The 72,089-nt window shown below is 43.1% G+C and overlaps 2 protein-coding genes across 3 annotated transcripts; both read right to left on the bottom strand.

Annotated features, from left to right (window-relative positions):
- Nucleotides 1–2,635: 2,635 nt before the first annotated feature.
- On the bottom strand, nt 2,636–4,355 carry LOC116406665 (selection and upkeep of intraepithelial T-cells protein 2-like). The gene is made up of 2 exons (XM_031891214.1): nt 4,010–4,355; nt 2,636–3,211 (listed from the first exon to the last, which is right to left on the bottom strand). The coding sequence occupies exons 1-2, from the start codon at nt 4,269–4,271 to the stop codon at nt 3,093–3,095; spliced, it is 381 nt and encodes a 126-aa protein (XP_031747074.1). The 5' UTR covers nt 4,272–4,355; the 3' UTR covers nt 2,636–3,092.
- A 29,038-nt stretch (nt 4,356–33,393) lies between these two features.
- LOC101731445 (butyrophilin-like protein 10) lies at nt 33,394–61,984 on the bottom strand. Of its 2 annotated transcripts, XM_004919716.4 has the most exons (8): nt 61,631–61,984; nt 61,162–61,262; nt 56,072–56,416; nt 50,225–50,494; nt 49,818–49,934; nt 47,281–47,301; nt 36,810–36,836; nt 33,394–35,998 (listed from the first exon to the last, which is right to left on the bottom strand). In XM_004919716.4, exons 1-8 carry the CDS (start codon nt 61,834–61,836, stop codon nt 35,991–35,993), a joined length of 1,095 nt encoding a protein of 364 aa, XP_004919773.1. In that variant the 5' UTR covers nt 61,837–61,984; the 3' UTR covers nt 33,394–35,990. The 2 variants fall into 2 exon arrangements, with proteins under 2 accessions (XP_004919773.1, XP_031747066.1); XM_031891206.1 differs by lacking the exon at nt 36,810–36,836.
- Between the last annotated feature and the right edge of the window lie 10,105 nt (nt 61,985–72,089).

The raw sequence follows: 72,089 nt of genomic DNA, 5'->3' as shown, positions 1-72,089 counted from the left end.
CCTCTTTCCTTTTCCTTAAGGCTCTGTCCTGGGCCCCTTACTATTTTCTCTCTATACCTCCTCACTTGGCAAACTAATCAATTCTTTTGGCTGTCAGTACCACCTCTATGCTGACGATACTCAGATCTATCTTTCCTCTCCTGATCTCAACCCAGAGCTTCTAACTCGCGTCTCTTCCTGCCTGTCCGCTATCTCCACTTGGATGTCCCAACGTTACCTTAAATTAACCCTCTCTAAGACTGAACTGGTTCTCTTTCCCCCATCCAATGCCCACATTGTTCCCGAGGTATCTATACAGGTTAACAATTCTACCATCACCCCATCTTCCCAGGCCTTGGGGTTATCCTTGATTCTGCCCCGTCCTTCACCCCTCATATCCAGTCGCTTATCAAATCATGTCACTTTCATCTAAGAAATATTTCCATAATACGATCATTTATCACCCAAGATGCTGCCAAAATTCTTATTCACTCTCATAATATCTTGCCTGGACTACTGTAACTCCCTATTAATTGGCCTTCCCCTCCAAAGCCTGTCCCCTCTCCAGTCCATAATGAATCCTGCTGCCCGGCTCATACACCTCTCCAACCGCTCCTCCCCTGCCGTGCCACTCTGCCAATCCCTGCACTGGCTTCCCCTACCATCCAGGGTACAATTCAAACTAATGACTCTCAAATACAAAGCAGCCCATAACTCTGCCCCACCCTACATCTCTGAACTCATCTCTAGGTTCCATCCAACCCGCTTGTTACGCTCCTCTACTGACCTGCTCCCCAACTCCTCTCTCATTCCCTCCTCACACGCTCGCATTCAAGGCTTTGCAAGGGCTGCCCCCCCCTTCTCTGGAATTCACTCCCACAAACTGTCAGACTTTCTCCCAATCTCTCTGCCTTCAAAAAATCTCTAAAAACGCATTTATTTAGAGAAGCCTACCCTAATCTAGTTTTACATACCCTCAGTGTACTGCTAAAAGCAATACCCTGTGCCCCACCTCTCACAACTCTGATCTTGCCCATTCCCACACCTTGTGTCTCAACCCTTCTCCTTGTAGAGTGTAAGCTCTTTTGGGCAGGGCTCTCTTCTCCTCTTGTATCGGTTACTGATTGCTTTATATGTTACTCTGTATGTCCGATGTATGAAACCCACTTATTGTACAGTGCATACTTCCCCCATACTGACACAGAAACAAGATTTTAGCAGGGTGCACTGCTTGCCTTAATAACACTGTCCACAAAATGGAGCCTGCCTGTTTTCTGCAATTGTGAATTCCAGTGCTGAAGGAAATAAGTTTAAAATAATTTATATAGTGTAATTGAAGTTAAGTTTGCTTGACAAACACAATAGAAAACAATTTGCAATTATTTCTTAGGGTGACAGGTCCCCTTTAATGTAATCTCCCCTTTTATCAGAGCCATTAGTTTTAGTGATGTCTCACTTAACATACACTACCACTTTTTTATAATGCTCTTGGTGATTACATACCCACCCGATGGCATACGTAACCTTGGCATCATTGGTTATTTTTTGCATAACTGAGTCTGGAAAGTTACTTAAACAGTAGTTGTTAAAGTACAATATACAAAAAGAAAATGAGTGAACCCTGCACCACGGGGATCTAGTTGGGATTAGCTATTCCAGTAAATAACATATGCTGGTGTAAGGGAAAGGTAGGGGGCACTAAAGAGGAGAAGGAAAAGGGAAGTCTTTAGGCAAGAACTTATACTGTGCAGACAAGGAAAGGGGCAAGGGCAAGACGGAGCAAGTAAGGCAGACAGAAAGAGGAAAGGGCGGGTGCCAGAATAGGTAACTAGGAGCTAGGGACGATGCCACAGTGTTCCAAGTAAATCAGTGCTCAGGCCAGGAGTGAGAGGAGGGCTGTGCTTATACTGTATAGGGCAGGGTCAGCACTGATTGGTTGAGCCAAACCCATCAATAGGGCTGCAGGAGAGACATCATCCGTGGGGTCAAAAAAAAAAAAAATCAGTTAAAAATAGTTGTGATTTCTTGATTAGACTTGCTTTCCAGTTGGACAGACTGAAATGCACACTTTTAGCATTTTTGTGCTGAAATCTGCGGTGTATGCTCACAGGTCTACCCTATACCTGTCAGCATATACAAACATCTACAGGGGAAGAAGGCAGATAATAAGGTTTTATTCGCTACATCAGACAAGAAAACACACCTGTGTGTTGTAGGGTTCCGTTTTTAACCCCTTTTGCGTGTGAGGAGTAATGCGAACTATTTTAATTTAGAAATCTCAGAAATAGGGGCCTTTTGTCACAGAATGGAGCTTATTTGATTTATTTTACTTGATTTCAGACTCATTTAGTTCAAGTGGAGTGGTCGGCAAAGTTTTAATTAATTCTGAAGACAAAGTGTCAATAACACAGGCAATAAAGTAAAGGCCACGGATAGTCTATTTAGATCCGGCATATTAAGTGAAGCCAATTTCAACTTTTTTACAGATTGCTCATGTGTACTCGTACATCGATTATGATTTCAAATAAGCAAAAATTACCATGTATAAAGTATTTTCATTTACCGTATATACTCGAGTATAAGCCGATCCGAATAGAAGCCGAGGTACCTAATTTTACCTAAGAAAACTGGAAAAACGTATTGACTCGAGTATAAGCCTAGGGTGGGAAATGCAGCAGCTACTGCTAAGTTTCTATAATCAAAATAATAATCAAAATAAAAACTAGGCTTATACTTGAGTTGTAAAGTGGTTGAATACCATAATAACCTGAAATCATGTAGCAATTACTGTATAATTTAGCTCTTGCAATTGAGGTCAAACATAGAGGTTACATGTATTTAGAACAGCTGCATTCACATACTTAAAATTCATTCCTTCATTCTAAAGCTCTTCTCTGGTATTTACTCTGTAATATTGACCCTATAAAACCCTGCTTAAAACCTTCATGACTAAGCTATATACATTATATTACAGTGACTGAAAGTTTTTAGATGCAGGGAAACAGAATATTATACAGTTTGTAAAAGGCCCCCTTGTTCTGTTTAGTAACCAGCCCTTTGGGGATATTGCAAAATATATTTATTTCCAGCTGATGGCAATACCTGATGTTTAGTTAATTAGAATAGTGTGGTTTGCGGTGTGTTGGAAATGTTCTGGTAAGGTTAGACTCACCTTTTTTGTCCTGCTTCTGGTCCTGTAAGTAACTGTCTTGATTGAGGTCAGGTTGCTGTTCTGAGCAAAGAGAACAAAGAGGTTTCAGACCAGTGACTATTGCTAAGCAGAAAGTGGCTATTATATTTATATATATATTATATATATATATATATATAGCAAGAAAATGAGCTGCACTCACCAGGACTTGGCAAAAATATAATAAGTTTATTTAAGAAAAGAGATCCAACGTTTCAAGCACTAACTGTGCTCTTCCTCAGGGAAAAAAACAAAAGACAGTGGGAACCCACCCCCTTAAAAAGCCCACCTCAGTAAGGTGGTGGCTTTTTAAGAGGGTGGGTTCTCACTGTCTTTTGGTCTTTTTGGTAAAAAACAAAACAGAAGATTGCTGATCTAATGAAGATTCCCTTTATTAAATTCTGGACTCATCCCCTACCTGCACTCAGAATATGCATTTCTTTATCCACTATAGATGACAGATGTCTGTATTTAGGAGCAGGGCATGTGAGAAGGTAATGATTTAAGATGCATTAACGTGATGCCTCCCTATTGTACTATTTATATATCATGTAGGAATGAAGCAACAGCGTTGCTGTAATTTGTATTCTACCTGTAGCTTTAACTAGGAGGCTCAAACTATGCATGTTCTACCTTTCTAATGAGGTAACATCTCTCCCTAAGTGTATATCTACCCTTTAAAATGGAGACAAAATAGTAATGGAAAAAAACACTTAATGTAATAGTCCACCTAAAAATGAACTTGTAGAAGCAGATATTTTACATTTGAGACAAACTTTTCATTGTTTTTACAGTTTCAGATAAAACAATTTGGATTTAGGTAAATCTCTGCTCACTTACCAGTAACCTGTAGCTGTACTGTTGTGCTACCATGATGTTCAGTGGACTCAACATAACAATAATATTTCCCAGAATCCTGAGCTGTGACTTTATGGATCATCAAAGGGAAAATTCCCCTAGTGATGTTCTCTTTTAGCAGTTCTGTTCTGTTAGCAAACTGTGGCATCTGGGCTGTGTAATCATCTTTCCCATTAATATAAAGATGGACATAGGGCCGGTACATAGGCTTAAACCAACGGATTTCCATCTTCTCTGCGTTCATCTCAGGAATAAGGCGACAAGTTAACACCACATCTGACCCAAATGCAGCAACAACTGAAGCTTCCGATAAAACCTTAAATCTCACTGGAAAACAAAGTCGGAAACAAAAAGGTACAGATATTACAGAAGGACTGTAATCTGCCGGTCACTTAAATGTGACCGGCAGATTACAGTCCTGTCAGTGTGCACACAAATGCAGTGAAGGGGGCCAAATCAGTGTGTGAAAATGCTGGGTTTTAAAAGTATGCCAACAAGACTTCATAAGAAAATATATTCCTCAGCTACTCAACAAAGATGAAGTATTAAAAATTATCACTAAAACTTCAGTTGGAGAAGCACTTGTCTCAAGTTTTCTATTTTATTGGGATGTTACAGACAGGCCAATGGCAAAAAATGTTCCCCATTCATGTAGATGGGAACGGTGACACGTACGATAGACTGTATTGCTCTGTATCCTTTAGGAACGTGTACAAAGGTAGCATCTAGTTCTATCTAAGAGGAAACCCCACAGATGCTGTTGTGCTGCCATTATCCTAATAGTCATTTTACAGATTCTTGATAAAACTTCAGCATCAACTATTGGCATAAAGAAAGTCTGTGTATAAAAGGACTTACCTGAAAGAGATCCTCTATACAGAATAAAAAGTGCAAATGTAATCTTGTACATGACGGATGCCATAATCCCCAACACACAGTCTGCAATGGGGAAATAAAATACAAGTGAATATGCTGCCGACTCCTCCTGTACCCAATATATATGAAGGAATCAGAGTTTTACAACATCATCAAAAAGTAGAGCTGGGCGGTATGACCAAAAATTTATATCACGGTATTTTTCAAAATTATATCGGTGTCACGGTATTTGACGGTATTTTTTAAGTATATTTAATGTATCATTTCACAATTACATCTATACGGGATACTGTTCCATACATGCAGAAAGCAGCCTATCCCAAGCACAGTGGGGCATTGCATGCAGTCGGGACACAGCACAGAGAGAACCAAATTACACTGCATGGCCAGTCATTAAATACATGTAGCAAGTTATGCTGGCCACAAAGACACATGAGCACACATATACACAAGTAACATCCAAAAGGAAGCTCAGATGCAGAACGAACAGGATACAACTGGATAAGTAAAGTTGCAACTTGCCGCCCAGGCGAGAAACTCCCCAGAGGAGAGCAACTGGGAGCCCGTGGCCAAGCTCCTGACCAAGCACGACCTCCATACCAGGCGGCACTCCTGGGCGGGACGCGGCACAAGGGTCACTGTACTCAGGGCTCTCATCACGATCAGCAATCACATCGGCATTTTGCTGAGCGCTGAGCTCCAGGTGCCGCGCCGATACAACGTTCCGGGTCGGCGTGAGATCAGGATAGGGGAGTGCAGGGGCTGAGGTGCTGGCATGGCTGCGTTAGAAGCGATAAAGTTGCGGGTTCTTTGAAGTTGAGAATTATTAGCCCAAGGACGCACATTTATATAATAGTAGCATATTAATAAATATTTGCAGTACAGGTAACCAAAATTAACTTTTGTACCCTGACACACCGGTATTGGGGTATATCCAAAATGAATATAATTTTTTAAAAAAACACCGGTATTCGGTATTAAAATGTATACCGCCCAGGACTAAGTGCAAGAAAATTACATTTTAGCGTGTCATATTATAAATTAATCCATAATAAATCTTCCCTTTTTAAGGTTTGTGAAACATTTATGTTTTTTTTCTCTGCAGCTCTCTGGCTTAAGCGGGCCGTACACGCACCGATATTATCGTACAAAACGAGGTTTCGTACCATATTCGGTGCATGTATGGTGAATCAACGAGACAACCAATATCACAAAGGCCTTGGATATTGGTTGTCTCGTTGATTGGGCGGGACAAAAAAAAAAAAAACATGCACGTAAGGCATAAGCTCCGTTCCTCTAATCTAAAGGGGGGGCCTCTGGTGCGCTTATCGTTTTTATGGAAAAAAAGAACCCCCCCATCTGCCTATAATCCCCTCTAATGTACTTGTACAGAGTAATCATGTCCCCTCGCAAGCGCCTCTTTTCCAGAGAAAACAACCCCAACCCTGACAGTCTAACCTCATAGTTTAACCCTTCCATCCCCTTTACCAGTTTAGTTGCACGTCTCTGCACTCTCTCCAGCTCATTAATATCCTTCTTAAGGACTGGAGCCCAAAACTGCCCCCCATACTCAAGGTGAGGCCTTACCAGGGACCTATAAAGGGGCAAAATTATGTTTCATTCCTTGAGTCAATGCCCTTTTTATACAAGACAGCACTTTATTTGCTTTAGTAGCCACAGAATGACACTGCCTGGAATTAGACAACTTGTTATCAACAAAACCCCCAGATCCTTCTCCATTAATGATACCCCCAACACTGTTCCTCTGTGCCATTGTCAATTACACAGAACTCACTCTGGCTAATATGCATATACCACCATCCTACAAATGCTGGGGCAGCATTCAGTTCTCACAATTTCCAGATACGGTACTACTAGCCATGGGGGACTTTAATGCCACACTACATGCAGTACCAACCCAGAGGCAGTGGTGGATGGAATAAGGATGGTTGAAGTATGGAGGCATCTCCATTTTACATACCTCCCTATGGGTATATCAGACCATGTCCCCCTAGATGTAACATTTGATCTTGTTCAGGTAACTCATACCCTACATGGTCACTGAATCCAACTTGGTCACGTGTCTTATGGTGGCGAGGTCACCAAACAAGCAGATCTTCTCTCAATATGCCCACCTAAGGTGGGCAATATCAGGCTAATTCGATTGTTTCGCCCTAGGGCCAAATGATCAAATTAAAGTGGTGGACATAGGTGCTGTCGGGCCGAGGACTGTATCAACAAGCCAATGCAGCCCCCAATCCAACAGAAAATCAAACCTTCCCAATCGAGATCTGGCCAGTTTTAGGCCAGATATCAGTCAGGTAGGCCCGTCGGGGACGCCCATACATGGGCAGATAAGCTGCCAAATCGGTCTGAAGGACCTTAATCAGCAGCTGAAATCTGCCTGTGTATGGCCACGTTTAGCCAATGAGGCCTTCTTAAACAAAACTAAACAACAAAGTTTCCAACTACCTTATGCTGTGGGATGCATTTAACGCATACATAAGGGGCCATCTAGCTGCCCCTTACTACTACTAAAGTTACCACTGACTACCTCACGCTGTGAGATGCATTTAAAGGGCCAACAATCTGCTGAAATCCAGGCTTTTAAAAACAACCAAGTGCCCATCAGGAATAACTGGGGCAAGCCCCCCCAACCCCCCCAGCCACAACCCCAACCCCCCCCAGCCACAACCCCAGCCCCCCCAACCCCAGCCACAACCCCCCCCCCAGCCCCCCCAACCCCAGCCACAACCCCCCCCAGCCCCCCCAACCCCAGCCACAACCCCCCCCCAGCCCCCCAACCCCAGCCACAACCCCCCCCAGCCCCCCCAACCCCAGCCACAACCCCCCCAGCCCCAGCCACAACCCCCCCAACCCCAGCCACAACCCCCCCAGCCCCAGCCACAACCCCCCCAACCCCAGCCACAACCCCCCCAGCCCCAGCCACAACCCCCCCAACCCCAGCACCAGCCACAACCCCCCCAGCCCGGTTAAACCGGTATACCGCCCAGCACTACTAGCACTTACATCTAAACAAGCAAAAAAGTACATGTCCCAAAATGCCAATGCTATACTAACAAATTGACCCAGCCTCCAAAAGTTACAGATACGTTTTAAAAGACACTAAACACCCCTGTGCTATCACCCCCTCTTAGGGAGTTAGTAGACAGTGACATTACTCCTGAGGAGATTGCTGAGGCGATCGACTCCTTTCCCAATGGTAAAGCCCCAAGAGCAGACAGGATCTCTGTAGAGTTATACAAAAGCCATTCTAAGTGAAATAATCACTACTCATCCGAGCAGCTTCTTCAGTTCAACTGACTAATCCAATCCCTTGGACCGATTCGGCAGCATATCTGCCCGTGTATGGGCAGAAACAAGGGGCCTGGCCGAAACTGGCCAGATCTCGATTGGCCAGGTTAGAAAATTCCGTCGGATCGGGGGCCGCATTGGCTCGTTGATGCGGTCCCGAACTGACTGCCCCTTGCCGCCAGTATAATTAGATCGTTTGGCCCCAGGGCGGGGATATCGGGTGCAGATCCGCTCGCTTGGTGATCTCGCCAAGTGAGCGGATCTCAGCGTGTATGGGTACCTTAACTCTTCTGAGAGTTGACACCTGAAACCCGCAGAGGTGTGAATGCTGTGAGGTTTCTAAGGGCAGTGACACACGTGGAGATTAGTTGCCCAGAGACAAATCTTCGTTGTCACAGGCGACTAATATCCCCGCAATGCCATCCCACCGGCTAGAATGTAAATCAATGGTGGGATGGCATACGCGTTGCTGTGATGTCCCGCAGTCACCCGAAGTTGCCTTTGGAGGAAACTTCGGGCGACTGCGGGACATTGACCGTGTACCACTGCCCTAAGTAGTTACAGTGCGTCACTGTTAGTGGATTAGTGGAAGAGTTTATATACCAGGGACTTCCTGTAGGTCGGATGAGTAGTGAAACGATTGGTCTGTATGCGCACTCTGCAATTAACAGGTTGGCGGTATCTTTTTACACCAGCAAATTGTTTTGTGTGCATTTCTTTTTCTCCTTTTGTGCTCATTGTTATAGGCACCTAGCCAGGTGCGTCTCGATCTGCACCAACGGATAATGCACTGAGTTTACAAAGAGGAACCGTGAGTGTATGGACTTTTTGTGTTTTCAATGATCCCTAGGCAAGTCCAGTTGCTCTAGATTTACTTCTACTAGTTCTACTAGATACATAAGTGATCAGAAGTTTTCTGTGTTTTAACACGCTTTATTTGACATCATTCTGCGTGTAACAACTTGTTCCTCTTAAAAACATTTCTAAAGAATACAGTATGTGATTATACAGGTATTTACACGCTCATACGTTCTCTTGCGGAATGCACCAAAAGTGAGGCTGAATCTGAGGTGAGAACCATGCAAGGGGGGGGGGGAAGTTAATCACAGTACTGATACCATTTAAAGCTTACACAAAGGTAAGCCATCAAAGCAGCCAGACAGGTGGGGGGCCACACAGAGGGGGGCCGCCAGTTGGACAGCACTGTGCTACAGTATTAACGCATGTGCTAAGTTGCATATCGCGTGCGTTAATTTTAACCAAAATAATACTAACGCATGATTCACAAACACTTAGACACGCTAAATATCGCATTTGTCTGTGCGGAGATTAACACCTACTTGGGGCAGGCAGTAATAATAGAAAAGTAAAGTTAATGAGCTTTTGGCAACACAATAAGGACTTTGCAGTGGGATTTATTCAAGTCTGTGTTGGCCCCAGAGTGACGCAGCCTCCAGTTTGCAGGGAAATGGGCATTTTCAGTACAGTAATTTTCCGAAAGTAATGCCGTGTATGGCTTACATGGTGTGCATTTTTTCACATGTGGCGACTATTTTTGCGTTGATTAGTGCGCGTTGCATCCAACACCGCACAAAAATAGTGTTTGCGACTTAAATTACGCACGCAGCATCGCGTCTAAATTAACGCAAGTATGCTTTTAGTAAATCGTGCGTTAAGATGCGATAAAATTTTGTCCACACGCTATAAACAGCGCTCGTTTTATCGACCTTTATTGAATCGGCCCTATGGTGTGTGTGATCCCTTTTTATATTGCAGCACACCGCCACCTAGTGGTTACTGCTGAATAACAACCTACCTTTTCACACATAAACAGCCAAGGACCGCCCATATCCCACAAGTCCACTCTCTGGTGCCTGTATAAAGGGGAACCAATCCTAAGGGGCCCAGTTCTTTTGGATCCCTACAGTGATCTATTGGTAGCCTCGATTTACCTTTTGGGCACCCCTGGTGTAAAGTGTGCTGTGACACAAACAATGGAATTGTAATAGAGGCTCCTTTGGGGGGGAAGGGCAGCAGTAGTAGTTGAAAGGGAACAAACTGGATGTGGCCGAAACATTTTTGTTGCCCAGTCCCCAACTTCACTCTGGCCACATACACACACAGATAAACATTATTGAGTATTCACATCCTGATATGTCTGGTTACGAACACTGAGACCACGCCCACTTCTTCCCGCCCTGTTACGAGATTACACGGTAAGAGAATGTTATTGAGTAGATATAAGCGCGTATTTACTGGAAACGGTACCTGTTGCTGGCAGTGTCGCTCCTCGGGACCTGGTGAGTTATATATCCGGTACCGGAGCACTCATCAGCTAACAAACAAAATTGGGTACGTTCCGTCCGCCTACGCAATAACTAGGCGTCTCCATGTAAACAAAGGAATGAATATTTTAAGGGCGTGTGTATAAAAGGCTGCGAGGGAATATTAACCCTTTTACTGCCAGCCATTTTGGTCAAAGCGGAACTTGTATTGCCAGACAGTTTTTGAACATTTTGCACTGTTTCACTTTAGGGGCCTTTCCTCGGGGGGACTTTTAGTTTACCAAGGAAAACAATATATCGTTTTTTTCAGAACAACCTAAGCTTTCAAAATATGGTAGAATTTTTGTGTAATTCCAATTCTGTAACAAGATATAGGCTTCTAAATGTCTAAAAATGCAAAAAAAATCAAATTTTCCATAATATAATCACACATACTAGAAACAAAAATTATTTTATGCACGAATATACAACTGATTTGGAAAGTCCCATGTCTCCTGAACGTGCCAATACCAAATATATATAGTTTTATGGAGATTTCTCACTTGTATAGGTCAAAAACTCCCAGCAGTACACTACCAAATTCCCAAAGCACTGCTCCAAAAAAACTGCATACTTTGGATTTCAAGGCCAAAATTCCACTAACAGAAGGTTTATCCCAGAAAATTGTACATTTTTGGAAAGAACAGATTCTGGGGAATACAGAATAGGCACAACTGTCTGTCTACTCCAAACTATCAAGTCGCAATACTTTCCTAAAGTTATTGGTTTTTATCAAAATTTGTGATTTTTTTTAAAAATCGCTTCAAAGCTTCTAGTCTATAGTATCTTATCTCCTACAGGTCATAAAGTAACCAAATAAAACACCCTAAATATGAATGCCTGGGGTCCACTGAACAGTTTGATGCCCAATATGTATAGGTTTACCTAAGTATGTGGCATGTAGGGGCCCCAATGTGAACATACCCCATATGAACTGTCATTTCTGTCATTTCAGCTTCTGCAAAATCAACACATTTACATCATTATATGTGGGATGAAGCTAGTAAAAAGTACGCTCACCCCAGAAAGTCATATATTTTTGGAAAGTACACATTCCCCCGAATCTAAAATGGGTACCCATGTCTTTCTACTCCAAAGTACCAAGCCGCACAGCTTTTATAAAGTTAGCAATTTTGATGACATTTCCAAAATCCCCTCAAAGCTTCCACTTTGAAGCATCTTATCTCCCACATAGCATTAGGTACCAAGATAAAACACCCTGAATTTGAACGCCAGGGGTCCACTGAACAGTTTGATGCCCAATATGTATAGGTTTACCTAAGTATGTGGCATGTAGGGGCCCCAATGTGAACATACCCCATATATACTGTCATTTCTGTCATTTCAGCTTCTGCAAAATCAACACATTTACATCATTATATGTGGGATAAAGCTAGTAAAAAGTATGCTCACCCCAGAAAGTCATATATTTTTGGAAAGTACACATTCCCCCGAATCTAAAATGGGTACCTATGTCTTTCTACTCCAAAGTACCAAGCCGCACAGCTTTTCTAAAGTTAGCAATTTTGATGACATTTCCAAAAATCCCCTCAAAGCTTCCACTTTGAAGCATCTTATCTCCCACATAGCATTAGGTACCAAGATAAAACACCCTGAATTTGAACGCCAGGGGTCCACTGAACAGTTTGATGCCCAATATGTATAGGTTTACCTAAGTATGTGGCATGTAGGGGCCCCAATGTGAACATACCCCCATATGAACTGTCATTTCTGTCATTTCAGCTCCTGCAAAATCAACACATTTACATTATTATATGTGGGATAAAGCTACAAAAAAGTATGCTCACCCCAGAAAGTCATATATTTTTGGAAAGTACACATTCCCCCGAATCTAAAATGGGTACCCATGTCTTTCTACTCCAAAGTACCAAGCCGCAAAGCTTTTCTAAAGTTAGCAATTTTGATGACATTTCCAAAAATCCCCTCAAAGCTTCCATTTTGAAGCATCTTATCTCCCACATAGCATTAGGTACCAAGATAAAACACCCTGAATTTGAACACCAGGGGTCCACTGAACAGTTTGATGCCCAATATGTATAGGTTTACCCAAGTATGTGGCATGTAGGGGCCCGAATGTGAACATACCCCCATATATACTGTCATTTCTGTCATTTCAGCTCCTGCAAAATCAACACATTTACATCATTATATGTGAGATAAAGCTACAAAAAAGTATGCTCACCCCAGAAAGCCATATATTTTTGGAAAGTACACATTCCCCCGAATCTAAAATGGGTACCCATGTCTTTCTACTCCAAAGTACCAAGCCGCACAGCTTTTCTAAAGTTAGCAATTTTGATGACATTTCCAAAAATCCCCTCAAAGCTTCCATTTTGAAGCATCTTATCTCCCACATAGCATTAGGTACCAAGATAAAACACCCTGAATTTGAATGCCAGGGGTCCACTGAACAGTTTGATGCCCAATATGTATAGGTTTACCTAAGTATGTGGCATGTAGGGGCCCCAATGTGAACATACCCCCATATATACTGTCATTTCTGTCATTTCAGCTCATGCAAAATCAACACATTTACATCATTATATGTGGGATAAAGCTACAAAAAAGTACGCTCACCCCAGAAAGTCATATATTTTTGGAAAGTACACATTCCCCCGAATCTAAAATGGGTACCCATGTCTTTCTACTCCAAAGTACCAAGCCGCACAGCTTTTCTAAAGTTAGCAATTTTGATGACATTTCCAAAAATCCCCTCAAAGCTTCCACTTTGCAGCATCTTATCTCCCACATAGTGTTAGGTACCAAGATAAAACACCCTAAATTTGAACGCCAGGGGTCCACTGAACAGTTTGATGCCCAATATGTATAGGTTTACCTAAGTATGTGGCATGTAGGGGCCCCAATGGGAACATACCCCCATATGATCTATCATTTCAGCTCCTGCAAAATCAACACATTTACATCCTTTATGTGGGATAATGCTACAAAAAAAGTACATTCACCCCAGAAAGCCATATATTTTTGGAAAATACACATCCCCCCGAATCTATAATGGGTAAATATTTCTTATTGCTACAAAGTACCAAGCTGTAAAGCTTTCCTAAGTTTGCAGATTTATATGACATTTTCGAAAATCGCATAAAAATGTTGCAATTTGCCGCATTTATCTCTCACAATTTCTTGATAAAGATCAGATAAAGACAAATCACCCCAAAAAGGAACACCAGAGGTCTACTGAACAGTTTGATGCCCAATATGCATAGATATACCAAAGTCTGCGGTATGTACTGAACCCTAAATGAAAATAGCGCATAAGGATTTCTCGCCTGCCAGCTCAGCTTTTGCACACAGAGCCCCCTGTCAGTGTATTATGTGCCAAAACTTCCCCTAACCATACAGTGACCCCCACAAAACCATATATTTTTGGAAAGTACACATTCTGACAAATCCAACAAGGGTAAAGAGTCATTTCTACACCAAAGTACCAATCTGCAGAGCTTTCCTAAAGTTATTGGTTTTTATGACATTTCAGAAAATCGCCTAAAAATGTTGCAATTTGTCGCATTTATCTCACACAATTTCTTGCGTACAAAGGCAAGTCACCCCAAATAGGAACACCAGAGGCCTACTGAACAGTTTGATGCCCAATATGCATAGATATACCAAAGTCTGCGGTATGTACTGAACCCTAAATGAAAATAGCGCATAAGGATTTCTCGCCTGCCAGCTCAGCTTTTGCACACAGAGCCCCCTGTCAGTGTATTATGTGCCAAAACTTCCCCTAACTATACAGATCCCCCACAAAACCATATATTTTTGGAAAGTACACATTCTGACAAATCCAACAAGGGTAAAGAGTCATTTCTACACCAAAGTACCAATCTGCAGAGCTTTCCTAAAGTTATTGGTTTTTATGACATTTCAGAAAATTGCCTAAAAATGTTGCAATTTGTCACATTTATCTCACACAATTTCTTGCGTACAAAGGCAAATCACCCCAAATAGGAACACCAGAGGCCTACTGAACAGTTTGATGCCCAATATGCATAGATATACCAAAGTCTGCGGTATGTACTGAACCCTAAATGAAAATAGCGCATAAGGATTTCTCGCCTGCCAGCTCAGCTTTTGCACACAGAGCCCCCTGTCAGTGTATTATGTGCCAAAACTTCCCCTAACTATACAGATCCCCCACAAAACCATATATTTTTGGAAAGTACACATTCTGACAAATCCAACAAGGGTAAAGAGTCCTTTCTACACCAAAGTACCAATCTGCAGAGCTTTCCTAAAGTTATTGGTTTTTATGACATTTCAGAAAATTGCCTAAAAATGTTGCAATTTGTCGCATTTATCTCACACAATTTCTTGCGTACAAAGGCAAGTCACCCCAAATAGGAACACCAGAGGCCTACTGAACAGTTTGATGCCCAATATGCATAGATATACCAAAGTCTGCAGTATGTACTGAACCCTAAATGAAAATAGCGCATAAGGATTTCTCGCCTGCCAGCTCAGCTTTTGCACACAGAGCCCCCTGTCAGTGTATTATGTGCCAAAACTTCCCCTAACTATACAGAGACCCCCACAAAACCATATATTTTTGGAAAGTACACATTCTGACAAATCCAACAAGGGTAAAGAGTCCTTTCTACACCAAAGTACCAAGCCGCAAAGCTTTCCTAAAGTTATCGGTTTTTATGAGATTTCAGAAAATCGCCTAAAAATGTTGCAATTTGCCGCATTTATCTCACACAATTTCTTGCGTACAAAGGCAAGTCACCCCAAATAGGAACACCAGAGGCCTACTGAACAGTTTGATGCCCAATATGCATAGATATACCAAAGTCTGCGGTATGTACTGAACCCTAAATGAAAATAGCGCATAAGGATTTCTCGCCTGCCAGCTCAGCTTTTGCACACAGAGCCCCCTGTCAGTGTATTATGTGCCAAAACTTCCCCTAACTATACAGTGACCCCCAGAAAACCATATATTTTTGGAAAGTACACATTCTGACAAATCCAACAAGGGTAAAGAGTCCTTTCTACACCAAAGTACCAATCTGCAGAGCTTTCCTAAAGTTATTGGTTTTTATGACATTTCAGAAAATCGCCTAAAAATGTTGCAATTTGTCGCATTTATCTCACACAATTTCTTGCGTACAAAGGCAAGTCACCCCAAATAGGAACACCAGAGGCCTACTGAACAGTTTGATGCCCAATATGCATAGATATACCAAAGTCTGCGGTATGTACTGAACCCTAAATGAAAATAGCGCATAAGGATTTCTCGCCTGCCAGCTCAGCTTTTGCACACAGAGCCCCCTGTCAGTGTATTATGTGCCAAAACTTCCCCTAACTATACAGATCCCCCACAAAACCATATATTTTTGGAAAGTACACATTCTGACAAATCCAACAAGGGTAAAGAGTCATTTCTACACCAAAGTACCAATCTGCAGAGCTTTCCTAAAGTTATTGGTTTTTATGACATTTCAGAAAATTGCCTAAAAATGTTGCAATTTGTCACATTTATCTCACACAATTTCTTGCGTACAAAGGCAAATCACCCCCAATAGGAACACCAGAGGCCTACTGAACAGTTTGATGCCCAATATGCATAGATATACCAAAGTCTGCGGTATGTACTGAACCCTAAATGAAAATAGCGCATAAGGATTTCTCGCCTGCCAGCTCAGCTTTTGCACACAGAGCCCCCTGTCAGTGTATTATGTGCCAAAACTTCCCCTAACTATACAGATCCCCCACAAAACCATATATTTTTGGAAAGTACACATTCTGACAAATCCAACAAGGGTAAAGAGTCCTTTCTACACCAAAGTACCAATCTGCAGAGCTTTCCTAAAGTTATTGGTTTTTATGACATTTCAGAAAATCGCCTAAAAATGTTGCAATTTGTCGCATTTATCTCACACAATTTCTTGCGTACAAAGGCAAGTCACCCCAAATAGGAACACCAGAGGCCTACTGAACAGTTTGATGCCCAATATGCATAGATATACCAAAGTCTGCGGTATGTACTGAACCCTAAATGAAAATAGCGCATAAGGATTTCTCGCCTGCCAGCTCAGCTTTTGCACACAGAGCCCCCTGTCAGTGTATTATGTGCCAAAACTTCCCCTAACTATACAGATCCCCCACAAAACCATATATTTTTGGAAAGTACACATTCTGACAAATCCAACAAGGGTAAAGAGTCATTTCTACACCAAAGTACCAATCTGCAGAGCTTTCCTAAAGTTATTGGTTTTTATGACATTTCAGAAAATTGCCTAAAAATGTTGCAATTTGTCACATTTATCTCACACAATTTCTTGCGTACAAAGGCAAATCACCCCAAATAGGAACACCAGAGGCCTACTGAACAGTTTGATGCCCAATATGCATAGATATACCAAAGTCTGCGGTATGTACTGAACCCTAAATGAAAATAGCGCATAAGGATTTCTCGCCTGCCAGCTCAGCTTTTGCACACAGAGCCCCCTGTCAGTGTATTATGTGCCAAAACTTCCCCTAACTATACAGATCCCCCACAAAACCATATATTTTTGGAAAGTACACATTCTGACAAATCCAACAAGGGTAAAGAGTCCTTTCTACACCAAAGTACCAATCTGCAGAGCTTTCCTAAAGTTATTGGTTTTTATGACATTTCAGAAAATTGCCTAAAAATGTTGCAATTTGTCGCATTTATCTCACACAATTTCTTGCGTACAAAGGCAAGTCACCCCAAATAGGAACACCAGAGGCCTACTGAACAGTTTGATGCCCAATATGCATAGATATACCAAAGTCTGCAGTATGTACTGAACCCTAAATGAAAATAGCGCATAAGGATTTCTCGCCTGCCAGCTCAGCTTTTGCACACAGAGCCCCCTGTCAGTGTATTATGTGCCAAAACTTCCCCTAACTATACAGAGACCCCCACAAAACCATATATTTTTGGAAAGTACACATTCTGACAAATCCAACAAGGGTAAAGAGTCCTTTCTACACCAAAGTACCAAGCCGCAAAGCTTTCCTAAAGTTATCGGTTTTTATGAGATTTCAGAAAATCGCCTAAAAATGTTGCAATTTGCCGCATTTATCTCACACAATTTCTTGCGTACAAAGGCAAGTCACCCCAAATAGGAACACCAGAGGCCTACTGAACAGTTTGATGCCCAATATGCATAGATATACCAAAGTCTGCGGTATGTACTGAACCCTAAATGAAAATAGCGCATAAGGATTTCTCGCCTGCCAGCTCAGCTTTTGCACACAGAGCCCCCTGTCAGTGTATTATGTGCCAAAACTTCCCCTAACTATACAGTGACCCCCAGAAAACCATATATTTTTGGAAAGTACACATTCTGATGAATTCAAAATAGGTAAAGTTATTTTTGTACACCAAAGTTACACCTGGCAAAGCTACGCTAAAAACAGATCAGGAACACTTATATAGGGATAAAATGTGATAAAACCACAAAAATTGTGCAAATCAGTGAAACAACAAAATAAGTCACATGACAGTGTAATTAGTGGCCAGAATATCTGATCCAATAGTTACGCTGTCAAAATAAACAGTTTTTAGGTAAAAGAAAATAAAAACAAAGTGGTAAAATGAAAAAAAAAAAAAAAAAAAAGCAAAACAAAAAAAACCCAAAGTGTTTGTGTATACATGTGTGTACATGTGTAAAAGTTGTGTGATAGTGTGTAAGTGTGTATATGAGTGTAAATAAGTGTATAAAAGTGTGAAAAATGAAAAAAAAAAATAAAAAAAAAAAAATAAAAAAATGCTAAAATGTGTGCTGTAAGTGTGTGTAAATGTATGTAAGTGTGTATAAATGTATGTAAATGTGTGTATAAGTGTGTAAAAGTGTGTAAATGCAATAAAAAAAAAAAGTCCTTACCTGTTCCTGAAGACCGATCGCCTCCTTCCTCATTTGGGCCGGCGCTGGGGGAGAGGGAGGAAGCAGGAAGCAGCAGATGCGATGCGATCGCATCTGCTGCTTCCTGGAGGGTCCTGCGAGCGATCGGCTCGCAGGACCCTGATGACAGCCCCCCTGGCACATTGCCCAGGGGGGCTGTCATTGTTAGAAGCCCTCTGCAGCGGCGGCACATGCCGCCGCTGCAGAGGGCAGCGCTTAAACGCCAACGACGTATGAGACACGTCGTTGGCGTTTAAGCCCTTTTACTGCCAGCACGTATGCCATACGTGCTTGGCAGTAAAAGAGTTAAACGGATATGTGGGCTTCCACTAAAAGACAAAGCAGCGTGTTTGTGGCGCAATACTCTTATATTACTAATCAGTGGGGGCAGGGGCCTCTGTCCTCCCATGAATGCGCATATGTGAAACATGTCAGGGGAGGACATCGAAGGCCAGAAGAAGTGGCAATAGGATCTGGTAAAATAGCCGGTGGCCCCATCAGCCCAGACCAGATCCTATTGCCGCTTCTTCTGGCCTCTGATGTCCTCCCCTGACATGTTTCACATATGCAGGGTTAGGGGTGCACAGCGAGGGCCCCTGCCGGAGAAGGCACCTTGGGGGGGGGGTGCAGTGCCCCTGGGGTGGTAGCCCTGGTGGGCCCTGCACCTCCCAGTCCAACCCTGCCCCTAATATACCTGTCACTGTAATCTGTTCCTTTAAAATGTAGGAATAAATCCCATTTTTATATGCTGATATCCAGCTGCAATACAGTTCTTCTCTTTCTGCATCATTTGAAAACCTGGCAGGGGAGAAGGGACTAAAACACTGATGTTACAAATTGTAACAATTTCTCCACAGCTTACAGACAGCATGCAGGAACTACATAACCCACAATGCATTGCACTCTCATGTTCCTTTCATTTTTGACATCACGTGTGCAGGGAATTGTGGGATTGAGAGGATGCCGGCTGAAGGCAGGCTGAGGAGAGTCAACTACTGTTACATTTTATTTAAGCAACAAAAAGCAAATGGCACTCAGGGCTGCAAACAAGGGAAAAAACCCTTTTAATAAAGGGGTCACTTTGCCCTGAAACGTTGCACCTCCGCAATAAACTTTTAAAAGGGTTTTTGCCCTTGTTTGCAGCCCTGAGTGCCATTTGCTTTTTGTTGCTAAAGTGTTTTTGGAGGGTGCCGATCCCCCCAGCAGTGTGCACCGGGCATATATACTCGAGTATAAGCCGATCCGAGTATAAGCTGAGGTACCTAATTTTACCTAAGCAAACTGGAAAAACTTATTGACTCGAGTATAAGCCTACGGTGGGAAATGCAGCCGCTACTGCTAAGTTTCAATAATCCAATTATTTAATAAAAGGACACTCACAAGTGCTTACATGACTACCATATTAATAAACACAAGGGATGGGCTGGAAAATGAGGCGCATCCAACAAGATAACCACATGCAAGGTTGTACAGGTTAATATCTCATTTAATTTTACATACATATTGAAATTGTGATGTGTAAATTTGTTATTTAATTCTTATATAGTTCTGTATACTTTTTGGGGTGAATGATGTAGAATCACAAGTTTAAGAAAGATAAGATCATGTGTACTAGGAAACAGTAAATATTTCTGACTCTTATCTCATCCAGTCTCTTCTGCAAACCACTCTCTGGTTGCTAAGGTAAACAAGGCCCTAGCAACCAGATATGGACCTTAGATTGCAAGCTTCTCCAGGGCAGGGACTGATGTGATATAAATAACAGTAAATAAATAAAACATAAGAGCATTCCCTTACTATGTGCAGGGCAGGATGCAATCTGCTATGTTTGCTGCAATGGAGCACAAAAGGCCCATTTTCCCTGCTTAGGCAATTGGGCAACTTCTACTAGCTGCTATTTTCCACATCAATTCTTTTGACTTTTTTAGAGCAAGAAAGGGGTTACCACAAATGTATCAAATGCATAATTTTACCTCATTTAGGAAATGTTATTAATTTTTGGTACTTTTGTTACATATCTCCAGCCTTAGCCACTCTCTTTAATTATTGATAAATTCAGCTCTTAGCTCCTCTAATCGTGTTTGGATATTACCAATTTTTACCATTTATTTTTTTCATAACACCCCAGCCCAGTTATACAGGCATAGTTATTTCAGCTATCGTGGAATTCAAACCATGTCTATTTAGGGGACTGTATTTCCTCACCAGCTGAAATGCCAAAGGTTGCCCATTTCTGCACTAGTCATACACAGTATGACTACACGCAAGGTGTGTGAGGCAACGAGCGGCCCAACTTCCGTGTCGTGACGTCACGCTCTGGTGTGTTGCCATGGCATCGCGTAGCAGTGCAAGAGTCCTGGATTCCTATTCCCGGCGCGCCGTTCTCCCCATGCGCCGCCCCAGCACATACGCACGTCGCGACTCGCACGGGGGTGGTGCGAGTTACCGTATACTACTCTAAAAGCGCCCATGCATTTTCACACGCGTCTGTCCAGGGGGGGTGTTTTGCGAGCAAGGAGCAGTGACTTGGGACAAATGCAAATTTATATATACTCGAGTATAAGCCGAGGGTTACTTTTTGAGCACATTTTTAGTGCTGAAAAACTCGGCTTATACTTGAGTATATACGGTAATTTTGGAGTGCTAGGGTGTGCGGATAAGGTCTCTGTGGTACATTTTATTTAAGCCTCAAAGTAGTCAGCCAGATCAGAAGGGGAACGGGGGCCAGCAGGCGGAAGAGAGAGAATTTAAAAAAAAGATAAAGCACCCATGGGAGTGTCGATATGCCATCTTCAGTCTTTTTCCCAGGGTTTTTTTGCACTGCCTCCATGGAAAAAACTTGTGTGTTTCACCAACGTGGAGTGGGTACAAAGTATGTTTTTTTCCCCGCTGGGGGTGCATAACAAATTGGCACCATTACCAAATATGACTTTTCCTTGAATTTATCTGCTAAATTGTAGGGAATAGCATAAGGTTGAAGGGGGTTAATAGGGTAAGCCCTTAACATAGATTTCACAGATAACCAGAGGAGGCCTGTGTTCTTAGGCATTTAGGGTTAAATATAGAAGTGCTGAGAAAAAAGCACTGATGGTTACAAGGTTTTGGACATAAGACACCGATGGGCTCATCTACTATGAGTAGAGTCCAGTAGTACAAAGGGGCACAAAGTAGGAATGCACCAAATACAGTATTTTGGGATTCCTAAATTTTCATGAAGTATTCGGCCAAATCCAAACCCTAATTCGTTCATGTGATGAAAAGCCACATGATTTTAAGGATTCCATTTGGCTAGGTACTTGGATTCAGACAAATCCTGCTGAGATATGCAGAATCTTGGCCAAATCCTGGATTAGGCCCATGATTAGAGCCCATGATTTTGTCATTTGCACCCCTAATCATGGTCCATGCTGCTTCACCCTGTGCTTTGCATTGCTCAGAAAGTAGTACTAATCAGTGCAGGAGAGCCTTATACATTCTGTGGTGCTCCTGGTTTGGGGGTATTTCAGAGAATGCCAAAGTATCCCCACACCCCAATCTGTTTGTATGCAATACCACCAAGTGCAGATAGCACCATTCTGGGAGTGCAGAGTGCTACATGGATGCTTGGACTTAAATATATCAACCCTATTTTACATTGCATTGTGTCAGGATAGGGGGCCTTACCCCCCCCAACCTCATTATTTTCATGCCCCAATTCTGCTCCTACGTCCTGCACTGATGACTTCTGCATTACAGTATTAAGCGTTCTACCCAGTCGCCTTTCCTTTCCTGACGTCATCATTCCCCTTCTTCCTCTTCTAAATGCGCATGTACCCATAGCCCCTCCCACCTGGCCTCTCCAAGGAGACTTTTTTTTGGATGAGACTTTATTTAAACAGTCTTACTGTGGGTCATTGCCCTAAGCAACCAAAAAAGAGTTTTAGTCTGGAAAGCACCAGAGCCAAAGGTTGAAAAAGAATGAACCCCCTTCCCCTTGACAATTTTTTTAATTTGCCCGGCCCCCTCCCATACTGCATCTAGTGTTGTCATTGGAAGTCTGGTTTTGGCTAAGTGACCACTACCTGAGTGTATTAAGCCAGCTATGACATTTGGTGCAGTTTAGTAAATCAACCCTAAGGGGTCCAGTATCCCATGAGCTATTGCATAGTAAATACAGCATATGGAACTCAACAAACACGGTTAAGAAATGAGCAGGCTTTAGTCAATAGATATCATCAGGATCAGTTGCTAAGGTCACAGAACTGGTCAGACTACAAAAATATTTCTTAGCAAAGAGATGTACAAAGCTCACAACGACCTGTTAGAAATATTTATGTTTAACTATGTTTGATCTTTGAATCTATACAGTGCCTGGGTTTGTAGGTTTCCTTGGATCTGTGGCATAAAAGGTCTTTCACCTGCGGTCAGTAGCCTCATCTTGGACCAGTGAATGGGCACCAGAAATTTGGAATCATTGCTTGCTTTTCGGGGACCTGGAGGCTCCTTAATTGCTACATAGGTCCCCTCTCCAAATACATCCGTGCCTGCAACCAAAAGTCCCTCATGCCCCCCCGTACTGGCTATTTAACTGTAGAGTAGTGCATCAGGGTTGCGGCCATGAGCATCAGCAGTAGACACAGATTTGGTTCTCTTTTCAACTGTTCATACTCCTGACAGGTATTCAGCCACACTCTGCATGTCCCATAGTGGCCGGTGTCTCCTACCTATCCCTAATTTGCTCCGCTAAATGACACATGTTAGTAGGCAGAAGGCGGGGAAACCTATGTGCCTTTCCCCTCCAGAATATAATGCTGACACAGTCAGTGTTACATGGGATCGCCACAATCCTCTGCTTTTTGGAATGGAGCGCAGAGACCTGTGGCAATTCAGAAAGATTAGAATTGCAAAATGCAACAAAACAAGTGGATAATAAAAGTGGATATTGCCTCTCCACCAGCTAGAGTTGCCACCTTTTTATTTCCCACAGTCCAGACAGGGGTCAGTGCGGATGATGTAGGGGGTGGTGTGATGACATATTGTGGGCAGACTTATGGCTTCAGGGGTGGGCTATGACATGGCACTGGGTGATTGATCGCCATGTCATTTAAGGGGAGTCCTGTCTGGATTTGTTTAGTTTTGACCGGGACAGCCCTCCAGAAAAACTGGGTTGTCCAGTTTTCCAACCAAGGAAATACAGACGGGACTCCTCTTGAATGATGCGGCAATCGGCCAGTCACCCATCACTGCATCATAACCCCACCACTTGATGCCTTCAAAACCAGACAGGTGATAAACCTAGGTACAGCCCTTAATATTGTAGCCTGCATGTATTCCATTCACTGCCAACAAGGGACAATTATAATCCAAGCCAATGAGAATTACCCCAACATTTTGATGAAAAGCCTTTATCAAGGGGAATTCTGGTGTGTAGTAGGTAGCCACCAGGTAGTTGCTGTGTGTGCACTTTTTTTCCATAAGAGCAAAATCACATCCACCGACTTGATCTTCGTATCCATGGCGTAGCTATTTTTACATTGTGTATGTCTGCAGAATATAAATTTCAAACTGAATAATATATAGCAGCTGTGGAGGACAAACTCTTAAAGGAAAAGTAACACTAAAATTTTTTAAGTGAAAAAGCTATTCTACCCTGCCCCAATAACTGCCCTATCCTGCACACCCCTTAGTATTTTGAATGCTTTAAAAGAAAATACCTGCTAAAACTTGGCTTCCTGTCAATTGAACTAAGGCGATACAGCGAAGGAAGGAGAAGCATCCACTATGCGACGATCGATTGATCGAGACTCCTTCCTGACTCGATCTCGCATAGTGGATGCTGCTCAGCAAGACTTTGCATTTTCTTGCGTTTTTTGGTGGATATTGGCTACATGTGCCTGCAACCGGGCGTATTCAGTTTATTTGGGTGCAGGCACAGGTAGGGGGATCTTTAAACGTATGGAGCGTATCCTTGGCAAGCGTTTTTCAGCTTGCCAAAAAAATGTGCCATATGCTTCGTGTGGCAATAGCCTTAGGTAGAAGCAACAGCTCTTTTTACACAGATAAGAGACAGGTACACAGGGTTTCAAACTGAAATCTGGTGTGTGAATTTATTTCACACAAACTGAAAGTTCATACAGCTGATATCCAAAGCCACTTTAAATCCTCACTGCACAGTTTCAAATATTTCATTGCATTTTTTTTATTGTAAATAATATGTACCTTTGTTGCTCATTTTTATTATATTTAATATTTGTATTTTTTTTTTTGTCTATGTAAAGTTGGGAGGAACACGGGTCAAAAAATTTCATTACAGTAATGATGCTTCATTGTTATTTGTATATGACAAATATAACAAGTAGCAGTCTCGCTGAAACAGAAACTGCCCCTCCCAGGTCACACACAGCCGCACTTGGGCAGGTTAAACCAATAAAGGTAATTGCAGGTTACACTCTTTTGTAGAATGTCTGTGCTGTCTCAGAAATAGCAGCAACTCAATCCCAGATAGGGCAGCATATAGTAGCTGGGCCTTGTTACTAGGAAACCCACCTCCTGGGAAAAATTATTCCTCAGGCTCAGAGGTAACTGTCCCACAAACAGTTCTTGTCCCAAACACACTTTTCCCCAAACAGAATTAGTTTCTCCCTGCAGCCCCAGTGTCTCACCTGTCTCCCAGGAGAGAGCAGCCCCCACACTACCCTTGGGTAGTGATGAGCGAATGTGTTCCGCTTCGTTTCGCCGAAAAATTCGCGAATCTTTCAAAAGATCCGCGAAACGGCGAAAATGCCGTGCGACAAAAAAATTGTCGCGCGCGGCTATTGTTTTGTCGCACGGCTATTATTTTGTTGCGCGGCTATTGTATTGCCGCACGGCTATTGTTTCATCGCCCGCGACTATTGTTTTGTCGCACGGCTATTGTTTCATCGCACGCGGCTATTATTTCGTCACCCGCAGCTATTATTTTGTCGCATGGCGACATCCAAATCCATGCCTGGCGAAACTTTTCACCCATCACTACCCTTGGGGCACCTTTTAATTACAGGTGAGCTAATCAGCCCTCACAGCTGCACAGGCCCCTCAATTTCACAGCCCTCTGTGCTGCTTCAGAGAGGATTCTGGGAGGGATATTTCCTGACCATCTCCCTGTCAACATGAAAACACTGATGGGTTAATCTCCTGCTGTTTCCCAGCCTGGATAGAAGAAATGGTTAATTTTCCAACCCATGAAGCTCAGCCCTTCCCAGCTTGCATCAGTCCCTTCTTCTGTTCCAGCCTGAATAGCAGTAGGAGATTATTTCATTTGTGTTATATTTTATTCTGCGCAAGAGGAGTTTTTTACATACTATCAGATTACTGGGCACAGTTCTTATGGGTTTTTTTTTCTGCTCATAGCCTGTATCTGATGTGGCAACAGCATTGCCTGGAAGGGGACCCTGTGCAGTTGTGTATTATTGCCACATTTGCGGCAGTAGTCAGCTTTAACCTGTAAGAAGAAATCGGCAGAGAATGACGTCATTGCGCCAAACCTCAAACCAGAAGGTGCATAGGGCAGCAGGAGCCGCAAATGTGGCAATGATACACCGCTGATACACGATATGGCCTACGAGCAGAAAGAAAACCCCATAAGAACTGTGCCTAGTAATCTGATAGTATGTGAGTTAGAAACAAGAAACTTATCTTGCGCAGAATAAAATAAAATACAAATGGAATAATCTCCTACTGCTATTCAAGTTTTGAGAAGGGGCGGAGCTTCCTTTTCGGCCTCTAGCAGTTTACCTGTGTGGTTGTGCTCCAGGAAGCCTGGGATCCATGCTGGCCCAGAAGAAAAAAAAAAGAACATTTTTTCGAGGGTCTAGAACAGTGCTGTCCAACTGGCGGCCCGCGGGCCGCATGCGGCCCTCGACCCCCCTCTGTGTGGCCCCCCACCTGTCTGGCTGCTTTGATGGCTTAACTTTGTGTTAGCTTTAAATGGTATCAGTACTAACCTTAACTGGCCCCATGCATAGTTATCACCTCAGATTCAGGCTGTAATCCCTCTGTATTGTTTAAAAATGTAATCCCCTGTGTTGTTCACACCTTTTAATCTCTGCATTGTTCACCCCCTGCATTGTTCACACCTCAGGCTCAGGCTGTAATCACTCACATTGTTCACCTATTCACACCTCAGACATTGTATGTACTGCCTGGCCTATGCTGCCTGTGGGAGGTGAACCTGGCAGGGGTTTGGTCTGGGAGTTTGTTAGCAGTTGGAAATAGCCACTAAATGGTCCCTAAGGTGTGTAATTATATGCTGGGGGTTGCTGTGCTATCCACAGGGGAGGAGGAGGCGGCATATCGATTTAAGGGTGTGTCTTAATATGACATAATATCATTCTTTAACATATGAATGATGGCTGATATCCCTGCAGCGACCATTGTGACAAAATGGGTGTGGTTTAAAATGGGGGAGTGGCCAAAACTGGCTTCCATTAGCGGCCCTCCACCATGTATGTGAGAGAAATTCCGGCCCTCGGCACCGCAGAAGTTGGACAGCACTGGTCTAGAAGATTTTAGACTGGCATCTCTAGATCTTGTTCAATTGTCAGCATGCTCATTGGTATTTGGTTTACTGATACGGCCTCCAAAAACTGACATCATTTCCAAATCATCAAGAGGAAAAAGTACCTTTTTATCTTGGGCTAGGCGGTTTCGTGACAGCTCTAATTTCTCCTAAAGAAGAGATGAGTCTAGAAATTTCTGAACCAGAAGAGATTTCCGATCCTGCCGATCTTGGCACTCAGGGCAGAGCTCTTTCAAGCCCAGAGTTAAGACCCCAAGGTCCCCCCAAGCCCTCTCCTAAGGCTCAGTGATTCTGTTCATCATCCTTTTGGGGCAAGGTTGTTAGAATTTCAGGAGGTTTAGGTCAAGAAAATTCACGACTCATGGGTAGTCGCTACAGTTCAAAGAGGCTACTGGTGGGAGTTTTCTAATAAACCTTCTTTAAATCATTTTGTTGCTATGACAGTACTTTGATATCCTGTAATAAGACAGGCTCTATTAGTATGTCCAACAAATGGTCTTGAAGCAAGTAGTCTCGGTGATTGCCTTTTTTTACCAAAAATAGAAAAGTAGCTGTTGAGTCAGAATTTAGGTGGATTTCTGTTTGTGAAAGTGTTTTACACCACTTTTCCCGCCACTTTTACACCATTACACTATTGTGAATTCCCTCACTGGTTTGTTCCCTTTATAAAGACTAAGGAGATACTGACACCTCCTGGCCAAATCTGAAACTGACAGGGTACATTCTAACAAGGAAATTAGAGAAATGCAGGCAGATAACATACAGTGAATAATGAGACGAGCCACAAATAACCTTTATATGGCCATGGAACCCCTCTGTGCCTTATAATATCACTATATGTTACAATAGGGGGTACTTTATTCACTATATAATATACAGGAGCCACAAATAACCTTTATATGGCCATGGAACCCCTCTGTGCCTTATAATATCCCTATATGTTACAATAGGGGGTACTTTATTCACTATATAATATACAAGAGCCACAAATAACCTTTATATGGCCATGGAACCCCTCTGTGCCCTATAATATCCCTATATGTTACAATAGGGGGTACTTTATTCACTATATAATATACAGGAGCCACAAATAACCTTTATATGGCCATGGAACCCCTCTGTGACTTATAATATCCCTATATGTTACAATAGGGGGTACATTATTCACTATATAATATACAAGAGCCACAAATAACCTTTATATGGCCATGGAACCCCTCTGTGCCCTATAATATCCCTATATGTTACAATAGGGGGTACTTTATTCACTATATAATATACAGGAGCCACAAATAACCTTTATATGGCCATGGAACCCCTCTGTGACTTATAATATCCCTATATGTTACAATAGGGGGTACATTATTCACTATATAATATACAAGAGCCACAAATAACCTTTATATGGCCATGGAACCCCTCTGTGCCCTATAATATCCCTATATGTTACAATAGGGGGTACTTTATTCACTATATAATATACAGGAGCCACAAATAACCTTTATATGGCCATGGAACCCCTCTGTGACTTATAATATCCCTATATGTTACAATAGGGGGTACATTATTCACTATATAATATACAAGAGCCACAAATAACCTTTATATGGCCATGGAACCCCTCTGTGCCCTATAATATCCCTATATGTTACAATAGGGGGTACTTTATTCACTATATAATATACAGGAGCCACAAATAACCTTTATATGGCCATGGAACCCCTCTGTGACTTATAATATCCCTATATGTTACAATAGGGGGTACATTATTCACTATATAATATACAAGAGCCACAAATAACCTTTATATGGCCATGGAACCCCTCTGTGCCCTATAATATCCCTATATTTTACAATACGGGGGACTTTATTCACTATATAATATACAAGAGCCACAAATAACCTTTATATGGCCATGGAACTCCTCTGTGCCTTATAATATCCCTATATGTTACAATAGGGGGTACTTTATTCACTATATAATATACAGGAGCCACAAATAACCTTTATATGGCCATGGAACTCCTCTGTGACTTATAATATCCCTATATGTTACAATAGGGGGTACTTTATTCACTATATAATATACAGGAGCCACAAATACCCTTTATATGGCCATGGAACCCCTCTGTGCCTTATAATATCCCTATATGTTACAATAGGGGGTACTTTATTCACTATATAATATACAGGAGCCACAAATACCCTTTATATGGCCATGGAACTCCTCTGTGCCTTATAATATCCCTATATGTTACAATAGGGGGTACTTTATTCACTATATAATATACAGGAGCCACAAATAACCTTTATATGGCCATGGAACCCCTCTGTGCCTTATAATATCCCTATATGTTACAATAGGGGGTACTTTATTCACTATATAAATACAAGTTAAAGGGGATGCAAACTCAACAGTAACATTCTGCGTAATAAAAGACAACATGATTCCAAACAATTTTCCAATATCTGACAATTACATATACAGTGGTTTTAAAGTTTTTTTTGTACAAGCAATCGCTATGGAAAGCAATGTCTCTCTCCCTTTCTGCACTGCTGGTTCTGTCCTTAGAAACTATGTAGCTTTACATGCTTCTTCAAAGGTTTGTTAAACAGATGACTCCTGCTGTCAGGGCAGAGAACAGACACAACTGTTAAGGTTGATGGGAGAGGGATAGGGGGGCAATTTCTAGTGTTTTGTCATGTTACAAAATGTTTGGGTGACAAAACACTTCTATTACCCCAAAGCCAGTGCTAATGTACAGTGAATGTATAATGGGAAGTTGCTTAGATTCAGAATCTCTGTAATTATGCAAAATGTTATTTTTGGGTTTTCATTCCTATTAAGGTTGTAATCTCTCCAATAATAAACTCATTCTTTCCATGGGTGATTGGCCCAGCGGCGGGATTAACCACCTATAGCTGGGCATGTGGGTGTGGCATGAAGTTGTGTCCTGGGTGCTGCGTCTGGTGGGCTATTGCAGACAGTATTGTATAGAGATATACACTTGATTGGGCCACACAGCCCACCGGATGGTCAGCAGACATGAGTTTATGTAAGGTGCTTACCCAGCTATGTCTAGCTACGCAGTCTGGTCAGCACCGGGTGTTGACAATGTTACAGAATGCAATTCATTCTAATCCCCATCCCACCAACCCACCCCCTTTTTTATAGTAAGTATATTAAAAAAAAAAAAAATATATATATATATATATTATGTCGCAGCTGTATATTCTTCTCGGTTGGCAGTAGGTAAATGTTAGTTCTGGCTGTAGTCATGGCAGAACTTTTCAGCCTGACGGGCATTGAAAGTACAGTGCCTGGCTAAGAAGGTTTATTATGAAATATAATTTACTTAGGAGATGTTGATATCTGATTTTGGTTATTGTAATTCTGATTTGTAAATAAACGGCTGCGGCCTTTCTACATGCATTTCCATAGTCTGGTGTCAGTTATTGTGTATGATTCATTTATTTTTCAGTAATTATTTAGTGATAGGGTAGACGGGTAAGTATATGTGTAAATTTGGTACTCTATAATACATGCCTACTACTCCCATGAGTTACTGTTGGGGAATGTACTAAAAACCATTAGTGGAATAAACATGCAAAATGCTCATTTGTTTTTTAATTTTGTGCCAGTGCAATAATGCTTTTTCAACCCACAAAAGTAAGAAGTGACCCCCATCCTTCAGTGTGTGGCACTATGCAACATATATAATAATACTTCTTAGTGAAAAAGACATTTCTCCAACAAAAAAAAATCTCAATTTTAAAGCAAATTTAAAAAATGTGTCAAAAGTAGTTAAACCTCACAATGTTATAATCTTATAAATAGAATTTTACAACATAATTTCCTTCTTTCGACATTTCTTTCTATTGCTTACAACTTCACTTGTAACAATGTACTGTATGTTACTAATCACTTGTGTAAGATTATTGTGAAATATCTAGTACAAGTATGGGATCCCTTATCCAGAAACCCCTTATCCAGAAAGTTCCAAATTACAGAAAGACCATCTCCCATAGACTCCATTATAAGCAAATAATTCTAATTTTTTATTATAATTCATTTTTCTCTGTAATAATAAAACAGTACCTGTACTTGATCCCAACTAAGATATAATTACCCCTTATTGGGGGCAGAACAGCCCTATTGGGTTTATTTCATGGTTAAATGATTCCCTTTTCTCTGTAATAATAAAACAGTACCTGTACTTGATCCCAACTAAGATATAATTACCCCTTATTGGGGGCAGAACAGCCCTATTGGGTTTATTTAATGGTTAAATGATTCCCTTTTCTCTGTAATAATAAAACAGTACCTGTACTTGATCCCAACTAAGATATAATTACCCCTTATTGGGGGCAGAACAGCCCTATTGGGTTTATTTCATGGTTAAATGATTCCCTTTTCTCTGTAATAATAAAACAGTACCTGTACTTGATCCCAACTAAGATATAATTACCCCTTATTGGGGCAGAACAGCCCTATTTGGTTTATTTCATGGTAAAATGATTCCCTTTTCTCTGTAATAATAAAACAGTACCTGTACTTGATCCCAACTAAGATATAATTACCCCTTATTGGGACAGAACAGCCCTATTGGGTTTATTTAATGGTTAAATGATTCCCTTTTCTCTGTAATAATAAAGTAGTACCTGTACTTGATCCCAACTAAGATATAATTACCCCTTATTGGGGCAGAACAGCCCTATTTGGTTTATTTCATGGTAAAATGATTCCCTTTTCTCTGTAATAATAAAACAGTACCTGTACTTGATCCCAACTAAGATATAATTACCCCTTATTGGGGCAGAACAGCCCTATTGGGTTTATTTAATGGTTAAATGATTCCCTTTTCTCTGTAATAATAAAGTAGTACCTGTACTTGATCCCAACTAAGATATAATTACCCCTTATTGGGGGCAGAACAGCCCTATTGGGTTTATTTAATGGTTAAATGATTCCCTTTTCTCTGTAATAATAAAACAGTACCTGTACTTGATCCCAACTAAGATATAATTACCCCTTATTGGGGGCAGAACAGCCCTATTGGGTTTATTTAATGGTTAAATGATTCCCTTTTCTCTGTAATAATAAAACAGTACCTGTACTTGATCCCAACTAAGATATAATTACCCCTTATTGGGGCAGAACAGCCCTATTGGGTTTATTTAATGGTTAAATGATTCCCTTTTCTCTGTAATAATAAAACAGTACCTGTACTTGATCCCAACTAAAATATAATTACCCCTTATTGGGGCAGAACAGCCCTATTGGGTTTATTTAATGGTTAAATGATTCCCTTTTCTCTGTAATAATAAAACAGTACCTGTACTTGATCCCAACTAAGATATAATTACCCCTTATTGGGGGCAGAACAGCCCTATTGAGTTTATTTAATGGTTAAATGATTCCCTTTTCTCTGTAATAATAAAGTAGTACCTGTACTTGATCCCAACTAAGATATAATTACCCCTTATTGGGGGCAGAACAGCCCTATTGGGTTTATTTCATGGTTAAATGATTCCCTTTTCTCTGTAATAATAAAACAGTACCTGTACTTGATCCCAACTAAGATATAATTACCCCTTATTGGGGGCAGAACAGCCCTATTGGGTTTATTTAATGGTTAAATGATTCCCTTTTCTCTGTAATAATAAAACAGTACCTGTACTTGATCCCAACTAAGATATAATTACCCCTTATTGGGGGCAGAACAGCCCTATTGGGTTTATTTAATGGTTAAATGATTCCCTTTTCTCTGTAATAATAAAACAGTACCTGTACTTGATCCCAACTAAGATATAATTACCCCTTATTGGGGGCAAAACAGCCCTATTGGGTTTATTTAATGGTTAAATGATTCCCTTTTCTCTGTAATAATAAAGTAGTACCTGTACTTGATCCCAACTAAGATATAATTACCCCTTATTGGGGGCAGAACAGCCCTATTGGGTTTATTTAATGGTTAAATGATTCCCTTTTCTCTGTAATAATAAAACAGTACCTGTACTTGATCCCAACTAAGATATAATTACCCCTTATTGGGGGCAGAACAGCCCTATTGGGTTTATTTAATGGTTAAATGATTCCCTTTTCTCTGTAATAATAAAACAGTACCTGTACTTGATCCCAACTAAGATATAATTACCCCTTATTGGGGGCAGAACAGTCCTATTGGGTTTATTTAATGGTTAAATGATTCCCTTTTTTCTGTAATAATAAAACAGTACCTGTACTTGATCCCAACTAAGATATAATTACCCCTTATTGGGGGCAGAACAGCCCTATTGGGTTTATTTAATGGTTAAATGATTCCCTTTTCTCTGTAATAATAAAACAGTACCTGTACTTGATTCAAACTAAGATATAATGAATTCTTACTGAAGGCAAAACAATGCAAAACAATTTAATATTCTCACATTCATATACACATTTTCCATAACATACTGCCCAGTATATACAATAAGAACTTCACCTTTAAGGGTGTGGTGGGCCCTGCATCCCCCAGTTCAACCCTGATTACGCCCAACTTTGTGTCTTTCATGGCAGAGTTGGCATTATGTTTGATCATAATCATATATATAATAGTCATAACATTGGTACAAAATAACTATATATGAGAGAAAAAAAAGTTGCGTGTAAGCCAGCCCACCCAATATAGTAGCCCTAAGCTACATTACTAGGGAAGAAAAAAAATAAATAAATACATTTAGTTTCTGGAGAAACAACTCATTACTTGCTCCTAACGTTTTGCCAGTCTTGCCTAATTCGTTGCTGCTTCTTTGGAGAGTTCCGTTGTGGAGCTTCACTCACCAGACCCCATTGCTGTAATTGCTTCATACCTTGCTCCACTGTTTTAATCATTACCGAGGCGCCATTGCTCACAAAGATCAGTCTGGCGGGAAACCCCCATTTATAAACAATATTTGCAGTCCGTAAAATCGATGTAACCTGAATAAACACTCTCCTTTTCTGTAGCGTTGCCACTGACAAATCTTTAAAAATCTGGAGCTGCTGATATTGATCAGGGAGATCTTTATCTGAGCTGGGCAACATGGGGCTGATTCATCTGTTGGGCTCTCAGCAATATGGATGCAGGTTGTTGCTGTGAGGGAACATCAAGGAGCTGATGGAGTCCTTGTCCTGACAGAATTTTTAAACCTGCTTGATCAATACCTGGCTGATTTTCAACCAGATATTGCATGGGCAGGCCCCATATACAGGCCAATATGATATGTAGGACTGTGGGGGTGGTGACATTTAATTCTATACATTTTTTATTCTTAGGGTTGTTTCCCTTGGTTTTCTTTTTTTTTGTTTATTGCCCAACACAAAAGAAGGGGCAGCTGATAAGGAGCCCTACTGTGGGCTATGAGCAGGTTTGGGTCACTGGAAACATTTCTAGCAGGTTAACTCCCTATCTCTTAACTGGTCAGGGATTAAGGTAAATTCATAGGCTTACTCAGGCAATGGCCCACTGCAACCTGTGGGGTCCCGGGGAACCCCTGGGGGTAACTGATAGTTCCCCCTTTACCCTAAAGAGCAAGAGCTTCAATGGTGGGTTCTGATAAGCTCCTCTGGCTCATTGTGCACAGGCTGTGCCCCCCCACCCCCATCCAAAGCTGGTCCATATTTTATTTAAAAAAATAAATAAATAGGGGCGATATGATTTTGTGCTTACCTCTATAGCACAGAGACTCATTTACCCTGTGGTGGACAAAATGGGGAAAAGTCAAAAGTTTTATAGAGCAAAACGGATGCATTTCCCATGTAACAGCTGCCATTGGTTTTGCCCTTATACCTGTACAGTACTTTGTGTCATATATGATGCCTGATTTAAAGATGAACTGAGTGAGTGTGAGTGATCTGTAGAACTTTCCCCTTTCTCTTAAGTCCCATGATCAGATGAGGCAGAGCCATTAGGGGTGTATCCTGCAGCACATATTCCATTCACTGGGGCTGAGGGAACATTGCCATGAGTCCCATGATCAGATGGGGTACAGCCATTAGGGGTGTATCCTGCAGCACATATTCCATTCACTGGGGCTGAGGGAACATTGCCATGAGTCCCATGATCAGATGGGGTACAGCCATTAGGGGTGTATCCTGCAGCACATATTCCATTCACTGGGGCTGAGGGAACATTGCCATGAGTCCCATGATCAGATGAGGTAGAGCCATTAGGGGTGTATCCTGCAGCACATATTCCATTCACTGGGGCTGAGGGAACATTGCCATGAGTCCCATGATCAGATGAGGTAGAGCCATTAGGGGTGTATCCTGCAGCACATATTCCATTCACTGGGGCTGAGGGAACATTGCCATGAGTCCCATGATCAGATGGGGTACAGCCATTAGGGGTGTATCCTGCAGCACATATTCCATTCACTGGGGCTGAGGGAACATTGCCATGAGTCCCATGATCAGATGGGGTACAGCCATTAGGGGTGTATCCTGCAGCACATATTCCATTCACTGGGGCTGAGGGAACATTGCCATGAGTCCCATGATCAGATGAGGTACAGCCATTAGGGGTGTATCCTGCAGCACATATTCCATTCACTGGGGCTGAGGGAACATTGCCATGAATTTCATGATCAGATGAGGCAGAGCCATTAGGGGTGTATCCTGCAGCACATATTCCATTTACTGGGGCTGAGGGAACATTGCCATGAGTCCCATGATCAGATGGAGTACAGCCATTAGGGGTGTATCCTGCAGCACATATTCCATTCACTGGGGCTGGGGGAACATTGCCATGAGTCCCATGATCAGATGGGGTACAGCCATTAGGGGTGTATCCTGCAGCACATATTCCATTCACTGGGGCTGAGGGAACATTGCCATGAGTCCCATGATCAGATGGGGTACAGCCATTAGGGGTGTATCCTGCAGCACATATTCCATTCACTGGGGCTGAGGGAACATTGCCATGAGTTCCATGATCGGACGAGGCAGAGCCATTAGGGGTGTATCCTGCAGCACATAGTCAATTCACTGCAAATGAGGGAAATGAAATGTAATTAAGCAATTTATTACTTTACATTCTGTTTAATCAGCCAATAAATCTACATGTGCATTTCCATTTAAGAACCCCAATATGTAAGTGTTTAACCCAACTGGATAGGCTGGAGTCTGGCAGTGCTGTTGCACTTTCCCAGTGCTGAGGTACAATAATCTGATATAGCCCCAGTGTAGGGGCAGGGTTATTCAGCTTATACACACACAGTAATGTATAAAGCTCTAAAGCAAACCATGAGTAATACATAGGGCTTGGGGGGCTGCACTGAGCCCCAGTGTCTGGGAGATTCTGTTCCCACACCCACATACTCTGTATAATATTATCCCCTTGCAAAACTATTATGGCTCAAACTCCTAATTCCAACCCTCCCATTCATTTCAGAAAAAGGATGAGAGACCTTTAGGGCGAAGACACATGGGGCGATTAGTTGCCGTGACTTTTTAAGAAGTTGTGGCGACTAATCCCTCTTTAAATTTTTCAAATGTTGGTTAGTATGCAATTATGCATCTATATATAACAGAGTTGCATTATGCTGATTAGTGCTTGGCATTGTCCCTGTGGCACTGAGCGTATGTAATACACTTTGTATGGATACATTTGAAAGTCTATCCCTTATATGTGCTAAAACACATATGGGGGATAAACTGCTAAATAGCCTGCTTAATAACCCGCTGAATAACCCGCTGGCTAACCCGCTGGCTAAACACAGACTGTCGGACCCCATAGCTGCACTGAAGTTCCTGAAGCAGTAACAGTAAATAAGAGGACAGGGGAGCCATTACTCACAGTTACCCAGTGCCGCCAGGAGTTGTTCTGCAAATGAAGGGGGAGATCATGTTATTTATGTTTGGGGGTCGGAGAGACTCAAGAAAAGGGAGAATTGTTTTCATACTTACTGTAATTCTTCTTTCCTGGTCACTCTCCATATCAGCATTACAAGTGGGAGGTCCCTCCCACCCCCGCCTACAGCCCAGACTGTCCCTCCCTCTTAAAGCCTTTAAGTACACCCATAGGTACCCACCTACCTCATCTAATACCAAGCACCAGACTACAAAAGGGGTGGGAAATGCTGATATGGAGAGTGACCAGGAAAGGAGAATTACGGTAAGTATGAAAACAATTCTCCCTTTTCCTGGTCACTCCATATCAGCATTACAACTGGATCTACCAAGCCATGCTGAACCCAATTGGGTGGGAAAAATAACAGAGACAGAATGACTGCAAAATAATTAATTTAATGAGACAAAGGCAAGATGAGATCCAGAAGCAAAAGCATAACTACTGGATTCAGACAAGTCTAGCTGATAATGCTTGATGAAGGTCCTGGCTGAAGACCACAAAGCAACCTCAAAAATCTGCACAGGAGGAACTTCTGCCCATGCTGCCCAAGAAGTTGACATAGCCCTGGTCGAGTGTTCCTTCAAACCTTCCAGAGCTAGCTTGCCTTGGGCTTGATAAGCCTTCTCTATGCAGATTGAAATTTATCTACTGATGGTGGAAGTAGCAGCAGCCATACCTTTGCGACATCCTGGACACCGGAATGACAAACAACCTGTCAGACTTTCTGAAAGGACTTGAGACCTCCAGATAGTGCTTTAGACAATGAACTGGATCAGTCTTCTGCAATTCTTCCATATTCTGCACATCCAGGGAAAAAATAGGCAGAGATATCTCCCTTTTTAGGTGGAAGGTGGAAACCACCTTATGCGGGAATGACTTTTTGAGAACTACTATGTCATCAAGAAAAGAGATATGTCCTGGACTGCATGAAAGGGCTTGTAACTCTCCCACTCTACATGCCAATGCTATGGCCACTAGGATCAAAGTCTTTAGAGTGAAGAGCCAATTGGAAATGGATTCCAGGGGCTCAAAGGGCGGTTTGGACAGAGCCCTTAAAACCAGTGGGAGACTCCAAATAGGAGGACACTTGACCTCTGGAGGACGGACCTTGAGAGCTGCCACAAAGAACCTTTTGTCCACAGGATCTTCGGCCCAGGATCTTCCAGACAAGGCTGACAGCTCTGAGACATGAACCTTGAGGGTTCTGTACTGCAATCCTTTGTCCATACCTTCCTGTAAAAACTCCAAAATTTGGGAAAGGGACACTTTTTCCATTGGCAATTCATTCTGAAATTTTCAGAACAGAAATCTCCAAAATTCTGTAGTAAGCTGCAGGGGTGGTAGGCTTCCTAGCTTTAAACAAGGTGTCAACCACACACTGAGAGAAACCTAGCCCCGAAAGTCTTTTGCGCTTAACCTCCAAGCCTGAAGGGAAAGAGTAGACGACTTTGAATACAAAAGGGGGCCTTGATTCAGCAGATCTCTCCTCATGGGAAGAGGCCAAGGAGGAGCTATCACAAGCTTTAGAAGCAGTGGATACCACGGCCTGCAAGGCCAGTTTGGAGCCACCAGGACCAGTTCTGCCCTCCTAAATGACCTTCAAAAGGATTCTGGAAATCAGGGGAAAAGGAGGAAAAGCATAAGCCAGACTGATGACCAATCTTGGAGATTGTGCCCAATGTTCCCGGGCAAAAACTCCTGGAGAAAAAATTCGGAAGATGAGTGTTGAGATAAGTCGCCATAAGATCGACTTCCAGAGGACCCCACCTCCTGGTCAGCTTCTGAAAGACCTGCCGATTCAGATTCCACTCGTGACTCGATACAGAATTTCGACTCAGAAAGTCTGCTTACTGATTGTTCACTCTGGGCAATTATTCTGCCGCCAGAAGGAAGAGATTTTGGATATAATGAGTCAACACCACCTTTTTTTCTCTTGAATTGGGAAAGGAGGAGACTACAAATTGGTTGACTGGTGAAAAAGAAGTGAACTCAACCCGATAGCCTCTTCTTAACACATCCAGAACCCAACGATCTGGAGATGGAGGAATGCCAAACCTGAAGGAAGCCTCCCAGCCTTGCCCCAACCTCGCTGACTATGGATGGATAGTCAGGAAGACTTTTTGGATGACTGGGAAGATCTTGACTTGTCCCCTTTGGGAAAGATGGCTTGACCCCTTTTCCACGCAAAAGGTTTGAAACTCTCACTTGCCGAACTGGAAGATTGATGCGATGGCCTACCTCTTCCTGAACCATGAAAATTGGAGCCCCTAAAAGGAATGGTTCTTTGTTTCTTCTTTTCCTGAGGCAAGAAAAGGCTTTTACCTCCTGAAGCCTTAGAGATAACATCATCCAGCTTAGGGCCAAATAAGCGAAGACCCTCAAAAGGAAGTTTGCAAAGGCTCATCTTGAAAGAAATGTCAGCCGACCAGGATCTCAGCCAGAGAGCTCGACGAGCCAGGACTGAAATGGCCACAGATCGTGCTGCAAGCCTAGTGAGATCCACAGCACCTTCTGAGACAAAACCCACAACCAATTTTAATTGTGCCAGGCTTGAAGAGATCTCCTTCACATCAACACCCTCCGTTAAAGCTCTATCAATGCCATCAATCCAGAAAGACATGGCTTTGGCCAGTGAAACTAAGGCTACTGCCGGCTTGCATGGTCAAAAAACTCTTCCTCAGATCAGACTCCACTCATCTGTCCATAGGGTCTTTGAGGGCAAAACAGTCATCAATGGGAAGAGTAGTATTTTTTGGCTAGATGTATGACTGCCAGATCAATGGAGGGAACTCTAATCCAATCTTGGACTTCAAACTCCTTGAGAAACAAACAAAACCTTCTTCGCAGCCTTCTGCCACTCAGCCTTGATGTGATCAGAGACTTCCAGGAAGAGAGGAAAGGCTTGACGACTTCTAGTAGGGGTGGGCAGGACTTTAAGAGATTTAGAACTATCTGACTCCTGTTTCACTCCTAATGTCAAGTTGACTGCCTTGATCAAGGGAGAGACCAGAGAGAAATCAAAAGAATCCCAAGCTCCATCAGATTCTTCATCCAAATCCAAAGGATCCTCGGGAGGCATAGAAGCAGGAAAACAATCTTCACTGGAAGAATCATCAGAATCCCAGGTATGTCCCTGGGGTCAACTCCCAGCATCCAAGTATGGCTCAGACTCCACAGAAGGACAAGTAGAAGCTTTGCAAAAGTCTCTCCAACAAGAACTACAAAATTTCTTCCTCAGAAGTGGAGTATTATAACAACCCACACACTCGAGTGAAAACGGAGTCTTGGCTTTGACCTTGCATTTTTTGGAGAGATCCTTTTCTGGCAAGTTAAGAAAGCGAGAGAGAGAGACAGAAGTGAAAAGAAAACAGAAATGAAAAGGAAGGAGGGACCTACCTAGCTTGGAAGGCAGAGGCATTTGAGGCTGAGGAATCTATGATAAAGAGCAGAAGAACGCCAACTAAAAAAAACAAAAGCGATATGAGCACCTGAAAACAAGAACAAAACTCACTGCAGTCAAAAAACCTACCGACAAGAAGAAGAACAAAAAGAACCTCTTGAAGGGAAAAGAAAGCCCTCCGCGGCAAGAAGACTGGCTCAGACTTCCACAGAGACAGCACGAACGCTGAACGGGCAAAAAAATTTAAACCCGCAGGCCGGAAGGAGGCATCGGGGACCTCACTTCCACCCTTTGGAACACAAGTACGCAGACCGGAAGAAGACAGCGCTAAGCTTACTTCTGCCCTTTGGAATGCAAACCGCGCACGCAAGATGGCTACCGATGCGTGTCAGCTTGAAGAAAACCAAACCGAAGGAAGGATTTCCCGGCAACACGAGCGACCTCGAAGATCACCCCCATGTCACTACCTCTGGCTCCTGCTGAACCCTGAGGCCACAGAGTCTGACTGAGGACTAGCAAAGGAACGGACCCCGCTGCCTCCCAAACTTCTCAAGAATGGGGGAAAAACGGAATCTCTCTGCCTGATTCACCCAAGGAACATCTGTGCCCCTTAAGGAATAACCAAACTGCAGACAAGGACAGAAAAAAAAGACGAGGTAGGTGGGTACCTATGGGTGTACTTAAAGGCTTTGCGAGGGAGGGACAGTCTGGGCTGTAGGGGGGGTGGGAGGGGCCTCCCAGTTGTAATGCTGATATGGAGTGACCAGGAAAATGAGGTTGGAAATACAAATGGTGAGAAACCCACTGCCCAGAACCCACAGAAACTGCAGTGCTGCTGTGCAAATAGAAATATATAGAAAGTCACCCAATAACCCAATATCTGTTCTAATTCTTAGGGGCCCGGGGCCCGGCAGTGCTGCTGTGCAAATAGAAATATATAAAAAGTCACCCAATTACCCTCTAAGTTAAAGGATAAGTAAACTATAAAAAATATAATGTAAGATTTTTCGGGGGGCTTTTCCAGGCACTTCTGCCTTTTACATTCATTATTTGCCAGTTTCTGCCAGTTATTTAAAGGGGAGGTTCACCTTTGAGCTAACATTAAGTATGGTATAGAGAGGCCAGTTCTAAGCAACTTTTTAACTGGTTTCCATTATTTATTTTTTCATAGGTTTTTAACCATTTGCTTCTATTACTCTTTTCAATTTTCAAAATGGGGGTCACTGACCCAGACAGCCAAAATACTGTTGTTCTGTGAGGCTACACTTTTATTGTTACTTTTTTTTAATTATTTATCTATTCAGGTCCGCTCCTACTCATATCCCAGCTTCTCACTGAAACCACTCCACCACTGGTTGCTAGGGTAATTTAAACCCTGAACCCTAGAAACCCGACTGCTAAACTGGAGAGCTGCCTAACAAAAAGTGAAACATTTAAAAAAAACACAAATAAAAAATTAAGACCAACTGCAAATTGTCTTAGAATATCACTCTCTACATCATACTAAAAGTTAACTCAAAGGTGAACAACCCCTTTAACTGACAGTATAATGAATTTCATAACATCAGCAACACCTGCTGGTCAGTTCCTGTAACTACAGACAGAAAGATACTTTCAGAATGGAAGGGTTCTGATGTTTCTCTGCTCAGGAAGGAGATGGGAAAGGACATCTGGGGCCTCTGATCTCTTTCCTGAGCAAAGCAATTACCCACAAAAAGTTTCCAATCCAGAAATGCTGGAAATGTTAATCAAACAGCTCGGCCTGTACAAAGCGACATGGGGAGCACCTGTGACAAGACCTGGATCATTACTACTAGAGAGATGCTGAACCTTTAGGCTGGTGCAATAAGTTCAGTATATCAAATATTGGATTTCTGGCTATATTCATTTTTAAGGTTTAGTTCTCCTTTAAAATGTTATTCAACATACAAGACAGAAGAGTATAAAATTAGACAGTAGAGGTAGAAGAGGGAAAGTCACAGTAGTGAGAGAATACTGATAGGGTAAGATGGAAGGACTGAAGGAATAGGACTAATAGAAGATCGGCTTCCTTTAAAGTAGCTCAAAAAAAGTCAGTTTACACAAGGCAGTGCTCAGCGTTACTGTCATGTTATAATGTTATATCATGTTATAGCGGAACAGCAAAATTCCCATAGATAAGGCCAATCCCATTGTGTCAAATATGAGCCTCTCAGCCATAGGCAGATTTTAATGAAGGCTAGGCTAAGCCTGCCTAAACCAAATCATACATACAGCCTCACAGGCCTCACAAGCAGACTTTTTTCCAGAATTTTAGTTTAAAGCTTTTTAAAAGAAATAAAATGTGTAATTGTAATTCTGTAAATATCTCCCTACACAATTTCACTATCAGTGCCTGGCTCATAGCGTATCAGTGTATGACTCATAACATAAATTACTAATACTGAATCGGCACATTGGTTTATTCAATTCCAGCTTCAAAGTGTGTTTTTTTCTGCTTGTCTCATTTCTCAAGTCTCTGCTTTCTGCTTGTCTCATTTCTTGAGACTGTTTGTCATATGCAAAGTGCAGGGGGGGCACAGAAAGGGGGGTCAGTGCAGGGAAATGGTGATGTTATGGTGTGAGTGTATGTACCTCTAATCTGCCCCAGTCTGCGTGTATCAGCATGAGTTTGTCTGTTAAATACTGTATTTGTATGTTGTGTATATTTCTGGGAAACCCTCTGTATAAGGGGCATGGGGCAGCTTGCGGAAGACATTAAAGAAATAGTTGCCAAAAAGCAGTGATCCCCAAGTTAGCATCAATACCACACGTGGGGGTACATTCTCTCTATAATGTATCTATAGTAAGAATCAGAACAGTTATGGCTAGCAGCAGTTTAGTGCAGGGCTAATAACTGTAATAACTTGTTTGAACTTGCAGTGCATCTTATTTTTTTACTTAGATACCAAACTGTATCTGCAGCTTCAATGGTCAAGTGTAACCCCTGTATTCAATGGCTAGTGCGCACTGTTGAAAAAAAAATAGGCATATGTGAAGTAACATGTATTTACATCTCTATGGCCTTTTCAAACAATAGGTGTTTGTGTGGGCTTGCAAAAGATTGTTGTAAAAAATTAGTAAAATTGGCCTCCCCCAATGCAGAAACCACCCTCTGCCTATGCTCTCAGCCATGTCCTGTGTATGGTGTGTGTTTTCAATAATTCATCTTATGTTGATGTCAATAATCTCACTGAGAATAAATCCCATCTGGTCTGGGTGAGCCTTGTTTACTATTATAATGACTGCTGAAATGTAGAACTATAGAGCTCAGTGTAGTATTTTGTAAATTCCTTTTGGACTGTAAATCCCCACAATCCTCAGCGGTCTGGAGCTTTGGCCAATGGCAGTAATCACCCTGGCACAACCTCTCCAAATCAGGTTACAGCCTTAAGCCAATCCCCAAGGGCCATGGCGCACCCCCTAACTGGCACTAATGTCATCCACCCAGATATAGTATAGGATTTTTAATTAATTTTATTTAGAAAGTTTCTTATTTCCATGAGATAATGTTTATATTATATTTTCATGATAATTAATACATTACAGTATTAAGAAAAATATTTACTGTTTATATACAGTAAATGAGCTTCTCTACAGTGTTTATAGCACTTAAATGAGCTGGAGGGGAAATGTGATTTATGCTCTCTGCGCACCTACAGGATGGAACCTGTCTGTTACAAAATAGGAGATTTGTTGCCATGAAATAATATATTTAGTAAGTGCCGAAGGAACAGTTGTGAATATGTTCATGGTGTTTCTTTAAAAAAAAAAAAAAAAAAAGTTTTACAAAATAATACATCATTTATTTTATCCAATAAATGAATCCTGATTTGGATCCTTCCAATGCTGTAATAAATGTAATGTCACATATAGCTAAACTGATCACTTGATCTGCCGATGCTCCATGCCCACAGGTATACAGGGCGCTGGCAGATGGACTAGTGAAGCTCTGTAACCTCCTCTTCCCTCCCTGCAGTTCTGCTCATTCAAGCTATTGGCCGGCCCAACAGAACAGAGCATTGTAGCATCCACGTATATCCCTTGTTGTGTGTTATTTGTCCTGCATACTGAATGGCTGGAATCCTCAGGGCATCAGCCAATGAATAGCCACATTAATATGAAGTTTCCAAGACAAAACTAAGTATTACCTTTCCCCCTTTTCAGATTAAAATGAAGTCCAAATAGTAAAAAATACCCAGTAGAAGTCACCAATGAAAACGTCGAATCTCTTTGGGTAGAAATTTCAGTAGGGCTGAAGGTCACAAAGAAAATGATCATTGGTGTATGTTATAAACCACCCCGTATAGATGAGGGGGATGAGGCCCAGCTATTGTTGCAAATGGAGGAGGCTTCAAAACTGGGTCAAGTTGTTGTTATGGGGGACTTTAATTATCCGGACATTGACTGGAGTAATGGGGTGGCTAAGTCAGAAAAAGCTAGTAGGTTTGTAAATATGCTAAATGACAACTTTTTATTTCAGGCAGTTCAAGAACCCACTAGGAATGACGCTATTTTGGACCTGGTGATTTCTAATAATAATGAACTTATCTCTAACATTTGTGTGGGTGAGCATTTGGGGAACAGTGATCACAACATGGTCTCCTTTGAGATAATGCTGCAGAGACAGCGCTATAAGGGAGTAACTAAAACACTCAATTTTAGACGTGCAGACTTTGCCAGTATAAGGGCATCTCTGCAATGTGTCAACTGGGAAAGGCTTTTCATGGGGTTAGACACAGAAGGAAAATGGAACATCTTTAAAACATTGCTTTGTAGGTATACGCAACAGTATATCCCCCTAGTAAGCAAGGAGAGGCATCGCAAAGCAAAACCTTTATGGCTGAATAAAAGTGTTATTGTCGAGGTTGGTAAGAAAAAACGTGCTTTTAGGGCATTCAAGTTAGCTGGGACAGCAGAAACTTTCATCAGGTACAAGGAAGCAAATAAAGCATGCAAAAAAGCTATCAGGCAAGCTAAAATAGAGATGGAAAGGGATATTGCTGCTAGGAGTAAAAAGAATCCAAAATTATTTTTTAATTATGTGAATAGTAAAAAAATGAAGCAAGAAGGGGTGGGAACTTTATTATCACGGGGGGGTACGTTGGTTGATGAAAACGGGGAAAAAGCTGAAATTTTGAACTCTTATTTTTCATCTGTCTATACATCTGAGGAGCCAGATAATGAAGGCTTCCCTTGTAATATGCCCAGTTCTAGTAATTTAGCTACTGACGCATGGGTCACTCGGGAGGAAATTCAAAAGAGACTTGAACATGTAAAGGTAAACAAAGGTCCAGGGCCGGATGGGATTCATCCCAGGGTATTAAATGAGCTGAGCGCTGTGATTGCCAAACCTCTTCACTTAATTTTTCAGGATTCATTGAGGTCTGGCATGGTGCCAAGAGACTGGCGGATTGCTAATGTGGTGCCGTTATTTAAAAAGGGATCCCGTTCTCAGCCTGAAAACTATAGGCCTGTTAGTCTGACATCAGTAGTAGGAAAACTTTTGGAAGGGGTAATAAGGGATAGGGTACTTGAATACATTGCAGTTCACAATACTATTAGTTTGTGCCAGCATGGTTTTATGCGTAACAGATCTTGCCAGACTAATTTAGTTGCCTTTTATGAGGAGGTGAGTAGGAACCTTGATGCTGGAATGGCAGTTGATGTCATCTACTTGGACTTTGCTAAAGCGTTTGATACAGTACCTCACAGAAGGTTAATGATCAAATTAAGGAATATTGGCCTAGAACATAATATTTGTAATTGGATAGAGAACTGGCTGAAGGATAGAGTACAAAGAGTGGTTGTAAATGGAACATTTTCTAATTGGACCAGTGTGGTTAGTGGAGTACCGCAGGGGTCAGTCCTTGGGCCTTTGCTGTTTAACTTGTTTATTAATGACCTGGAGGTGGGCATAGACAGTATTGTTTCTATTTTTGCTGATGACACTAAATTGTGCAAAACTATAAGTTCCATGCAGGATGCTGCCGCTTTGCAGAGCGATTTGACAAAATTAGATAACTGGGCAGCAAACTGGAAAATGAGGTTCAATGTTGATAAGTGCAAAGTTATGCACTTTGGTAGAAATAATATAAACGCAAACTATCTACTGAATGGTAGTGTGTTGGGGGTTTCCTTAATGGAGAAGGATCTAGGGGTTTTTGTTGATAACAAGTTGTCTAATTCCAGGCAGTGTCATTCTGTGGCTACTAAAGCAAATAAAGTGCTGTCTTGTATAAAAAAGGGCATTGACTCAAGGGATGAGAACATAATTTTGCCCCTTTATAGGTCCCTGGTAAGGCCTCACCTTGAGTATGCAGTGCAGTTTTGGGCTCCAGTCCTTAAGAAGGATATTAATGAGCTGGAGAGAGTGCAGAGACGTGCAACTAAACTGGTTAAGGGGATGGAAGATTTAAACTATGAGGTTAGACTGTCGAGGTTGGGGTTGTTTTCTCTGGAAAAGAGGCGCTTGCGAGGGGACATGATTACTCTGTACAAGTACATTAGAGGGGATTATAGGCAGTTGGGGGATGTTCTTTTTTCCCATAAAAACAATCAACGCACCAGAGGTCACCCCTTTAGATTAGAGGAACGGAGCTTCCATTTGAAGCAGCGTAGGTGGTTTTTCACGGTGAGGGCAGTGAGGTTATGGAATGCCCTTCCTAGTGATGGGGTAATGGCAGATTCTGTTAATGCCTTTAAGAGGGGCCTGGATGAGTTCTTGATCAATCAGAATATCCAAGGCTATTGTGATACTAATATCTACAGTTAGTACTAGTGGTTGTATTTATAGTTTATGTATGTGAGTATAGATTGGTAGGTGTGGGTTAGGTGTGCTGGGTTTACTTGGATGGGTTGAACTTGATGGACACAGGTCTTTTTTCAACCCTATGTAACTATGTAACTATGTAACTATGTAACAGAGAAAAGAATATACTATGAATAAATGTTACAGAATGCAATTCCTTATAATACCAAGCACCATTTAGCACTTACTTATCTCTTCATTTTTATTTCCTGAAAAACAAAAAAAAATGTATTACTTATCATCAGTGACCATATTTATAAAGTAGATTTTACTTCATATACACATAATAGAAAATACTTCACAGAAAAATAAAAAATGACAATGGCAAAACAATTTCTCATTTACTTATTGCTTCATCTTATTGTCTGAAAACAAACAAAATGCATAGTAACATAGTAAGTTAGGTTGAAAAATGTATGTCCATCACGTTCAACCATAATGCCTATATATAACCTGCCTAACTACTAGTTGATCCAGAGGAAAGCAAAAAACCCCATCTGAAGCCTCTCTAATTTGCCCCAGAGGGGAAAAAATTCCTTCCTGACTCCAAGATGGCAATGGGACCAGTCCCTGGGGCAACTTGTACTGAGAGCTATCTCCCATAACCCTGTATTCCCTCACTTGTACTGAGAGCTATCTCCCCTACCCCTGTATTCCCTCACTTGTACTGAGAGCTATCTCCCCTACCCCTGTATACCCTCACTTGTACTGAGAGCTATCTCCCCTACCCCTGTATACCCTCACTTGTACTGAGAGCTATCTCCCCTACCCCTGTATTCCCTCACTTGTACTGAGAGCTATCTCCCATACCCCTGTATTCCCTCACTTGTACTGAGAGCTATCTCCCATACCCCTGTATTCCCTCATTTGTACTGAGAGCTATCTCCCCTACCCCTGTATTCCCTCACTTGTACTGAGAGCTATCTCCCCTACCCCTGTATTCCCTCACTTGTACTGAGAGCTATCTCCCCTACCCCTGTATTCCCTCACTTGTACTGAGAGCTATCTCCCCTACCCCTGTATTCCCTCACTTGTACTGAGAGCTATCTCCCCTACCCCTGTATTCCCTCACTTGTACTGAGAGCTATCTCCCCTACCCCTGTATTCCCTCACTTGTACTGAGAGCTATCTCCCATACCCCTGTATTCCCTCACTTGTACTGAGAGCTATCTCCCATACCCCTGTATTCCCTCATTTGTACTGAGAGCTATCTCCCCTACCCCTGTATTCCCTCACTTGTACTGAGAGCTATCTCCCCTACCCCTGTATTCCCTCACTTGTACTGAGAGCTATCTCCCCTACCCCTGTATTCCCTCACTTGTACTGAGAGCTATCCCCCCTACCCCTGTATTCCCTCACTTGTACTGAGAGCTATCTCCCATACCCCTGTATTCCCTCACTTGTACTGAGAGCTATCCCCCCTACCCCTGTATTCCCTCACTTGTACTGAGAGCTATCTCCCATACCCCTGTATTCCCTCACTTGTACTGAGAGCTATCCCGCCTACCCCTGTATTCCCTCACTTGCTAAATACCCATCCAGCCCCTTCTTGTACCTATCTAATGTATCAGCCAGCACGACTGGTTCAGAGAGGGAATTGCACAACTTCACAGGTCTCCCGTGAATTTATACCCCTTTTAATACAGCTCAAAACCCTGTTTGCCCTTGCAGCTGCTGCCTGGCATTGCTTGCTACAGCCAAGTTTATTATCTACAAGGACTCCAAGGTCCTTCTCCATTATGGATTTGCCTAGTGCAGTCCCATTAAGGGTATACGGGGCTTGCATATTTTTACACCCCAGGTGCATGACCTTACATTTATCCACATTAAATCTCATCTGCCACTTAGCCGCCCAGATTGTCAGTTGGCCCAGATCCTGCTGCAGGGATGTCACATCCTGGATAGAATTGACTGGTCTACAGAGTTTTGTGCCATCTGCAAACACTGATACATTACTTATAATACCCTCCCCCAAGTCATTTATGAACAAGTTAAACAAAAGTGGCCCCAGTACAGAACCCTGATTCTGTACATTATTTATAGTGATGAGCTAATTTTGTTGCCAGGCATGGATTCGCAGTGACTTTCCGCATTTCGGCATTTGCGAATTGTTTTGCAAAACTTCCTTTCCTTTCCTTTTTTTCCCTATTAATTTATTTACCTCAGAGTTAAGCCACATAGGGGGATTCTTAACACTTCTACTTTTTCTTATTAATGGAATGAATTGAGAACAGTAATGATTTAATATAATTTTAAATGACAACCATTTCTGCTCTGTGTTTTTATCAGAAAACATAATGCCCCAATCTATGCCCTGAAGCGCTGCCCTTAAGGAGCTAAAATTTGCCTTCCTAAAATTCAGTGTCTTTGTTGCCCCCGTGTAAATTTGTTTCCTGCACCAAACATTAAATGAAATAACATTATGGTCACTATTACCCAGGGGTTCAACCACTTGCACATTTGCTATACGTTCTGGGTCATTAGAGATCACTAGATCTAGTATAGCATGGTTCCTGGTTGGCTCCTCAACCACCTGTGACATAAAGTTGTCATGCAGCAAGTTTATAAACTTGTTCCCATTTACTGTCCTGGCAGTACTATTGCCCCAGTCAATATCAGGATTGTCAGGTTCCTGAGGAATTACAATTTATACACATAAATATTCCATTCCAACATGTCATGTATATCAGGTGGCAATAAATCTCTTTAGGTTACAGGTACTTACTGAGTTCCTTGCTTTGATGGCACAAACACCCAATACAAACAATCAAAGCAGCCAGACAAGGCCAGAATACAATGTAGCGACTGTACAGATCCCTGCAGGTTACTGGAAGTCCTGTTTCTATAGGGAAAATATACATAGAATTAATTTAAGACCCAAGAATGTAACCATAGAATGTCATGTAATAAACTGCACAAGGGCAGTGATTTTGTCTAAGCATTTATACCTGCCCCACTGTTGGGGTTCTAATACCCACCTACCCCTGCATAAAGGTAATTTCACCAGAATGATTTCTTGACAGCAAAGGCAGCCATGTTGTGGAATTCTATGGAGCTGATACACTGTATGTGGCACAAACTACTGATACAGAATATTAACAAATAAAGACTAATAGGAAGACTGTAACTCACCTCTGATCCGCCAGCAGCTTTGATTCATCTGACTTATGGAATTGGAGACAGTGCAAGTGATATTAGAAGAATCTGGTAGAGAAATTATACTAAAGATACAATATAAACTCTTCTTATCTTTGTACACATTTTCCATTGATGAGATTACTCGGATCCCCTGGGTATCAGTCCATATGAGGGAAGGTTCTGGAAGCCAGCCACAGGACACACAAAAGGCAGTGTCATTACTTGTATATGTGTTGGGGGAAATTACAGGGAGACTTCCCACAGCTACAAACAGAGAAATGTAATTAGCGGTGCAGTTGTACTGCCGGGCTACACACAGCAATAACTCCGTACAGCAGTGGCTTGGGGACTTTTTTGGTTCAAGCCCCACTTTGAGGTGATGGGGGCTTTTATGGGCTTTTATGGATATTAAAGACAGCAAATGGGTATTCTCCCCAAATCTGTCCCTAACTGGCCTTTATACACATGCTCAGTATACACAAGTGTGCAAAACACACACACGGTCAGTTTTTTTTTACTGTAAGTTTAGTCATAAAAGGGTTTTTCCTGTGTGACTGGCATGAATACTAATCACATTTTATTTACTGGATCAATCCTGTCTATATAATTATCCCCCTGTCTCTCTCTTACCCCCAGCCTCTACATTCCTGGAACATCTTGTCTTTTCTAGTGTTAATAACTTTCTCTGCACCATAATCTGCTCTCTGTCTGGCTTTCAACCTCCGCAGGGAAGGCTTTTGTTCTTTCTGGGACCCTGACATTAAACATGTGAGAATGGCAGCAGTTAAAATTTCCCTTCTGAAATCAATTAAAGAAATGTGATTGGCTTTTGGCGGCCCCGTCAACTTTTTTCTAACCTTGAGTACAAAGTCACCCAGTGACTGACTGTGCAAAGTTTGGGAACCCTGGCATCAAACCAATAAAATTCAATAGGTGAAATCTGATTGGCTGTTGGTGGCTCCACCCACTTTTTTCTAACCTTGCACCACAGTTACCTGGTGCCTAACTCTGCAAAGTTTGGGGACCCTGGGGTTATTACTGTGAGACTGGCAGCAGGTTGAATTTCTGCCAAGTCAATAGGTAAAATCTAGGCACCTAACAATCATTATATTTTCATTCAGGCTGAGCCCGTGACTATGTGATTCAAGTTAGAAGAGGCTGAGTGCAGTGAATACAAAAGAAGCCCCATAAGGGCTGTGTGGGTAATAGGCCAGATTAAATCAGTCTGGGGGTGGTTTATTAAGTGATAAACAATAGGTGGTGGGAATGGCAAAGAAATCAGTCTGGGGGGGGGGTTTATTAATTGATAAACAATAGGTGGTGGGAATGGCAATGAAATCAGTCTGGGGGGGGGTTTATTAATTGATAAACAATAGGTGGTGGGAATGGCAAAGAAATCAGTCTGGGGGGGGTTATTAATTGAAAAACAATGGGCAGTGGAGCCAGTTGGGGGTTTGTCTGGAAACAATGGATGGCTATAGAGGAGGGGAAAACTAGGGGGTGGGAATAGGTGTAGTGGGACTTAAGGTGGCCATACACCAGCAGATCCGCTCGCTTGGCGATGTCGCCAAGCGAGCGGATCTTCCCCCGATATCCCCACCTACGGGTGGGCGATATCGGGGAGCCTTTAGGTAAAAAAAATAATAATCCGATCGTTTGGCCCTGGGGCCAAACGATCGGATTATGTGAGCGGCAATGGGGCAGTCGGATCGGGGACCGCATCAACGAGCCGATGCGGTCCCCGATCCGACCGGATTTTCTAACCTGGCCGATCGAGATCTGGCCAATTTCAGGCCAGATATCGGTCGGCCAGGCTGCTCGGCTCTCCCCATACACGGGCCGATTAGCTGCCGAATCGTTCCAAGGGACCCATATCGGCAGCTATAGTCGGCCCGTGTATGGCCACCTTTAAAAGTAGCACAAACAGAGGGATCATAACTAACCTGTGATTTTTCTGTGCAGACACATGCATTGACCTTCTCCCGTATCACTAACTTTCTTAATGCCCATAATTTATTGGACCCGCTGCAATCTGGCTTTCGGCCTGCGCCCCCTACTGAGACAGCGTTGTGCAGAGTTACAAACGATCTTCAGATGCCAAAGCCAAAGGTCACTTTTCTATACTAATCCTCCTCGATCTATCGGCTGCGTTTGATACGGTTGGCCACTCCCTCCTGATGCAAATTCTGCATTTGATTGGTCTCGGTAGTCCGGCTGCATCCTGGGTCTCTTCCTACCTCTCTAACCGTTCATTCACTGTCTCCTATGCTAACAACACCTCATCTCCAGTTCCTCTTAATGTGGGGGTACCCCAAGGCTCTGTACTTAATGTGGGGGTACCCCGAGGCTCTGTACTTAATGTGGGGGTACCCCAAGGCTCTGTACTTAATGTGGGGGTAACCTGAGGCTCTGTACTTAATGTGGGGGTACCCCGAGGCTCTGTACTTAATGTGGGGGTACCCCAAGGCTCTGTACTTAATGTGGGGGTACCCCAAGGCTCTGTACTTAATGTGAGGGTACCCCAAGGCTCTGTACTTAATGTGAGGGTACCCCAAGGCTCTGTACTTAATGTGGGGGTACCCCAAGGCTCTGTACTTAATGTGGGGGTACCCCAAGGCTCTGTACTTAATGTGAGGGTACCCCGAGGCTCTGTACTTAATGTGAGGGTACCCCGAGGCTCTGTACTTAATGTGGGGGTACCCCGAGGCTTTGTACTTAATGTGGGGGTACCCCAAGGCTCTGTACTTAATGTGGGGGTACCCCAAGGCTCTGTACTTAATGTGAGGGTACCCCAAGGCTCTGTACTTAATGTGAGGGTACCCCAAGGCTCTGTACTTAATGTGAGGGTACCCCAAGGCTCTGTACTTAATGTGAGGGTACCCCAAGGCTCTGTACTTAATGTGGGGGTACCCCAAGGCTCTGTACTTAATGTGGGGGTACCCCAAGGCTCTGTACTTAATGTGAGGGTACCCCGAGGCTCTGTACTTAATGTGAGGGTACCCCGAGGCTCTGTACTTAATGTGGGGGTACCCCAAGGCTCTGTACTTAATGTGAGGGTACCCCAAGGCTCTGTACTTAATGTGAGGGTACCCAAGGCTCTGTACTTAATGTGAGGGTACCCCAAGGCTCTGTACTTAATGTGGGGGTACCCCAAGGCTCTGTACTTAATGTGGGGGTACCCCAAGGCTCTGTACTTAATGTGAGGGTACCCCAAGGCTCTGTACTTAATGTGAGGGTACCCCGAGGCTCTGTACTTAATGTGGGGGTACCCCGAGGCTCTGTACTTAATGTGGGGGTACCCCAAGGCTCTGTACTTAATGTGGGGGTACCCCAAGGCTCTGTACTTAATGTGAGGGTACCCCAAGGCTCTGTACTTAATGTGAGGGTACCCCAAGGCTCTGTACTTAATGTGGGGGTACCCCAAGGCTCTGTACTTAATGTGGGGGTACCCCAAGGCTCTGTACTTAATGTGGGGGTACCCCAAGGCTCTGTACTTAATGTGGGGGTACCCCAAGGCTCTGTACATAATGTGGGGGTTCCCCAAGGCTCTGTACTTAATGTGGGGGTACCCCAAGGCTCTGTACTTAATGTGGGGGTACCCCAAGGCTCTGTACTTAATGTGGGGGTACCCCAAGGCTCTGTACTTAATGTGGGGGTACCCCAAGGCTCTGTACTTGGGCCGTTGTTATTCTCCCTCTACACGCTGTCTTTGGGAGATCTTATCAGTTCATTTGGCTTTAAATCCCATCTGTATGCTGATGATATCCAAATTTACTTTTCAACCCCCTCATTAACAGTTGAAACTGAGACTCAAATCTCTAACTGCCTCCTGGCTATCTCTAATTGGATGAACCAACGCCACCTCAAACTGAACTAATGATCTTTCCGCCTGGAGATGGAGAAGCAACAGAAGAAAAACTGTTTGGACAGAAGCTGAATGTAAGTTCTCCTTAGGAACAAGCAAGACAGTGGCTTATAAAGAACACAGGAATGTCCCATCATTAGCGATGCGCGAATCTGTCCCGTTTCGCTTCACCATAAAATTCATGCAACAGCAAGAAAAGTTGCAAAACAGTGGAAAAATTAACGAAACGCATTTGTCACACAATGTTTTTGTCACCCGTGGTTTTTTTTTGTCACCGCGTCTTTATTTACATGACCGCGTCCATTTTTTACACCATTTGTTGGTGGGAATGGCAATGAAATCAGTCTGGGGGGGGGTTATTAATTGATAAACAATAGGTGGTGGGAATGGCAAAGAAATCAGTCTGGGGGGGGTTATTAATTGAAAAACAATGGGCAGTGGAGCCAGTTGGGGGTTTGTCTGGAAACAATGGATGGCTATAGAGGAGGGGAAAACTAGGGGGTGGGAATAGGTGTAGTGGGACTTAAAAGTAGCACAAACAGAGGGATCATAACTAACCTGTGATTTTTCTGTGCAGACACATGCATTGACCTTCTCCCGTATCACTAACTTTCTTAATGCCCATAATTTATTGGACCCGCTGCAATCTGGTTTTCGGGCCCATTATTTGGTTTATTTCATGTTAGTTGGCCCTTAGCTACTCAACCATTTGCACTGAGAAAAGCATTCTCTCTGAGTTACTGCAGGAGTCAGGGTGGGCCCATGGCAGAGGATAAGTCAGTACAACCCACTCCCATGTTAACATGTAGGAATAGAAATAGTGTTCCAAACTAGGTCTGTGTAGGTTAGCAGAGGGAAAAACTGTAAAGCTAATGGGAGGTAATTAAAAAAAAACAAAAAAAACCCCAAGGCTAATCTTAAGGAAGTTCAGCACTAAGTTTTGAAACTTTACCTACAATGTGATAGAGGGGACTTTTTATCGCAGGTTTGAGAAACTGTTGGCTGGGGGATTTGCGCCACACCATGGAATTAGCCTTAATTACCAAGTGTAGGAGCTCTATTAATGGGGTTGGAACTTGGCAAGAGAGCTCACTCTCTAACCAGAAATCACACCTGTTCACAGATGCAGCTGGCACAAATGGGTTTTGGGCCCATTTTAATGGTCAGTGGTGTTTTGAAACATAGCACAAAAACTAGGATTTCCAAAATTACGCAAAAACATAGCATTGATCTTTTCCTAGTAGTAGTGGTGGTAGAGATATGGGTCACAAAGATGGATCACAGGGGGTAGCATTTATTGTCAGATAAGTGTCGGCAGCAACTTGTCAGCCAGCTTCTAGTTGGTTATGCTGTTGTTAATGCATCTAGTCCTCAGGTGCTTCAAGACACAGCATTTACTTTAGAGTTAAACTCTATGTAGGCACTATGTAGGAGGGACATGGTGATGTTTGATAGTGGGCCCATTATCTCTCCCAGGTAAATGATCTCATTATGGATTCATTGATCACTAACAATAAGTTTGGGGAGTGTAGCCTCAAAGTTGTAAGATTGGTAGTGGTTTAAATTTCCCCATTAAAGTCAATGGGTGAAATTTGATCTGTTGTTTGCTCCATCCAACAAATGTTCCTGTTTCATTCAGGGTGACACCATGATTCAATTTTGGGGGGTGTAGCTTGAAGCTGTAAGAGTGGCAGCAGTTTGAAAATCTTCCCTGTCAAAGTCAATGGGAAAATTGAGGGGTTCGGAATGGCGCCACAAAATTAAGGTGGGCAGGATCGCTTAGAAAAGTGCTAGCTACCTGCTCCGCTATAGGGCAAAGAAGTGTGGAGAGTTTGGGTGTTGTACCCCTAAAACTGTAGGAGGAGTTGGGTTTACAAAATGGGGGGCGCTAAGAAGAAGAAGAAGCAGCTGAAGTGGAAGAACAGTCTGTGGGGTTTTCATCCCAACATAATTCAGGTAAAACTCTGCTCACTTACCAGTAACCTGTAGCTGTACTGTTGCTTTGCCGTGATGTTCAGTGGACTCAACAAAACAATAATATTCCCCAGAATCCTGAGCTGTGACGTTACGGATCTTTAAAGGGAAAATTCCCCTAGTGATGTTGTCTTTTAGCAGTTCTGTTCTGTTAGCAAACTGTGGCATCTGGGCTGTGTAATCATCTTTCCCATTAATATAAAGATGAACATAGGGCTGGTACGTAGGCTTAAACCAACGGATTTCCATCTTCTCTGCGTTCATCTCAGGAATAAGGTGACAAGGTAACAGCACATCTGATCCAAGTGCAGCAACAACTGATGTTGTTGAAGAAACTGTAAATCTGACTGTAAAATACACAGCATAGACTCAAATAAAAATAAAAGAAACTAAAGAATTTCAGATGCACAGACATATCTCCAAGCACAAAGATGAACTTTCAGCATCACTGACCAATCTGGCTGAGCAGGGCCAGTTACAGTGTGTAGCGCAGACTTTGCTGCTGCAGTTTGGCACTCGCCCGATTGTGGGATTATGCAGATAATCATATAGCAGTTCAGCTCATAGTTATATACAATCGGCAGCCAATATCCCCAGCATGTTTGGAACCAAATACGAAGGCTGATGGCAGCCAGTTTGGTTAATATGTGACTGTCAGATCCTATCCAACATCACTGATCTGCCCTATACACAGGGGAACAGCCCGTTACACTCACACACAGGAAGGCACAGTATGCAAGAACTCATCCTTACTGAGCAAAGAATATAAATAAAATAGATATATAGAGAAAGAAACATATTTAAATGGTTCACATGTACATTAGGACTAGAATACTGCACTTCCCACCTTAAACCTTGCTGCCCCTCACATTGTGAATGCCCTCCCTGATTTCCTCCAGAGAGAATCCTCCCTCAGTCTCTTCAGCACTAAACTCACACCCTCCTATTTGTGTCTATAAGTTACTTTCCCACTTAGATTGTAAGCTCTACAGGACAGGGATCACATATTCCTTATCTCTTTGACACTAACTTGAATTTATTTTTATTTTAACTGTAAAACTGTAACTGTATTTGATATTTATTTGTATTTTTTATAGTAATGACCCTGTTTGTTCCATTAATGTATTGTTCTGCCGTACAGTGCTGAGTACATAAGTAGCGATATATAAATAAAAATATACATACAAGACTAGAAAGATCCACATTCTGTACTCAGTGGGATAAGGACTCCTTCCTATGTCCCTCCCCTTCTTACTAACCCCCCACTGCACCCAATGTATCCTCTCTCTCTTCAGGGCAACAATGTAATAAACACGTGCCCCCATATCTCACAATGGGCTGCATTTTTATATACCATTACCCCAAAAAAACAGACATGGAGAATTAAAAATTAAACTTCATCTTCCTTTCTGCTCAGAGGCACAAATGAAGCAGCGCTGGTACCATTGGGGGGGTTACAGAGAAAGTACCAAAGGGGCCAGTAGGCAACACCAGCTGCTCCCTGTGCTTATGGGTAATAAAGCCAGTGCCTATGACAGACAATGCTGCTGCCAAGTGACTGCCCCAAGTGATACCCACCAGGCAACACTGGCAGCGCCACAACTCAGAGAGAGCCCACCTGTGCTGCCAGCAGCCTAATAGTTAATTTACAGGTACAGATTCTTCATGAAACTCCAGCACCCAATTACAGTGGCAAAATAAACAAAAGCACCCCCCAAATCAATGAAGGGATTAAATGGTGGCAAGAGGGGTTCTCTCCAGACTAAAATTAGCAGCTGACACACAGGAGTAGCCAATAGAACTGGGGCTTTATAGCTGTTTGTGTGCCTGGAACTAACACTGCTGCACTGGGTACAATTGTTGCCATGCAAGGGAGACTGATAGTAACAAATGGCCTGAACAGGGAATATGTGACATATGTTACTGTTATGGAGTGAATTTAGCTAAAAATCTTTGTTTATTAATCTTTAAATGTTAATTTTACTGGCCAGTAATTTAGTAATTTGTGTAAATAGTTATGTGTGTGTGTGTGTTAAAAGTGGAAACTGCAACAGTATTAGCTTTGGTTAACAAATGGATGCCTACTTTGTTTGAAGCTGTGCTGAATGTATGTTTTAAATGGTGCTGAAACAACTGCTTAATGAAAGCTATGTTTGCCACAAGTGTATACATAAGTGTGTGCATAAAACTACTTTGTTGTTATATAGAATATTGCAACTGCTAGTACAAAGTAAAGTTTCTTGAAGCACTTACCTGGAGCTCTCAGAGAAGCCACTTGCTTAAGGGGTAGGCAGCCTCTCAAAAGGAATATTTACAGTGTAGATGTTGACCACCTGGTGGCAGCATAGAGCAGACTGCAGAGTAGTTTCTATTGGGAGTCTGTGTTAAAGGAAAAGTAACACTAACATTTTTTAAGTAAAAAATCTATTCTACCCTGCTCCAATAACTGCCCTATCCTTCCCAGCGTTTATTATTCTGAATGCTTTATTAGAAAATGCCTAGTAAAAACGTTGCATCCAGTCATTTCAAATACGGCGATCCAGAAGATACAGAATCCACTATGCGACGATCGATTGATCGATTCTAGCCTTCCTTCTGTATAGGAAGGAGTCGGGCTAGGAGGAGATGTCAATCGTCGCATAGTGGATTCGGCATCTTCTGGATTGCCGTATTTGAAATGACCGGATGCAACATTTTTACTAGGCATTTTCTAATAAAGCATTCAGAATAATAAACGCTGGGAAGGATAGGGCAGTTATTGGAGCAGGGTAGAATAGATTTTTTACTTAAAGAGATACTGACACCAGAAATTAAACCTTTTTTTACATCTATCATAACACTGTCTTTGCATGATCTTCATTTTTGCCATAAAAGTATTTGCCCAGTGCTTTTATATTACTTGTCTGATCCCCCATGTTCCTCTATGAGGGGGCGGCCATATTTGTTCAGCAGGAGGCCGTTAGCATTAGAAGCTATAACTGACAGGCTGAGAAGGGACAGGCAGGTTGGCCAAACAGTCAGGTTTAGGGACTTCAAGTAACAATTATTTACAAAAGCAAATCTCTCAGCGAAAATCAATCAACATGACCTATAGGCAACTTTTTATGTACATTCATTTGAGGAGTCGTTTTTTAGTGTCAGTATCACTTTAAAAAATTTTAGTGTTACTTTTCTTTTAAGCCTTTTTAAGAGGCAGTTCTAGAAGGTTGTGCTTTCAGGGTTACTGTTGCCCCCTGCTGGTGTCCTGCACCTTTGCAAATACTTTGTGTATTTCCACTGAACATCTGCCTGGCTCCTAAACACACACGCGCCCAGTGCCATACTGTATGTAACATGTAACATGTAACAGTATATAATTGCTACCATTGCCTCAGAATGAGTGAGTGTTTGGATTCAAGTAAAAGATTATTTTCAATAACTGATCTCTGGATCCTTGAGTGATATTAGCAGAACCGGCACTATATTCCTAATTCTTACATTCAGTTGACAAGTTTTTAACTCATTCAATTAAAGGTTACATTTCATACATGACAAAATAGAAAGAAAAGGAAAGCTTGCACCTTCCACACCAGTTATACAAATCAGGTAGGAGTCATCAATGTTTGCCTCCTAATGTAGATTAATTAGAGTTAGGACGAAGGGAAAATGTGCAAATGAAGTATAGACAAATATAAATAAAAGACGGAAGAGGAAACACCACACAGAAAAACCAGTTTTTCTGAGAGGGAGGGAGGGTGAGGGCGCACGATTGATGTGCGATTTTAACTGCAGAGGTGTTATTTAGACTAACAAGAGGCCGGGTGGCTATTGATGTTGGGGAGGTGGTGGGCTGATGAATTTGCTAATTTATAGCTTAAAATTTGAGCATTTGTGCACCTCCAAATACATGTGCTAACAGGCTCCGTTTTTCTCTGTGTTGAAATGAGATAAGGGGCAGAAACGCTATACCTTTCTTTCTACGAGCTTGAACTGGCAACATATGTTGCAGACTCAAAGGGGCTTTTTTCTCTGGCTGTCTCCACAGGAACACTTAAGTGCTGAGAGCCTTGATATTCATTGTATCACCTTTTAAAGGCTAGATAACAGCGGCCCTACCATATCTCATAGCAGATTTTATATCTGATAATCACCTTTGCGAATTTTAATGGGGATTTGAGTAATGACACACATCTTTCTATTTTGTTTTTTTTTTTTTTTCCTTTTTTAATGATTAGCAATAAAGGTTAAGTTTTATCATTTCAGTTTAATGTACTACTTGATCTACCTGATAATAATTGGGTTAATGGTGCAGTAATTTGAAGTCTTGATCAGGACCACCTGTGTGGTGTTTCCTCTTCCGTCTTTTATTTATACATTTCATACACGAGCTTTAGTCATGGCATTCTAGCAATAGAAATGGGAAGGTGCAAGAGTAAGGGCTCTGGCACACGGGGAGATTAGACAAATCTCCCTGTTCGCGGGCAACTAATCTCCCCGAATCAGGGGCGGGCCAAGCCGACCGGGCGCCCTAGGCAACCCGGTCGGCTAACTCCGCCCACCTCCCTGCCCCCCCAAACGGCGCATGCGCTCCAGAGCACAGGAGGCGGTGCAGGGGAGGCGGTGCAGGGGGGGCGGGGCGATTAGATTGGTCATTGCCTCCGCCGCTAATGACAAGCGGCGGAGGCAATGACAAAGTAGCACCAGGGGTAGGCAGGAGAGGTACTTGCCTGGCGCCCCTCAATCGTTGCACCCTAGGCAGCTGCCTCTTCTGCCTACCCCTAGTTACGGCCCTGCCCCGAATTACCATGGCACACACTGTGCAGGTGATTTCGGCAAATCGCTGAAGTTGCCTTGCAAGGCATTTTCGGCGATCTGCCGAAATCGCGCCGCCACATGTGCCATCCCACTGGCGACTTACATTGTCGCCGGTGGGATGGCAACTGATGGCAACTCGGGGAGATTAGTCGCCCGCGAACAGGGAGATTTGTTGCGGGAGACTAATCTCCCCATGTGCCAGAGCCCTAATGGGTTGCCATTACTATCCTTCAGATTTGAAACCTCAGCACCCACTACTGGCATAAAGACATTCTGTGTATATAAAATAAACACTTACCTGAAAGGGATCCTTCTAACATGGAACAGAGAATGAAGAGCCCAAAGAAACGCACAATCTTGGGTATAGCAGGTCCCATAATCACCAACAAACAGACTAATCTGCAATTGGGAAATATATAAATTAACAGAGTTACAGCACTGCTTGTAGCTAATCTGTATATGAAGGAATCTGGGTTGTAAAAGGAACATTTACTGACAAAATAGAGACCATGAGTTCATATGCTGTACCCCGTGCATAATACAGGGCTGGGATATTCCTTATACAGGCTGAGTAATATCTGAGTTATTAAGTGAGCAGCAACTCTGTTATTAACCCCCTGCCGTTCATTTACCCCCCTGCAGTCATTTATTGCCCCTAACCAGGAATAACTCAGTCACACTCACTGCAACTGGACCCCCCGGGGGGAGGGGCGAATGAGGGGGCGGACGGTCAAAAAAATCCTGCGCCGCCCACTGCTTACTCATACCTGGCTAATTCTGTTTCCAACGCGCCAGCTATGCCCAACCGCAACCCGAACGGGACTTTGTTTCCCTTCCTCAGCTTTCTGTCAGCTCTCACAGTGCCGCTCTCTACCAGCGAGCTTACTAGCGTCTCCTGACGACCCACACTCAGTACTGTAATGAAGCTTCTCTTCCCACTGAAGGCGGGGCTTGCTGTCATACTTAAAGACATGATTGGGTTTGCGCTGCTGTGTTTTTCCTTATTAATAAGACCAGAGAACGAAACTAATGAACGTTTATCATAATTCTGTAGACCGTGTAGCAGAGAGTTTCAGCGGTTAGGGGTTAGTACTCCCCCCGCTCACAGGTGCAGTTGGTCAGGCCCAGTGAGCTGAGGAGGAGGCTGCTGATAGGCTACAGTTAGAAGGCGTTACGGGCATACGTGTTACTGGCACAACAACTCACTGGGAAGAGAGAGACGCTAGACAGGAGATCTTTAGGCTTTATTTGAGGTTGAGCCCCTCCATTTTTATACATTTGTTTGGGCCCCTTTGGTTCATAAGAAAGTTATGTGCATATATCAACACAGTTTTGCTGCTCAGTTTCTTATAAATGCAGGGAGAAATAAAAGTATATATGGGAAAACCGACCTTTTTAAAGTGTATAATCACTACCCAAGCCCTGTGCCCCCTCTCCAGTTACTGGGATGGCTGGTAACTCCCCTGCCCTCTGTGCCCAGTACATGTAGGTAAATACATACCTACCAACTCTCCCAATTTTTGCGGACAGTCCCTCTTTTGACAGCTCAGCCCACAGTCCCAGATTCTTACAGGAAAGCATCATCTCTTCATCCCTTGAGGCACCGATCCCCAACCTTTTATACTTGGGAGCCAGGTTCAAATGGAAAAAAGTGTTGGGGAGCAACACAAGCAGGGGCGGGCCAAGCCGACCGGGCACCCTAGGCAACCCAGTCGTCCAACTCCGCCCACCTCCCCGCCCCTCCAAACGGCGCATGTGCGCCAAAGCACAGGAGGAGGTACAGGGGGGGCGGGGCGATTAGATCGCTCATTGCCTCCGCTGCTAATGACAAGCAGCGGAGGCAATGACAAAGTAGCACTAGGGGTAGGCAGGAGAGGCTCCTGCCTGGTGCCCCTCAATTGTTGCGCCCTAGGCAGCTGCCTCTTCTGCCTACCCCTAGTTCTGGCCCTGAACACAAGCATGAAAAAAGTTCCTGGAGGTGCCAATAAGAGCTATAGGCTGATGCCACACGTGGTGTTTTTACGTTGCGTATTTTCTCAGCCTAAAAACGCAGCACAAGCCACACAGCCCCTGACTATGGCGTTTTTCAGCCTAGTACTGGTGACATAGCAAATCCCATTGCCATGGTGCTAATAGTGCGAAATAGTAAAAAACGCTGCATATTTCCGCTAGGTCTGGCAGCTGCCTTTGTGTATACATAGGAATAGCTTGCTGTGCAAATAATGCCGTATTTCGGCCAACGCTTGAAAAATCCGTGCTAAGGCGTTTTCTAGCGTATTTACGCATTGTGTGGTTTGCTTCGAGTCTTTTCAAGTTATTTCTATGGATGATGATATCAGGCGTTTTTCAGCCGCTGAGAGAATTAGAAAATACGCAGCGGAAAAAAAGTTGGCTATTCGATAGTCCCCATGTTGATAGGAAGCCTACAGAAGGCTCTGTTTGGGAATTATGCTGGGTTTTTATGCAACTAAAACTTGTCTCCTAACCAGAAATTCAAAAATAAGTAGTTACTTTGAGGCCACTGGGAGCAACAACCAAGGGGTTGCTACCGAACCACTGGTTGGGGATCACTGCCTTAAGGGTTACTGAACAGGCAATTAATATCTAAGAATATATACAAGAATATATACAAGCCTCAAATGGAAACAAGTTGAAATTCAGTTCTTGAAACACTGGCACAATTAAGGAAGCCTCTCATTAAAAAAAAAACAAACTAGCCTAAAAATGTTTAAAGGAGACATATTGGATAAATGGGAAAAACCCTAATCCTGTTGGCAATTATGAATAATATACGGTGCTGGTTTCACTTTGTGCTAAACATTAATCCTCTCTGTAACAATGGCCCCTTTATTGGAGCTCCCTATAGATCCTATCACATCTCTTACCATGTTTGAAATGGAGAGTGGGCGTGTCCTAACGGTCCCTGCCAGAAGCACAGTAGGAGGGGGAGAGCCAATCACAGCCCTGCAGTCACACAAGCACAGACAGGCTTCAGTTCCCTATCAGGTCAGCCTAGCTGCTGATTGGTTCCTACAGTGCTGTGTACTGAGTGCCGCCGGCTCCCCAGCTCATCCAGAGAATTCAGCCAGCAGGAAGTGGAACAGATGGGCGGGGCTAGTGGGGTTTTGGTGGAATTTCTCAATAAATCAGCAGGAAACACACCTTTTTTAAGCACAATCCTATATTTAGAAGAGTATAATTCACTGGTACATTCTTAATTTTTATTATTACCTTCAATTAGGGGAATAGATGGGCCCAAGACCTGACGTACTTCTAAGCTTCTAATTCTGTATTGGCCTGATCCTAATGTATTAAGCATTGTAACTTGTTTGTCAACGTTTTGTTTCTATGGCCAGAAATGAGGTTTTACCAACAAGCTGCCTGGAGTTCTCTTTGCTGTGATTTAGGGAACTGGACACAGTGCATGTGATGTATGAAGTATTCAGCTGATTAACAGAACTAATAATGTGATACACATTTTTTTCCATTGATGGGATTATTTTGTTTCCCTCAATATCTGTCCATAGCAGGTAGGGCTTAGGGTGCCAGCCATGGGACTCACAATACGTGTGATTATTGAGGAAATATTAGGGAGACATCCAACAGCTGAAACACAGAGAGATATAATTAGAGATGCAGTTGTACTGCCTGTTACCAGGGGCAGGCCAAGCCGACCAAGCACCCTAGGCAACCCAGTCGGCCACCTCAGCCCTGCACCTTCCCCCCCACGTTTGCTTTAGCGCGCATGTGAAATCACGGGGGGGGGGGGTCGCGATGCGATAGATCATTTCCCTCACCGCTTAATGACAAGCGGTGGGGGCAATTACTAAAGAGCGTGGACTAGGGGTAGGCAGGAGAGGCTGCCTGGTGCCCCCCAATTGCAGCACCCTAGGCAGCTGCCTCTTCTGCCTACCCCTAGTTCTGTCCCTGCCTGTTACCCATAACTCCCAGCAATAACACTGTACAGGCCAAGTTTTGGTTGTATAAAAACCAGTTGCACTGCCCAACAGAGTCTCCTGTAGGCTGCCAGTCCACATAGGAGCTACCAAAGAGCCAATCACAGCCCTTATTTGGCACCCCCAGGAACATTTTTCATGCTTATGTTGCTCTCCAACTCCAAAAAAAGGTTGGTGATCCAGGGTGTAGAGACACCTAAACATGGCAAAGCCATGAAACTACTCAGTGTCGGACTGGGGTGCCGAGGGCCCAACAGAAAACCTTAGGCCTTAGGCCCACTCTCCCCTTCTCTGTTCACTCACTTACTTTAGTCTGTTTATTACTTCTTTTTACATGCTATTATCTATCCATTCCTCTGTTTCTTCTCATATAGAATAAAGTAATGGCGATGGTATAGGCATACAAGGCAAATGGTTGGGTGAGCAGGAGGGCCCACTGACACCTGGGTTTCCTGGTATCCTGATTGGCCAGTCCGACACTGAGACTACTACGGAATTAGCTGTAACATACTGGCGCCTACCTTCAGCAGAACTAGTCCCTTACATGGTGCAGGTTAGGCTTCTGGTAGCGACAGAGAGAAGAGGGGATTACTGAGGAGCATTTAGCATTTACAAGTTGTTCTGCAGAACTGACTCATGCAACCTGCTTTGCTATGGAAGGGTTCTGGTGTCATCACACAATAAATACAAATTATCACATATAAGACAAAATGTTATAAAATATAAGCTCACTTTTTTGGGGGTTGCCAAAACCTCACCTTCTAGTGAAGGTTGCTCTGCTGGACATTGCTGTTACATAGATGCACATAATACTCTGCATATGAAACACATTTTGGCAATGCTTACATGATTTTAGACAAAAAAAAACAGAATTGAGATAAAACTGCATATCTGTATAAGGTGGTGCTGACCCAGTGATGCCACATTATGGTGTCTCTACATCACAATGCAGTTACTTTGAAGTTCAGTTGAAAATACGAGGACTTCTAAGACCAGGGTTCAGTGTTCTATCATGGGTCTTAACTTGTGTTCAGTTTTGTCTAAATATTGATTCCTGTCTCTTGGAATGTTCTTGACTATTTCTGGTCACTGCCAACATGTCTGATATATAAGTTATGGCCCAGTACCAAGCTGCCTTCTGTACCTCCTAGGCTATCACCCAGTGCCTTCCCGATTCTGATTCTGACTCCCTGATCCTGAGAGCCTTGAGGCCCTGACAACTTACCAATAACAAGTCGTTGTACTATCACTTTGTCATGATGTTCACTGGACCAATAATATTCCCCAGAATCCTCAGCTGTGGATCATCAAAGGGAAATCTCCTCTAGTGATGTTCTCTTTTAGCAGTTCTGTTCTGTTAGCAAACTGTGGCATCTGTATTGAGTAATCGTCTTTCTTATTATGATACAGTTAAATATATGGCTGAATTCTGTACTTAAACCATACCCCCCAACTGTCCAGCTTTCCGCGGGACAGTCCCGGTTTTGATAGCCCATCCCACTGTCCCAGATAGTTCCATGAATGTCCCGCATTTAGGTAATAAATTACGGAAATCCGGGACATTCATGGAAGTATCCGGGACAGCGGGAGGCACTGGCTGGAGCTTGGCGCTCCTTCTTCTTCAGCGGTTCTTCTTTTATAAAAGGGCCTGTTGCCGCCGCTCAAGGAGCCACATATGGAGAGGAGCTGCTGATAAAGAAGAAGGAGGAGGAGCTTGTATGGGGGGTACTGTCTCAATTGGGGGCACTTACTATGGGGGCATTGTGTATGGGGGTACTTTCTATAGGGGCACTGTGTATGGGGGCACTTTCTATGGGGGGTACTGTCTATGGGGGCACTTTCTGTGGGGGTACTGTCTATAGGGGCACTTTCTTTGGGGGGTACTGTATATGGGGGCACTTTCTATGGGGAGGTACTGTCTATGGGGCACTTTCTATTGGGGGCACTGTCTATGGGGCACTTTCTATGGGGGGGTACTGTCTATGGGGCACTTTCTATTGGGGGGTACTGTCTATGGGAGCACTTTCTATGGGGGAGTAATGTCAATGGGGGCACTTTCTATGTGGGGTACTGTCTATGGGGGCACTTTCTATTGGGGCAATTGGGGCACTTTCTATGGGGGGTACTGTCTATGGGGCCACAGTGTATGGGGGGGTACTGTCTATTGGGCAATTGGGGGCACTGTGTATGGGGGGGCCTAAACTGGTACATAGTTATAACTCACTTATAACTGCCTTCTCTCTATATTTGTATTTATATGTAGGAGTTGCTATATTGTTTTCCTTAGGTAGTACAGTATGAGGGTATAGCACAATTTGTGTCTGATCCCACCATTTCAACTATATAAAAGGAGTATTTTTTTAAAACAAAATGGATGGGGTGTGGTAATTGGGGCATGGTCAAAAAATTGCCGCACTGCGCGCGCCAAATCTTTTTGTCCCTCTTTTCATTTTTCAAATGTTGGGAGGTATGCTTAAACCAATAAATTTTCATGTTCTCTGTGTTTATCTCAGGGGTCAGATTACAAGGGGCGGCCCAGCAGCTTATAAAGGGGCCCCTGTTGGTTTGCCAGAGTTGTGACAGAGACCAACCAGTAAGCAGTGACTGGAAAGACTCTGCCAGCTGTAAAGAGAGATCTGCTACACTGTGGCCTTAACCCTGCGGATCCCAGTGAGTGATCCATCTGAGGGAAGGTATAGAGTCTCCTGTGTGTGTCCCTGTGTGAGTCCCCAGTGAGGAATCCATCTGAGGGAAGGTATAGAGTCTCCTGTGTGTGCCCCTGTGTGAGTCCCCAGTGAGGGATCCATCTGAGGGAAGGTATAGAGTCTCCTGTGTGTGCCCCTGTGTGAGTCCCCAGTGAGGGATCCATCTGAGGGAAGGTATAGAGTCTCCTGTGTGTCCCCTGTGTGAGTCCCCAGTGAGGGATCCATCTGAGGGAAGGTATAGAGTCTCCTGTGTGTGCCCCTGTGTGAGTCTCCAGTGAGGGATCCATCTGAGGGAAGGTATAGAGTCTCCTGTGTGTGTCCCTGTGTGAGTCCCCAGTGAGGGATCCATCTGAGGGAAGGTATAGAGTCTCCTGTATGTGTCCCCCTGTGTGAGTCCCCAGTGAGGGATCCATCTGAGGGAAGGTATAGAGTCTCCTGTGTGTGTCCCTGTGTGAGTCCCCAGTGAGGGATCCATCTGAGGGAAGGTATAGAGTCTCCTGTGTGTGTCCTCCTGTGTGAGTCCCCAGTGAGGGATCCATCTGAGGGAAGGTATAGAGTCTCCTGTGTGTGTCCCTGTGTGAGTCCCCAGTGAGGGATCCATCTGAGGGAAGGTATAGAGTCTCCTGTGTGTGTCCCTGTGTGAGTCCCCAGTGAGGGATCCATCTGAGGGAAGGGATAGAGTCTCCTCTATGTGTCCCCCTGTGTGAGTCCCCAGTGAGGGATCCATCTGAGGGAAGGTATAGAGTCTCCTGTGTGTGTCTCTGTGTGAGTCCCCAGTGAGGGATCCATCTGAGGGAAGGTATAGAGTCTCCTCTATGTGTCCCCCTGTGTGAGTCCCCAGTGAGGGATCCATCTGAGGGAAGGTGTAGAGTCTCCTGTGTGTGTCCCTGTGTGAGTCCCCAGTGAGGGATCCATCTGAGGGAAGGTATAGAGTCTCCTGTGTGTGTCCCTGTGTGAGTCCCCAGTGAGGGATCCATCTGAGGGAAGGTATAGAGTCTCCTGTGTGTGTCCATGTGTGTGTCCCTGTGTGAGTCCCCAGTGAGGGATCCATCTGAGGGAAGGTATAGAGTCTCCTGTGTGTGTCCCTGTGTGAGTCCCCAGTGAGGGATCCATCTGAGGGAAGGTATAGAGTCTCCTGTGTGTGTCCCTGTGTGAGTCCCCAGTGAGGGATCCATCTGAGGGAAGGTATAGAGTCTCCTGTGTGTGTCCCTGTGTGAGTCCCCAGTGAGGGATCCATCTGAGGGAAGGTATAGAGTCTCCTGTGTGTGTCCCCTGTGTGAGTCCCCAGTGAGGGATCTATCTGAGGGAAGGTATAGAGTCTCCTGTGTGTGTCCCTGTGTGAGTCCCCAGTGAGGGTTCCATCTGAGGGAAGGTATAGAGTCTCCTGTGTGTGTCCCTGTGTGAGTCCCCAGTGAGGGATCCATTTGAGGGAAGGTATAGAGTCTCCTGTGTGTGTCCCTGTGTGAGTCCCCAGTGAGGGATCCATTTGAGGGAAGGTATAGAGCCTCCTGTGTGCGTCCCCTGTGTGCGTCCCTGGGTGAGGGCAGGTGTTTCTCCTGCTACATGGGAGCAACTGCCTATTTCAAAGGGAGTGGTACTTTGGGGCAGGTAGCGCTACCTGGGGAAACTGAAAGAGCTCTGGGGAAGGGACTTTGCCAGGACTGAACTGGGAAAGGGTATTTCCTCCAGTGTGAAGTGTGGAACTGTCATGTTGGACTACATTTGAGGGAAACAACAGTAGGGGGTAATTCACAAATACCCCCTTAATGACACTGAAGACAGACTGTCTGGTTAGGGGACTGTGAGGTGTGAAGAGCCAGACAGGGCCAAATGAATCAACAAGGTAAATAAATTATCATACCTGTGCTACAGTGGGGGGGGGGGGGGTCATCTCAGGGCAGATTCTCAGCTAATATTTCTTTAGGCCTAAACACTCCTGTGTTATTATGATCCATCTCGGGATTGTCCAATATTCTGATAAAACCAGAATAATATGGGTTAGGCCTGGGGTGTTTGGTGTCTATGAACAGAGAATTCCATTTCCCACATAATGCACATGGTTCTATAATTCTATTGAATACCCATAAGTATTTGAGGCTAGCTGGAAAACAAAAATGTCACCAGAACAGCCAGTTACCAAATAGTGACCCGCCCTCACCTTTCCCATTGGATGGGGGCGTGAACTTTGTAAACTGGGGGTGTGACCTACCTTGAAACCTGTATATCAATGGCCCAGACAACTGGGAAGATATATGCCTTTGGGGACCGAGCTGTTTGGGAGGGATATGTCGCTATTTCTCCGCCCCCCCGGAACAGGAATTTCATAGGACCATTCTATTGGTGATGTATGTAGGTTTCTGCATTTTTATCCCTTTTTATTTTATAACTGTTTTGCAACTTGTTTGTCATTTTTGTAACCTTAAAGGAGAAGGAAAGGTAAAAACTCAGTAAGCTTTATCAGAAAGGTATATGTAAATACAGCCATAAACACTCACAGAAACGCTGCACTGGGTTCCCTGTCAAAAGATTAGTTGTGTCTGTTTTCCGGTGCCAGAGACATGCAGCTCTCTCCTCTCTCCTTCACCCCCCTCCCTCGAGAATGCTAAGAACTCCCCCCCTTAGGAATGTGGATCTGAGCCAATCAGCAGGAAGCTGACTCATAGTCTTACTAACTGAGCATGTTCACCAGTCTTGCTTTTGGTGCAGGAGTGAGGCATTATAGGAATCCTCTTTACACAGCTCAGCATTTTTTTCCCCTATGAGGCTTCTGATCATCTGAACAGGAGAAATATGAGGAGACTTAAGGGCACTATTGAGAGAACTGAAGGTATGCCTGCAGCTTAGGATTAACTCTTTATTAGCCTTTCCTTCTCCTTTAACTGTTTTTATATAATAAATGCACTGTCCACTTTGGATTTTGGAAGTTTTTCTTTGTGCTCTAAATGAACCTTTATGCCTTAAGAGGAGTGTGTGTGTAAATGTGTTTTAACCCCTTGCTAGTTATAAGGAAAGTGTGTCTGCTTAACCCTTTGTTTGCTTGCGGGATTTTGTTGTGTGTTGTCTGTAGTTGTCTGTGTTGTTTGTTGTGTGTTGTCTGTAGACTAACTTGCATTGTCTGTTGCAGTGTCTGTGAGAGTGCACAGCTAGAAAGCCTGGGGTGATTTGCCTCTGTAAAGTGTCAGTGTGCAATAGAACATCTAGACTTGGGTACTTGCAGCTTTTTAAACGTGGTGGTGGCAGTTATTAAGTTTAGACGGGTTGGGACTGTTTGGGGTTTGATTGCATGAGTTAGCGAGAAACTGAGTAGTTGATGTGTTAACTCTTAAAGCCGCCGGCCTGGTCACGTACGTCTGTGGTGGCGTTTGTGACAGGAACTGTGTCCCCAGAGAGACTGAGCCAGTAGTGGCTAAACCCACAGGTTTCCAAAGCAGGGTTATTACTGTTACATGTTATAATTACTTTACCTTTACACCCAGTTATATAAAGTTGATATTTGCTGCAAACTGTGTGTGATTATTTCCTAGTGGAAATCCCCTTGAGGTGTGTTCCTCAGTGTCCACTAGGTGGCGGCACTGCACTAAAATCCCAGTTCCAAGTACCTTTTATCTGCAAAAAGAACCAAATCTCCTGTTTTAAGCAAATATACAGCCCATAAGCAATAAGTGAGTGTGCCAAGAAAGGGTTACAATATGTTTGGCAACAACATTCAAAATAAAGAAGCTGGAAAGGAAAGGTTGCCTTCAGCTTACGGACTGTTGAAGACTTGTACGAATACTGTTTACGTCAAGGAAACCAAAGCAGAACTTCCCCCACCCCCATTTCCTTGTAGACTTGAGACTTGTGGTTTTCTGTTACTGAAATGGAACCTGCTTGAAACTGAACCAGTGACCGCAGGCTGCTGTGCAGTATCTTTTACCACTGTCTATTTGAACAGACAGCTAAGGTTCTGGTTCCTTGCTATGGTTCCCTTTTATATCCATGTAGGTATGTGTAACCCTTTCTTGGCACACTCACTTATTTTGGCCTGTATACTTATTTAAACAGGAAATTTGGTTCCACTTGCAAAAGTAAAAGGTACTGGGAACTGGGATTTTAGCGCAGTGCCTCCACCTAGTGGACACTGAGGAGCACACCTCCAGGGGATTTCCACTAGGAAATAATCACACACAGCTTGCAGCAAATATCAACTTTATATAGTGGTGTGAATATAAAATAATTATAACCTGCAAACAGTAATAACCCTGCTTTGGGAAACCTGTGGGGGTTTAACCGCTACTGGCTCAGTCTCTCTAGGGACACAGTCCCACACTCCCCTCCTGGAGGAAATACCCTTCCCAGTTCAGTCCTGGCAAAGTCCCTTCCCCAGAGCTCTTTCCCCAGGTAGCGCTACCTGCCCCAAAGTACCTCTCCCTTTGGAATAGGCAGTTGCTCCCACGTAGCAGGGGAAACACCTGCCCTCACCCAGGGGCACACACAGGAGACTCTATACCTTCCCTCAGATGGATCCCTCACTGGGGACTCACACAGGGGCACACACAGGAGACTCTATACCTTCCCTCAGATGG

Source organism: Xenopus tropicalis, chromosome 8 (genome assembly GCF_000004195.4).
Source record: "Xenopus tropicalis strain Nigerian chromosome 8, UCB_Xtro_10.0, whole genome shotgun sequence".
Lineage (NCBI taxonomy): Eukaryota > Metazoa > Chordata > Amphibia > Anura > Pipidae > Xenopus > Xenopus tropicalis.
Note: the sequence above shows the minus strand (reverse complement) of the source record. Positions and strands in the feature narration are given on the sequence as shown.

Excerpts from the sequence above, each read along its gene's own strand:
- LOC116406665 (XM_031891214.1), bottom strand. The coding sequence starts at position 4,271 with ATGAACGCAGAGAAGATGGAAATCCGTTGGTTTAAGCCTATGTACCGG. Across the intron at positions 3,212-4,009 it reads AGTACAGCTACAGGTTACTG|AACAGCAACCTGACCTCAAT; the intron begins GTAAGTGAGCAG and ends CTCTTTGCTCAG.
- LOC101731445 (XM_004919716.4), bottom strand. The coding sequence starts at position 61,836 with ATGTCTTTAAGTATGACAGCAAGCCCCGCCTTCAGTGGGAAGAGAAGC. Across the intron at positions 61,263-61,630 it reads TTGGAAACAGAATTAGCCAG|ATTAGTCTGTTTGTTGGTGA; the intron begins GTATGAGTAAGC and ends TCCCAATTGCAG. Across the intron at positions 36,837-47,280 it reads AAATAAAAATGAAGAGATAA|AACAACTCCTGGCGGCACTG; the intron begins GTAAGTGCTAAA and ends CTTCATTTGCAG.